This window comes from Neltuma alba, unplaced genomic scaffold, assembly GCF_004799145.2.
Source record: "Neltuma alba isolate B1F8T4 unplaced genomic scaffold, ASM479914v2 tig00011067_pilon, whole genome shotgun sequence".
NCBI lineage: Eukaryota > Viridiplantae > Streptophyta > Magnoliopsida > Fabales > Fabaceae > Neltuma > Neltuma alba.
In genome coordinates this window covers 444648-506996 of record NW_021635810.1, presented here as the reverse complement: position 1 = coordinate 506996, position 62349 = coordinate 444648, and the positions used below count along the sequence as shown (strand labels likewise).

The following is a 62349-nucleotide window of genomic DNA, read 5'->3' as shown; positions in this document are numbered from 1 at the left end:
AGGTATTTGTCAGTACTTTTTGGAAGGAACTTTTTAAGTCTACCGGAACCTCCCTGAAATATAGCTCCAGCTACCACCCACAAAGCGACGGTCAGACCGAAGTGGTTAATCGTAGTCTGGAGACCTACCTTCGATGTTTTTGTAACACCAAACCAGCGTCTTGGTCTAAATGGTTATGTTGGGCTGAATATTGGTTCAACACTACTTATAATCACTCGGCTGGTATTTGTCCCTTCAGAGCCTTGTACGGCCAAGATCCACCTCATCTTTATCGTTTTCAAGAGCCCCTCTCGATTGTCGAAGCGGTGGATGAACAAATGAGGCACCGGAACATCATTTTGGAAGAATTAAAAGAGCACTTAGAGCGTTCTCAGCAGTATATGAAATCCTGGGCCGATCAGAAACGTCGTGACGTGCAACTGGCAGTGGGTGATCTCGTTTATGTGAAACTTCAGTCGTGTCGTCACCAGTCCTTGACCAAGAAACCCAACGAAAAGCTGAGCCCCCGATTCTTTGGGCCATACCCTGTTGTCGAAAGTATAGGTTCGGTGGCATATCGTCTACAATTACCGACTGAGGCCAGGATCTACCCTGTTTTTCATATATCGCAGCTCAAGAAATCCCTCTGTTCTTCGATTGTTCCTCAGGCCTTACCCGCCTCATTGACAAGTGACTTGGAACTTCAAGTTTATCCAGCTGCGGTCCTGAAGCATCGTCGTCTTACCAATGGTCAGATTGAGCTACTGATTCAGTGGGCCAACCTTCCTGTCAGCGACAGTACTTGGGAACCCTATGATACAATCCAACAACAGTTTCCTGATTTTCGCCTTGAGGACAAGGCTAACCTTCATGGGGGGGTATTGTTGAGCCTAAGTATACGTACGTGAGAAAGAAAGCCCAAATGTAGCCCAGTTTATAAGGGTGTGTGAGTGAGTGGTGTGAGCCCGGTTTATAAGGGTGTGTGTGAATTGCGTGAGAAGGGTAATTGTGGTTTTTAGTAAACAGACGGTTAGGCAGTGGAACGGATATAAGTATTTGTTAGTTGCATGTAAGGGGCACGGAAATAGTGAGTGAACAGTGAGGAGAGTGGTGTTCTCGAATACACCGGTCTATCCAATTTCCTCTTGGCTGTATTCTTCCACTGGGTTATGCTGGTGGGTCGTTTCTGGTTATATCTAATAATACAGTAATTCTGGAGTAGTTTCCATCAGAATCCCTTCCCTTTTTGTCTGTAAATATTTCTGTAGTTGCCTCATTCTATATACATCTGAAGTGAGAATCTCAAATTTTTTGTCATAGTATGTAAGCTTGGCTAGAGAGGGACACAAACCTTGATAGTTTTCAGGGTTGGAGCCTATTTAGCGAAGCTCTGCTCCTTCTCCTCCAGTCAGCCTTTTTCCAGTGATCAATGCAACTTTTAGCATCACTATTCCCTTCATTGCTATTGAAGCAAGCTTTTGCTGTCTGTCTAGTCCTTTTTTGATCCAAACACTTCAAGAACCTCCACAAACTTGCCAACTGGCTAACTTATGTTGATGAGACCAACTTTGTACTCCAGAAGTGCTGTCACGGTCTGCCATGGAATAACCAGAAGTGGTCACTGACCTTCGTTTGGTCTATCCCAGTCCTTTACCCTCCTTAGTTGGGCCTTGTTTGTGGTTTTTGATACTGTAATCCTATGTGCTTCATTTTTTGGTTGGTGACATCCTTTGTTCTTCACCTTTGTCACCTTCCGAATCTTCCTCAATGAAATAAATTTTGGGGCTGTTGGATGCAACATGAACAAGCTATCAACTTGTGCAATTGCCTCAACCATGAAACGCAAGATGTTATTGGCCTTTCTGGCAAACGCTTAGAGTCTCATTTGTGGCCTTCAATATTTTGACACTACCCTTTTCACTATTAATAGTATTCATTGCCTTTTGTTTGTTTTAGTGATGACCACCATTTTTCTTGGATATCTTCTCTGTCTGTATTGCTACAAGGACAACTTCTTGCGGTCTATGGCTTTCATTAGCTCCGTCCATTGTCACTAGGCTTTTTTTATACTGTTTATATAGCCTTCAATTTTTCTGGGATGCAACCTTTTTTTTCTTTTTGCCATTTGTGGCCTTCATTGTTATGTTTCTTTTGCTGAGGAACTTGCAGATGTGGTTCCAAAAGGGTTATTTAATTTTGTCTTCTAGAACTCAATCATCAAGCTTCGCATGGAGGATTACCATCACTGCCTTGAGGGAGAGAGTGTTAAGACTGTTAGGATTGTAGATATTGTATTCATTAGTTCTTTCTATTTTAGTTATGCCATTAATCATTATTCTCTAATGTCCCTGATCATAATTTGTCATAGAGGCGTCACCCTTGCATCTAGAAATAATCACGTAATTGCTGCATCCTATATACACCTGCAGTGAGAATTTCAGACTGTTTTGTAATTACCTTCTTTAGATCATACCCTTGTATGACCAAATTTACATTCTACATATTAAACATACTAGTTTCTGTATGACTGTTTGCAGGAGCGAAACAGAAAAAAATGGAGCCTCTGACGGTGCAGCAGGAGACATTCTTGACTTCTGATAATCATAATAATGAAGTTACGGGACATGTAAATGCAAACAACAAGGTGGAACCTGAAAATGGCAACACGGAAGATCAAACAGATATCTCCAGGGATGGTACAGCTCCTGTGTTTGATCAGATTCCCAGCAACAATGGAATTGCTGACCATTCTGATTCATGTTCAAAATTGTTATATGATCATGAAAAGCTTGTCAGTGGCACAAATGCATCCAGTCAAGAAGTGTTGCCACACGAGCCAGATTTTGACAATGACTTGGCTGTTCCCAATTCTGATCCCGGGCCAGTCAGCATTCCTGAATCAGAAAATGCTGTTCACTCTTCCAGTCATTTTGGACTTCAAGATTTTGATAGCAACCAAGCTATAGATTCTGCAGTATCAACTGCTGAACTTGAAGAGAACCCAGTCAACGTTGAACCAGTGAACAACTATGATGCTGATCCAATACCCCTCAATACTGAGCAGAAGGATGAACTGACTACCTCAAATGGCAGTGGAAGGTCCACAATTCCAAATAGTTCTTCTAGTTCCGCTGCCGATCCACCCAATAATATTGACACTGTTAATGTTGCAGTCAATACACAGACAAATACCATTCCAGATGTTGAAACTTATCCTCAAAATGATATAGAGAACTTGAACAAAATGCCACAGGTCTCAGCTGATGCAGATGAGTCATCTCTGCAAGAGCAGATTTCTGACAAGGATCAAGATAGAGACAGTCTTATTGAGACAAGCAAAATTCAATCTGAATCTCCTAATTCTGGCGTCTTTTTCTCTTCTCCTGGTATTCCTGCTCCATCAATAGTTTCAGCAGCTGTACCTGTGCCTCCTGGCAAGGTTCTGGTTCCTGCAGCTGTTGATCAAGTTCAAGGGCAAGCACTTGCAGCATTGCAAGCATTAAAGGTATATCCTTGCACTCATTTTTTCAGAGAGGATAGTAACTCTAATATTTTTTTCTGAAGCAAAAGAAATGCTGCCAAGAATTTTGAAAGTCGCATTAACGGATTTGTTGTAATTATATCACTTATTTACTTCTACTATTTTTTATTTTCAAGATATCAATAAATGATTTTTGGAAATTTAAATTAGGATGGCTCTTCAGCCTTCTCTTAACATTTCCAACTTGAGCAAGAATGCTTTATTTCAAAGCTCTTAGATCAAGTGGCCAACAGTTTAATAATTAATAGTTTTCTAATTAAGTTAAATTTCAGTACAAGGCATTGGCAGGCCTGTACTTAATATGTGCTTCAAGCCCGAAGGATATTCACATTGGGCTATGTTTAAAATACAGGTGAAAGGGACAAAACTAATTTTGGGATTCTCCCAACAGCTTAAGCTTTTAGGTGCAATGATTCCTTGACAATATTAGTATAATCCATTAATTAAAGAACCAGACCTTTGGCCAGACCCATTAAGGTGCTAACGACTCGGTTTGGATTAAAAAGACTGTTTTTATGATTGACTCAAGTTGGACCAGAGTCTAGGTGCCATTGAGCCAAAACCATAAATTAGATTGGGAACTAGAATATTTTTAGAAAATTGGATCCTTTTTTGGCCTGGTGGAAAAAGTGCTGGAAAAAAAAATTAAAAACCTATACAACAACAACAAAGCCTTATTCCATTAGGTGGGGTTAGCTATATGGATTGTGAGCTCTATCTAAAGCCAAAACTTTGGATATATTGTTAATTGAAAGATTTCATTTAATGACTTTATTAAGTGTTGTCTTTGGTCTTCCTCTACTCCTTTTTAGAGGACTCTATACTCTTTGGTCAATGCTTCTCACTGGCGCATCCAAAGGCCTCCTTTGCACATGACCAAACTATCTCAAACGGTTTTTTTACCATTTTTTCATCAATAGCAGCCACTCCAACTTTTTCACGGATATGTTCATTATGAATCCTATCTTTTCTGGTATGATCATACATCTATCTTAGCATTCTCATCTCGACAATTGCCACTTTATGTTCATGTTGTCCCTTTAAAGCCCAACACTGACTACCATATAACATTGCCGATTTTATAGCAGTGCAATTAAAAAAAACCTAAAAAAAAATGAAAATAAAATTGAACCTATGAAAAGTCTAATATATTTTCAAACCATTTGTAGCCACATGATGTTATTCCGTTATAAACTTTATATATTGTGGTGTTATTATGTTGGTGATTAGACTTGTCATGAATTTATTTCTTATATATATATATATATATATATATATGCATATGGTTATTTTCTTATATGAATTGCTGGCATTTTCAGTTTGATATCCGGTCTAGTTTTTAAAACATTGGTATAATCATAGTAAGATGACAAAATTTTATGTTTGTTTACTTAAAATGACTAAACCTACAGGTCATTGAACCTGATGTTCAGCCCAATGAAATATGCACCCGTCGTGAATATGCTCGTTGGTTGGTCTCTGCTAGCAGTGCTCTTTCAAGGTAATTCTTTTGTTTGTTGATGCTACAACTTTAACATTTGAATAGCAAGAAATGGACTCGGCTAATTATTTTTCGGAGTGTGCGTATTGTAGCTATAAATGCGTCTTTTTTGTTATGTTTAGGAGTACAATTTCAAAAGTCTATCCTGCTATGTATATAGAGAATGTTACTGAGCTTGCTTTTGATGACATCACTCCTGAAGACCCTGATTTTTCTTCCATACAAGGTGAGAGTTGATTACTGTAACTGATGTTTAAACAGCATAACTTATCACTAGAAATGACTTTCTTCTAGTTTATTATGTCTAAACATTATGATGTTTCAGGCTTGGCAGAAGCCGGACTGATTGAAAGCAGGCTTTCAAGATCTGATACACAGCTGTTTGCAGAGGAAGGCCAGAGGCCATTTTGCTTCTCGCCTGAAAGGTATACTTAGTAAACTCGGATTCTGATTTATGGTTATCTTTTTCTTTTAGAGCAATGCAATTATCTAAGATGTCCTTATAATTTTTCTCAAAATTTAACTGTTACTCATAATATTTCTTCCTATTTTGTCACAAATGGTGTCTTCTCTTCTGTTTCAGATGTGTTTTCATGTTTAAATCTGACCTTAAGGTTTTGTGTTTCCCTTGTTCTTTTATGTAGCCCATTATCACGCCAGGATCTTGTTAGCTGGAAAAGGGCCTTAGACAAGAGACAACTTCCTGAAGCTGACAGAAAGGTTTGCTATTTTATTGACTGGTCTCACATATAGGCTATTCTTTTATTCTAGTTATCATGTAACTGATGAATTAGTTTGCATCAATTCCATGGACTGAGGGGCAGACACTATACCAAATTTCTGGCTTTATAGACACTGACAGGATACACCTTGATGCATGCCCTGCGCTTGTATCTGACATATCTGCTGGGGAGCAAGGAATAATAGCTCTTGCATTTGGTGTGTCATTTTTTCCTTCTATAGTCTCTTTTAAAATGTTCCACCATATGGTTTGTAATGATTGTTTTGCTTATTTTAGTGAATTTTTTCCCCCCTTTTTGTACTTTCTTTGTAGGCAGTTTCTTACCAGCTTTTGGTTTGTTTCTTTGTTTCTTTTCATTTTTTGGTGGTGCATGTTCCAGGTTATACACGACTGTTCCAGCCAGATAAGCCAGTAACAAAAGCCCAGGCAGCTGTTGCTCTTTCAACGGGAGATGCTTCTGACATTGTTGGTGAAGAGCTTGCTCGAATTGAAGCAGAATCTATGGCTGAAAATGCTGTTGCAGCACATAGTGCTTTAGTCGCTCAAGTTGAGAAGGATATCAATGCAAGTTTTGAACAGGAGCTTTCCATTGAGAGGGAGAAGATTAATGCTGTTGAAAGAATGGCTGAAGAGGCAACACGAGAGTTGGAAAGGTTAAGAGCTGAGAGAGAAGAAGAAAATATTGCCTTGATGAAGGAGCGCACTGCTATTGAATCAGAAATGGAGGTTTACTCAAAGCTAAGACATGAGGTTGAGGATCAATTACAGAGCCTTATGAATGACAAGGTAGAAATAACTCGTGAAAAAGAAAGGGTTATCAAGCTTCGGGAGCAAGCAGAAGTTGAAAACAAGGAAATTGCCCGCTTACAATATGAACTAGAGGTAGAACGGAAAGCCTTGTCCATGGCCAGGTAAACTTGTGGGACTAAGGGCAATTAAATTACGTTTGGTCAGCATTCACTGGTTCAATTTTGGTTCGATTCATGCAAATTTTAAACGCAAAGATAATGTAAGAAGCCTGCTTGTGAAACTTTGCTTCCACTCTGCTGAAAAATGTTTTGCAAATTTACTGCAAAGTTTTCCTGTCACATTCCTTACAGCTGAAGTGTCTGGAGATCAATTGTCCAGTTACTTGTAAATGCTTTTGGTTTCTTACCATATGAACTCAAAGTTCCATGTCTCGTAATATGTTTCTTCAAATTTAAGTGATTTTTCAAGGAAAAGGGAATTGCAGATGTTTGTTGATGTTGAATGTTAAAATCAATTCGATTAGTGCTTAACATTTTTATTCTCCCTCACTGTTGCTTGTCAAGACTGTAAAGTTTAAACTGATTTGGAATGCAAAATAGAGCAATTCTACTTGTGCATTTGGCGTATTATGTAATTCTGATTCCTGTTAACCTAAACATAGAGACATCATTATGCCTCTTTTTGATTGAAGCATGGTAATCATGTGTCTAGGACTTGGGCGGAGGATGAGGCTAAACGGGTAAGAGAACATGCTAGAGCCTTGGAAGAAGCTCGAGAACGTTGGGAGAGGCACGGCATCAAAGTGGTTGTTGATGATGACCTCCGCAAGGAGGCCTCTGCTGAAGTTACGTGGCTCAATGCAGGGAAGCAGTTTCCAGTTCAAGAAACAGTTCTCAGGGCTGAGAACTTACTGGGTAAACTTAAAAGAATGGCAGCAGATGTTGGAGGGAGATCTAGAGATGTGATTGACAGGATTGTCCACGTGATTTCTCATTTCATATCTAACTTGAAGCAATGGGCATCCAAAACTGGAAAACAGGCTGAAGAATTCGGAGAAGTTGCTGTTGCCAAGGCAGCTAAGTCAGCGCACGAGTTGCGGCAAAGTGCTGTCGAATTTGGATTCTCAGTCAAAGAAGGGGCCAAGCGAGTTGCTGGAGATTGTAGGGAGGGGGTTGAGAAGCTCACCCAAAAGTTTAAGACATAATCTTTCTTTTTCTCTTACAATAACAGAGTTGTTAGCAGTAAGCCAATGATGTACCTTTAATCTACTCAGTCGATGGTTGGTATGCCTTATTGTGTACCAGACATGTCCACGGGAAAATTGACAGTTCAAACTGTCGCTGGGAAGTTTTCTCAAATTCTTGTGATGTTTTGTATAATTGAGGGTAGTGGGAAATTAAGTGTAACAATAATCTCCTGTATTTTTAGCAGTGTCTATATTGGTTCCGCTCGGGAGCTCATGTCACTGGGGATTTTCTGTAACAAAATCTTTACCATGTAAAGAATACTAGTCGAAAGTTGCATAATAAACCCCAAACCTTATCTTAATAATGAAGGCGAACCTTATCTTAAACAAGGTTGTGAGTACTTGTGGTTAATAGACTACTAGATTTTTTGTCAATCCAACTTCAGTTGGGGAACTCCAATTTGGGAATGGCTCCGGGGATTTCAAAAGAAGCTGGCTTTTACTCAGTCAATTCGTACAGGTTTTCTTGCCCTTTTGACTGGCCTCCAACTATGTAAGCAGGATGTTTTTAGTAAGGTGCTGAGTCATATATACTAATTCATTGGAAACCATCCAACTGATGATGATAGATGGAGGATCTAATTATCCATTAAGAGTAGAGATAAATGCGGCAAGAGGTATATTACCTCAGGCTTTTAATATAAAAATTATTAGATATTTAATTTGATCTTAAATACTACTTTCGGTTATTAATATAAGATCTCGTTTGATTTTTATTTTGGTTCTAAATATAAGATCCCAATTTATTTTAACTCTCATATTTATTCATCTTTTTCAAAATAGTCCCTCTAATAATGATAATTCTAGCCAATACAATTGATTAATAAGGATGTTTTAAAAAAAAATTATTTATTACAAATAACTAATTTAATTTATTTTCTTAATATGCTCAAATTGATTAATTAACTCTTATATTTAGGATCGGAAGTAGTATAAGACTTCAGTTCACTTCGTGTCCTATATTTTTTTCCCCCCAAAGTAGTTTTCATAAAATGTTTCTATTAAAGAGTAGTTTTAATGCACATGATTGGCCAAAAAAAAAAACAAGAAGAATATTTTAAGAAAGAAAACATTTATTACAAATAAATAGTTTAAGTAATTTTTTTAATATTTATGAATTAGTTATATAATTCTTATATTAAAACTAGAAGATAGTATTTAGAATGCACGTTGAAATCAGATATGCACCACGGAAAACACTTCGCAGACTATCTGGCTAAAGGAGCTCGTCACCTTAGACATGATTGTCATGCAAAGCCCAGTGCCCACGTCCTGGATGAATGCCGTTTCTATTTTGTTTTGTACCTTTCATGTTTTTGAACTTGCCCATTATTATTTTTATTTAAAAAGAAAAAAGAGCTCCATTTTCTTAATTATTGGCAAAGGAAAAAGATTATAACGCTTATACTCTCACCGATGGTGTGTTTCGTTGTATGGAGGCAATAGGAGGGATGCGGTGTTTTTGGTTGAATGAAAGGAATGCGAAGGATGCTAATGACTAGTACAAAGGGTTAGAAATTTTAATGATTCCTTATCTTGATTTATAAAGAAAGAGACGAGCCAACCATAATCGTAAATTATTATACGTTTATCAAATGAATTTATTGTTTTGGTTCGAAAATAAATAGTCATATTACAATTCGTATCTCCCAAAATGTCAACTTCCACCATAGAAATGTTAAAAGCTTCACTTAATGTAGTACGTAATCAGACATCATATAATTTTTGGGAAAAAATTGATTTCTTCAATCAAATACTTCTAAATTGAACGCAATGATTGGAGCTTTGAAAGGGGTGGAGAATGAAAAAATAGGAGAGATACACGTTTCATGAGAAGAAAGGAAACTCAGTATATTTAAAGACTTTTAAAATCAATTCAATTTCATAAACTCTATCTACAAACCTCCAATTTTGAAGGTCAACAAAACCCCTACTTCAGTTAACAAAATTTTTAAGCTCTGAACAAAAGTTAATTGGCAAAGATGTCGTTAGCATCTAGCCATGTACGCACAACGAACATGACCTAATCAGGAACGTCCCCAGTTAGGAAGCATCATCAACATATATGCATGTGAAAGGATTAAGTTGATTTAACTCATCATCAGGCAGAGACACCAATGGCAACATTCAGATGTTAAAAAATGGTGATGCAGTATACGCTAAGACTTCAAGAAAAAACATTACTATGGTAACCTCCATTTCTCATGTCTCGAGCTAAAAACCAAAATTTCTAAAACAAGTCTCGCATTACGACAATGAATTAAACAATACCCGCGGGCAACTACAAGAACTGAAATGACACATTCTAGTGAATTTAGTACTGGAGGACGCAGGTCTCACTTCTTCTTGTCACCGGCTCCACCAGCCCTGCAAAAGGGTGGGGACAAAAAAACAGTAGTCAATATCAACAGATCTATCAACAGGAAGCAAAAATATCATCTGGTACACAGCAAGATTAGAGATAACATCAAGACAAGAACATAGCCAACCTCATCTTTCGGAGCACGTTTGACATCTCCTCACGCTTCTTCTTAGCTCTCTTGTGGGTACCCAACCTTCTCTTTGCCACTTTCAATGCTCTCTTATCCTTACCAACCTTCAAAAGCTCTGTAATCCTCTTCTCATAGGGAGCAAAGCCAACAACTTCACGGATAATACTCCTTACAAAGTGTACCCTCTTGCTGGTTTTCTGTTTCGATCAAAATAATTGTGAGCCCCAAGTGAAAGCAAGAGAACATAATCAACGTTTTCAACTGATTAGAAACCCTTTCATCCAGTTAGAATGATAAAAGGATTTGGCACTAATAATGATTTGTTCCATCTATACGTTTAATGGATGGTGGCAGCAACTGTATTAGGATTTGGCGAGATAAAAAAACTAGTTGAAGGAACACCAGCATCCTCAGTACTCAAATTTCCTTAAAGCAGATCCATGGAAGGATAAAATAAAGCATTTTCTGAAGGGTTGAAAAGAAATGAACTAGCATGTTGAAATTTAATAAATTGTAACAATACAGATATTGTTAATTACTATCAATATTTTGAATACTCCAATTTCGGAGCACTACTGTGGGCATTACAAAAATTAATCCAAAAAACCCAATGAGCTGCTTCATCAACTAGAATGAAAATTTAATCCAAAAAAATTATTCAATCACACTATAAAAACCACCAAAACCTAAACATCTTTAATATTTGGTCGTATAGTGTACCTAATCATCGTTCTAAAAATTAAAATGTGATGGGCTGCGATTGCTTTAAACATTAGTGCCATACGAAGTCAACTTACCCCTTTGCGATCTGACGGGCGTGGAGCCAATTCCTTCTTGGTCACAACGTGACCCTTGTTCAATCCAACAAATAAACCCGTACTCGGCTGTTTCGGAGCCATTGCCTTTAAAAATAAAAACGCGTTTAGTTTAGGACAATGCACATTTTCTTGTTGAAATAAGAACGTAAGAGGACAGGGCAAAACGGAAACCAGCTTTGAAAGCACCTACCCACAGCAATAGTTAAACTAATCCTAAGAAATTGCCTCGAAGCAGCATGGTAAAATGAAAACAACAAGGACTAAGACAAGCAAGACATATATAGGAAGGGCACATATTAAGCATCAATCAGAAATAGGAGAAACCGACCGCAGCGTACCTACCTTGATCTGCCTCTGAGGCTGGAGATGAAAGAACTAGGGTTTATGTTTCTGATTAGTTTTATAGTGAAGCCGCAGGTCCGGGAAACGGGGATTCACAAACCGGCCGTGGAAAAAAGTGGGTTGAATATTTCGGTTCGGCAATGGCCCATTGTATCCGGCCCAAATAGCATTAATGGTCAATTTCTCGGAGGGAGCCTCTTATTTGATAAAATGGAAAATATTTTTTTTATTTACCAAAAATAAATGTTTTAAATTCATATTTATTAATTTTTATTTAAAAATATCAACTACAATCCATTGAATTTTTTTTTTGCCAACAACTATAATCCATTCAATTGATTGATAAAAAGTAAGTATTCAATAAATTTATTTTTATTTTTATTTTAGGTTTTTATTTTATAATAAAAATACATTTGTCTTTTATTTTACAATATTATAAAATAAAAATGTACAAATCCTTCCATTTTAATATTCTCAATCCACAACTTTCAAAACTAGCAATTTTTTTATCAAACTAAACTAAAAATAAATAGTTTAAAATAAATATTACTATTAATTAGTAAAAAAATGAAATATATGTAATCGATAAAAATTGAAATATAGCTTATCAAATAAATTTATCTGACATTTTAATAAGCAAATCACAAATTTTAAAATTTGAAAAATTAAGCTATTGATGATAATTGTTCAGGATAAAACTATTTTTTTTTTCCAATGCTCATTGGTGTGTTTGGGAGGGTAGCCCTCATAATTGAGTCCTTATAAGTTTCGAGAGATTAGTCTCTTACTATTTGAGTGGGGATGCTCTAGTGTTTAAAAAAAACTATATTCTTTTTTGTTTTATCAAACCTATATAAATATTTGACATATATAAAGAAATAGAACTATAAAAAATGAAAATAATATACACACACTTACACACACAAATATATATAAGCCTTACACATGATGTGTTATCCATGGTTCGAGTCATTTTTCACATTTTAGAAAAAGCTTAACGCATTGACTACAGTCCTAACAAATACACTACTTTGTTAAAAACTTGTCTCACATTTTTGAAACTCTACTCAACATGTCAAGTCATCCACTTAATAAGTTGAAACAAGTCCTTCTCTCTACAGTGTTTCCATCTCCTCGCAAGACATTTTCCAATCTTACTTATATGCATATACCTAGTCCCAAATAACAAATAATTCCTTCTATTAAACACTTTTTTAATAAGTTTTTTTTTTCCAATTTCAATTACAGTCCTTACATTTCATTCTTAAAGCTTCATGCCAAGTAAAGCCAATTGGTTTGAACATGTTAGTGAACTTATCATCTAAGTCTAGCCTTGTGGAGACACTTTTTATCTGTTAATCTACCTACGCAGTGCATTACTCAAGTTTTCATTATGTTTCAAGCTTGCCTCTAAAATTACTTAACGTGTTAATGAGCTTCATTTGTTCAATCTTATCCTTAGCATTTCTACTTTAACGTCCCACTCCGGTCCTATATATGCAAATTACTTGTCGAGAGAAATTTTGATCCTAAATGAAAGTCATTTGTAACATATTTAATACTTGTTTTCAAATTTTATCCTTATTTAATTATCATTAGAAAAAAAAAAGAAGAAAAAAATGAGAATAACTTGTAAATGTAAAAAGAGAGATAAAACTTTAATAAGGGCAAAATTTAAAAATTTTGTTAATTGAATGCATTCCTTTACCTATGAGAATGTGTTACAAGTAACTTATATTAAGAACCAAAATGGTATTAATATTTTGTCCTCAATGACATTCTAACAAGCTTTTAACCGGCAAAACTTGTTTTTGAACCTTACCTTGCACTTAATGCATTATTTGCTCTGCTTGATGGGTTTTTTTTTTTTCTGAATAAAAACCTCAGAACAAGTACTTACATGAAAGCAAAAAATATCAAGACTTAGTTTTCTGTATCAACCTGCCCTTCATCCAAAAGAGGAGGTTGATATAGGATACGAAAATTACCCTTCATATGATGAGAAAGTTTTGCTAGGTGATTAGCAATAGGAATAGATTCCCCAGGAGAATGTATCGGTATAACCATCCACTCCTTATGAATCATAAGCCTAACATCATCAACTATGTTCTTAAAAGAATAGCTGCTTTTACAACTTCTACAAACCAAAGACAAGGCTTCTACACAATCGCTGCAGACTGTTATGTTTCTACACCCTCTATTCCAACATAAACGCAACCCTTGATGAGTAATTTTCACCTTCAGTACCTGTAACACTTTGGAGATATAATAACGCATTAAACATTAATCGTGTTGCTTAATTCATTAACCAACCTTTGTTTTCAAGATATCACTTTCACATTTTCTACTTAACGTGTTAAATTTCATATACTATCTGCCCGGTTCTTAATATAAAAGTTAATTAACTAATTTGAGTACATTAAGAAAATTAGTTAAGTTAGTTAGTTATAATAAATATACGTTGTCTTTCTTAAAATATTATTGCTAATCATGTAGATCAGTTAGAACTACTATATGATAAAATATTTAACATGTACAATTACTATAATGATTACTATAAAAAAAAAAAAAGATAAATAATCCTCTAGTCTTATTTATAGGGCACTGAGAGAATTTTTTTATGAAGATACAATTTTACCCTTCATTTATTACTGTATTGTCTTTGTTTACATTAGCTATAATATATATTAAATGGAGATAAAATTAAAAAAATTGTTAAATTTTAAATGAGAGTTAATAAAATTTAAGATTTTTCTTGATCTGTATGAAACATATTGAAAGTGACTTATAAATAGAATCAGAGAAATAAGAGAGATAAAGTTGATTAATGCTTTATATTTAGGACTAAATTAAATATTAAATTAAGAGAGATATAAAATAGATTGATGTTTTATATTTAGGACTAAATTAAATATTAAATTAACTCTTCTAGTAAAGAGCGAGGTAGTACTCTTCTGGTCCTATTTATAAGTCACTTCCAACATATTTTACACAGATTACGAAAACCTTAAATTTTATTAACTCTCATTTAAAATTGAACAACTTTCTAACTTTATCTTTGTTTAATATACATTATACCTCATGCAAATAAAGTTAACATAATAATAAATAAAAAGTAAAATTATATACTCCTCCAGTCCTTAATATAGGACCCAATTGCTAAGTTGATTTTGGTCCTAAATATAAGACCCATTTCTCATATTTATTAATTTTCTCTAAATTGCCCCTATGGATACTCTATCAACCATAATCAAGTAGAAGATAGAGAGGGGTATTAAGAAAGATGATTATGGTATTTTAGGAAAAACGTGTCACAATTTTTATAATTAACTAACTTACCTAACTTCCTTAATCTAATCAAATTAGTTAAATGGGTCCTATATTAAGGACCGGAGGAGTATTTATATAAAAAATTTCTTTTAATACCTTATAAATAGCTCTAAAAAAAATATCTTATCTCTGTTGTATAAATATAACAAGATGAGTACTTAATATGTCAGCTTCCATGGTGAGTGTGAAATGGTTACGAGTCAAAGCATTTGTTTTGCTTGGCGCTTAAAACGCGCGTGTTATGTCAGCTTCCATGGTGAGTGTGAAATGGTTACGAGTCAAAGCATTTGTTTTGCTTGGCGCTTAAAATGCGCGTGTTGACTATCTTTGTGGCATGTAATTAATGGGCTTGGTATACACACATATTCATATAGCATCTCTTCCGAGTTCCGAGTTTTAAACTATTATAATCCTATTTGTCATCACGATTAAAATCACATATAAGCACATTTTGTGTAAATTGAGACAAAATTTTTCTCATATATTTATTTCGTATTCCGTAAATCACGATTAAAAAATTACTTATAAGTTATTCCAAACGGGCCCTATATAATCTTACTTCTATTAAGAAAAACTATAAATATCACAATGTTTGAGTTGGTTAGTGATTATTGCACCCATCTTGCTCTTAGGCTTGAACAATGATATTAGTGATTAATGTGAGCCATAAGTTCTTTCTACTTCTTATATATGAAAATCATTGGTATCGGTTTAAAGCTATAATATAATGCTCCGGCTCTAAATATAAGATTTATTTTGTCATGTCAATTATATTATAAAATGGGTCTTATATTTAGGACTGGAGAAGTATATTAACTTCAACATTAGAATGACCAGTGATTATTGCACCTTAATTGTCAATTGAGGCACCTGTTTCACCTCCAAAATCTAGAAAATATTTAAGGTGATTGCTAAAAAAAAAAAAATGAAAAACTGACTATTCAAAATATTAAAGATGAGTACTAAAAATACAGAACAGAAGTGCTAAAGATATGAAAAAGATTGGTGAAAAGTTTGACTCGCACAAAAAATTAAAAGAAAAGGCCAAAAAAGAGAATTACATTTGATATTAGAAAGTTTATATTATACATTGCTATAGGCATATATATTTAGATATACACATTTCTAAATTAAATTTCAAGGTTCAAAATAGTTATAATTAACTAACAAAAGATCATGGTCTAAAAAAAAGATTGGAAAATCTAGATCTTCTGTTAGATCTATTTAAAAATGACCTGGAGGTCAACTTTTTAAGTGACATATAAGAAAACCATATTTCTTTTATGTTTATATTGTCATTGAGATGAATACACACCAATTACACAAAGCAATGCTTGTATTTTATTCTAACTAGTAATAGTAATAAAAACTTTTGAAATTGCATTAAAAAAACTGAAAGTAGATGATTTATTGAAGTGAATTTTTGTTAACCAATTTCATTATAGTAGATGAGTTAGATATTATAGATATGACAATGATAATTAGTTTGCTGGAATTTTTTAATTATCCAAAAAAATCAACTCAAATGATTAGGTAATTGATCTTATAATTATATATATCTTTGAAATAAAAAATATGAATGAATAGTGAATTTTGTTTATATTTTATGGTAATGATACTGATTGATATGGTTGGAATGGAATTTAATTTTTTTGTTAGTAGAATGGAATTTAGTTTTCATTCAACTATTGTTTAATTTTAAGTTTAAATCAAACGAGCCAACATAAATGTTTTTTTTTAATAGAACAGAAATGGTTTTTAAAATATGTACTGGCACAATCTCTCCAGCCATTAACAGAACGGCAAGTGGGTCATCGTCGTATGTTTCTATGATATGGACAAATTGATCTCCAAATGTCCCAATTCTTCTCAGTGATAAAGTGCCATTGGAGTCCACGCTAATTTACTCTCTTACCATTCATCGGCTCATCTCCTTCTCCTTCCATTCAACTATGAAGAACCCCCCGAAACCCGAAAACTTCGGGTACGACCTTTGAGTTTGACTGACAGGTGAAGCCTTTCGCTTTATATATTCAATATTTCCCCCCCTCTTCTTCTAATTCGATTTCTTTAATGAATATGGTGCAGCTATGTCACGAGTCAAACTGGCTCGGTTCGTCTTCATGTATCAGAAGCTCTTCTGGGTTGTAGTCCGGTGACAATTAAAGTCAAATTTTCTCCTTGTTTGCTCGGAGAATTTGATGTTCAGTTCTAAAGTTCAACGATCAACGCTGGAATTGGTTCCTGAGTTCTCTTTTTTCCTTTCCCGTTTGGCCGTTGTTTCTTGCTCGTACCTAATGTATTTGTATAGTCGGTGATGAGTTTAGTATCTTTGAATGAGGCTTCGCAGTGGCCAAGCATAATATTCCTTGTTGTCCAAGAAGTTCTTGTTTCTTAACAACTTTAATGTCAACTCATATGCAAATTTTTGCGAGTTTACTGGATTCTTCAAGTTGTCCATTTTTGGCAACCCCTTTGAGGTGTAAATCTGCTGAATTCTGTATAGTCTTCTTCATATCACATTGGTTGAGGCATCAACTGTCCTTCTCTGTTATTGGTCATCGAGCAAAATTTACCTGGTTTTGGATTACCAGAACCCATCTACTCAGTTGACTCCTCACTTCGGTTCTAATTTCTCAACCATAGAGCAGTATATTATTTGCATTGTGTGAAACAAAAATATTTTCTTTGATATCTTGCTTGAAGATATTGAACAATTTTGTACCATTGGAATAACCTTTTTATTTTTTTCAATTTCTGTACAAGAAGTTTCCCATTAATATAAAAGCAATGTCGATTCTGTGTGGCGTGCCTCTTGTCGAGTGTGTGTATTGCCTGGCATGTGCTCGCTGGGCTTGGAAAAGATGTCTTCATACTGCAGGCCATGATAGTGAGACCTGGGGCCTTGCCACAGTTGAAGAATTCGAACCTGTTACTCGCCTTTGTCGCTATATTCTTGCTGTCTATGAAGATGATATTCGGCACCCCGTTTGGGCACCTCCTGGTGGCTATGGAATTAATCCTGATTGGTTAATACTCAGGAAGACATATGAAGATACACTAGGGCGGGCACCTCCCTATTTATTGTATCTTGATCATGATCATGCTGATATAGTTCTTGCTATCAGGGGTTTAAATTTGGCAAAGGAGAGTGACTATGCAGTTTTATTGGATAATAGTTTGGGTAAGAGGAAGTTTGATGGGGGCTATGTTCACAATGGGCTGCTGAAGGCAGCGGGATGGGTTTTGGATGCTGAATGTGAAGTTTTGAGGGAGTTGGTAGAGAAACATCCAAATTACACTCTGACTTTTGCTGGTCATTCCCTAGGATCAGGAGTAGCGTCAATGTTGACGATATTGGTGGTGCAGAACCGTGATAGAGTTGGAAATATTGAGAGGAGGAGGGTCAGGGGCTATGCTATTGCACCTGCTAGGTGTATGTCACTGAATCTGGCAGTCCGATATGCAGATGTTATCAACTCTGTTGTTCTTCAGGCAAGTTATCAGAAGCTTATTTTTCGTTTGGCAGAATCTTGGATATCTTTTATAATATTTTTGTATCCTATGGCATATGACAGACATGAAATTTAAAGATGAATTGGCAATAGAAAATAGTATGCATTAAACTGGCTTTTATGAATAGTCGTTTATAATGTTATTTAAAGGAGAATACTTGCAATGGGAAGAGAAATTTAAATACTGTATGTTTCATGCTTGAATGGCTTCTATTTTACTTTGTCATCAATGGTAAAGGAATGTAACTAACCTCATTTAGTAGGATAAGATTTATTGTTAGTAATAATAAAGGAATATCTTCAGACGTAGATATAGATATTTCCAGCTAGTTGTTGCATTAGTATATCTGTATATGTAGTGAGATAAGGGTATAATTGGAAAACAACAATTTCTATTCTCTAAAATTTACATTTTTATTTGTGGGTTGTACGCTAAAAACTACTTTTGCTGTCTTGTTTTGTTTCAAAACCCCAGCAGTCTCATTGAAGTTGTACCCTTTTTGGAGGTTTTTTTTTTTTTTTTCCTTGGCCCCCCCGGGGGGGGTTTGCGCGGCATGCGTAGCTTGCCACTGAGCCAGCATGAGGTGTCATATTCAGTCTCTTTCCGGGCAAAGTCCTGTGATATATATGTCTTCGAGAAAGAAGAATGAACTATTTCTGATTTTCTGTCCAGTCCACACAAGCATATGCGTTGAATCTTTCATATGTTCTTTCACCAAAAAGGAAGAAGCTTTCACATGTTCAAGTTGATCAGCTCGTAGGTGATCCGTTTTATATAAATGTTATATTGCAACATGTATATGCTTAAAATAACATTCTCATCTGGAGGCAGCTGTGTGTAGGTTAGATCCTACTTTGTTTCTTTCCTCATGGTAATGAGATTAACTGGTCTTTACCATGTTCAGGATGACTTCTTGCCAAGAACAGCTACTCCCCTAGAAGATATATTCAAGTCTCTCTTCTGGTATATCTTCAGGATCTGTATAATTTTATATCCCTTTCCATCATTTTTGTTATGCAATGAGAGAATATTTTGGGCCTTTAGCTTTCCCATCCGCGGTCAACATGACTCTTTTGACTGACTGATATTGCCCTGATATCTCTCAGGCAAATTGTTGTAAAGTGTTATGCATACTTGACAAAAATGTTTCTCCCTTTTATTAATATCATAGTAAATTCATTTGTCTTTCAGTTGAAATATTTTATTTTTGATTAGTTATGTCATAAGTTAGTTTAACACTTGTTCTATTTGTTGGTTCAATTTTAGAGTTTCTTTCTGGAATGGAAAGAGGAATTTTATTGCTCAAATATTTACAGCATCAAACAGTAGAGTGATAGTGAAAACAAAACAACTAAGACAGCTAAGTCACAATTTTAGAGTTTCTACGCTCAGATAATTTATTGATGAAAGCCTCTGTTTACTGTGGTTGGCAGTTTGCCATGTCTGTTGTGCTTGAGATGCATGAGGGATACATGCATACCTGAAGAGACGATGTTGAAAGATCCTAGGAGACTCTATGCGCCAGGCCGCCTCTATCACATTGTTGAGAGAAAGCCATTCAGGTAGAGTTAAGGATACCAAACCGAAATTATGCAGAAGTATTAGTTATACATCTGGCCACATGCATTTAGCCGATCCCACATGGTGGGACGAGGGTTTTTTAGTTAACTGGCAAGCACATCCAAGTTAAGCTCAATTGCATGCGATGTTATTGTATGGAATGTTTATTCTCAGTTTACTTCCATTAGAAAATATTGTTACTTCATGTAGAAAAAAGAGAGGACCTTTGGTTCTGGTTTAACATGAACGTCTACTTCTGCAGAGGCGGAAGATTTCCCCCAGTTGTCAGAACAGCGGTGCCAGTAGATGGGAGGTTTGAGCACGTTGTCCTCTCTTGCAATGCCACATCTGATCATGCCATCATTTGGATAGAGAGAGAGGCCCAAAGGGCTTTGAATGTAAGCTTTTCAGCCTCATTATTGCTTAATCCGTTTATATGTGAAAGTCAAGCTGAAACAGAATTTAGACATATGCATATATATTTTTGTTGTCCAGTTCTTTAATAGAATCATGATGGATTTGACTCCTCTGTGTTTAGCTAGTTAATGCACGGTGAATATTTTATTACTTCTTATTTGGAGATTGTAGATTGTCGATTGTAGGTATAGAGAAAATAATGAGGACCTGGTTTCTCTGCACCAGCAGCAACTGTTGATCTTGATCAAATCTGGATGGGCTACTTCTTTTATTTCTATTTTATTTTATTTTTATTGTAAATTATTTTGTTGATAGCTGACACTTTAGAGATCATTTTAACACTGCATCGTGAATCTTTTAGCCATGTAATAATTTTAAACTTTAAACTTTTTAATTTTAACATCTGCTAGCGGCAGAGGACCAGAGGACCCTGTTCCAAAATAAGGAGTAGTTGAAAAGAAAAGAAGTGAATCTATGCACTTCTTCTTTTGTGTCACTCTTAAATGCAGTGCATTACTGTAGAGGATCTCAATATAATCATGACATGGGGCGGAGGAGCATTTTTTATTAAGTTGGTAATGCGATGCTGAGTTGTAAAAGTTCTGAAATTGTCCAGAACTTAAGTGTCTACAGATTAATTGTTAAAATCAGAGTCCAGTTACTCTAATTTGGCATGTTATATTCATATACTCAGACTACTAGGATTTCAACTCTGGTTCTTTTAACTCTGGAGCTGACTCCTCCAGTACCACTTAATCAATGCTCATGAGCATTGGACATGCTGTATTTGATCAAGAGTCAACCTTAATGCCATTATGTTTCTCCAAATTGTAGTTGATGCAGGAGAAAGATCAAACCATGAAGATCCCTACAAAGCAAACAATGGAGAGGGAGGAGACACTAACTAGACACAATGATGAATACAAAGCAGCATTACAGAGGGCCAAAACACTAGATGTGCCTCATGCTGATACACTGCCATCACAGTACGGCACTTTTGGTGAAGAAGGGGAGAGCTCGCGAGAATCGCAGGCTGAGTCATCTTCTTGTTCAACTAATAAAAGCAAATTAGAAAGCTGGGAAGAATTGATTGAGCGTCTATTTGATAAGGATGAGCATGGCCACATAGTGCTGAAGAAATCAAGTTTTGACGATTGATTATGTAATTTATGAATCTATAAGAATATGAGTAGTGCCCCAAGAAAACAACATTCATTCATTCTTTTGTGATTTGTGTTTAGTTGGCTTCTGAATAGGTACATTTTGAAGAGAAATTTGATAAATCTGATTTTGAAACTTGAGTGCATTGGAGTTCTTGCACCTCCTGAATGTGATCAATGAAACCTATTCAAAACTCAATGCGATTCTTGATTTGAAAGATTCAATTAAAAATATGTTCAATCAGGTCAATTATCTGTAAGCTCATCACTGCAAACATAAAATTTCCCCCCAAAAAATTTTTGTCATAACTTTATTTTCATGGGAACAAAATCAAAGTAATATCCAACTGGCAATTTTGTTGCCAAAAAGCATAGATATAGCATTATAATTGGACTTACAATTTTGTTGCAACAAAAACATTGGGCTCAGTTTTGATTCTCATCCCAAAAAATGGAAAATCCAAGATGCGTTCCCTATTAAGGGATGAAAAATCCCCATAAGATACAAGTCAAGTTTAAGGCCGTGTTAATTGAGCATCAACCACCTGTCTTGAGAGGGGGAGCAGAGTCAAGAGATGGGTTTGGTTTCTTCAATGAGCATGACGATCTGAAAGCCTCTATTTGCGTTTGGCATTTGCCATAGTCCCCCTTGTTCTCCTCCAGGCATTTTTTCAGAGCTTCAACATCACATGGCGACATTATTTTTTTCATACCGTTATTTTCTGCTTTGCCATCCATATATTAAACTCAAGAATTAACAGCTCCTGCATTTGAGACATAGAGCAAACTCTACTGAAACGTTTTTTTGAAAGAAATAAAAGACAAAATGATATTAGATTAAAAGGAGTGTTTTACAATGCAGAGAAGCTGAAACATAATTCAAATAAGAATGAGCATTGAGGAATCCAAAACAACATTCAATATATTACCATTAGAATAAATTAACACACCCTCATATATGAAAACAACGATAATACAATTCTGATCTAATTTATAAATTAAAACACCCTTCCCAGTCTTTATATTTGAAAACACATTCATTATACAGCTTTAACTTGTATGATGCTTTGACTACCAGTTTACCAGAATACACCACTCTATGAACGACACATGAAAGGCTTGCAACGCCAGATTAATCCTTCAACTCCTGGTATGCTATTAATGATGGGTAACGATACTTCGGTTTTGACTAAGAAAAAGGTAATAATAATAATAAAGAAAAGGCAATGGACTTCAATAGACTTGTTGACAGAAGCAAGGCAGCAGAAGTTAATACCAAAAGGAAATTTGGTGTGCCTAATCTAAGCTATAAACTAGTACCATTGATTTTCCACTAAAGTGCAGATAGCAATGTGATATCAAAGTACCACAGCAATTCAATTGAAGCAGAGTGTGAATGGATCAATGGAAACCAAAAAAAGTGAAAAGCATCATGCTTATACAGGAAAAATGAAATAGCATAAGCCAACTTTATTGAAAACTCAAGTCACATACAAAGTTCCTAAATAAACAGAATACCTGACCTTTGCAATCTATAAATTCATCTTCTCAATTCTAACATAATAGATGGTAAATAAACCCAAATAATTTGAACCTAAAACACCATAAATATCATCCAAAATCAAGCACATTTCAGGAAGGTCAAGTGACCTTGAAGGCCACTATTCCCCTAAAGAGCAAATAGCAGTTGATTGACATATTCAATGCGGCACCCATCCTCTTAATTTCTTGATCATCAGTTAATGAATTTGAAAGAATTGAAAGACATATGCAGAAGAGAAGAAAGAATGCAATGACACTCAGAAAAAAATATGCAGGAATGGAGAAACCCCAGCTTGGATTCTCCCATTGATATCTATCTACCAGTCAAAAGATGGGTGTTCTTCTGCTTTAAACAAAACCTCACTAAACTGATCTTTCCATTTGATCGAATAAATTAGATAAACACAATTCCGAAAATTCTAACGATTATAAAGATAATGAAACGGGGGATATCAAAACAATCAAACTCAAGAGATTATAGCACTTGAACCGTTAATATGAAATCTAAGGAACAAAGGTGTGTCAGCACTCAAAATTAATTTATCTATAACATGAATAACAAGCAACGGATAGGTCTAGACTTCCCCGCAAGATTTATAGAAGTAGTTCGCCAAATCAAAATAAAAATATATGGAACGCTTGGACTTCACTTCAGATGAGAATAATTTGGCATCGCATGCGAACGAAAATTATTCCAACAAAAACTCAAATATTAAGGTCAAGAAGGAAAAACAAACCTGAAGCCGAAGGCGGATCTGAATTACAAATATGAAGGCCAGATGGGAAAGGATTCACGAACCTGAAGAACGATATTCTAGGATTGAGTAAGTGAGTGCAAGGAAGAGAAAGAGGAGAGGAGAGGCTGACGAACTGGGACTCGGCTTGTTCCCCCGAGATAATACGAGACCGTTTGAAGCAAAATGCGCACGAGTCAAGAAAACGTGGGTAGGTGGATTCAAGTGTGTCCCGTCCGAGAGTCTCGTCCCTCTACTGGGGACAGGACAGTCCTGTCCCGAAAGCTTCTGAGACCGGATAAAAGCAGGATGGCACAAAATTGTTTCGAGATGGGACAGGACATGTGACGGGACTCAGTTCCGTCTCAATATATTATCTTTAATTTTAGTTGTTATATATTTATTTTATTTACCACTGTAATAGTATTTTGATAATAATATTTATCAATTGTTATTTTTTAGTTGTTTATAAGTTGTTTTTGTATGAGTTATATGATATTTTTTATGGTAAATATTTTAGGTTTATTTATTTTCTGTCTCTCATGATTACAAAAAAAACATTTTTCTTTGTCAGTATTTTGTCATTTTTATCTATTTTTCTCACATAGTTTTTAGGGAAAATTGCAAAAAAAGACCTTGGAATTGCAAAAACAGATAGAGACCCTTGACAACTTCACTTTGGGTTTTGACAACTTCAGGGCATATTATTCTTGTCAAATTGAAGTTGTCAAGGGTCTCTATCTGCGTTTTTGCAATTCCAAAGTCTTTTTTTGCAATTTCCCCTAGTTTTTATTATAAGTTTTTACATTTTTTGTATAATTAGTTTTCAAATTAAAAAATTATAAAAAAAGAGATGGGACGTCCTTGTGCCGTCCCAATTATGTCTCGTTTGGGACGGGACGCTAGTGTGACGGGATGAAATACGGGACGGAAAAGCCATCCTGTCTCAATTATCAGGAAGGGACTGGACGATCCCATCCTGTCCCATAACACCCCTAAACGTGGGCCATGATAGCAGGAAAGCAAAACGCAGGTTTTTATTTCTTCATCCCGTGGACCCACCATCAAAAACATATTTAACAAAAGGGCAAAATACAAACAAAATTTGAAATTACTAAGTTACTGTTTGAATTGGTGGCTAAAAATACTTTAAACATATTTTACACAAATCGAGATAAAATTTTTCTTACATATTCATCTTGTATTATGTAAATCACGATTGAAAATTTGTTCATAAGCCATTCCAAAGGATCATAAATTTCAAATTAATAATAGCACTTTAATAGGTTTTGACAATACAAATAACAACACATTTTTATAAGAAGTTTTTGTTTGAGATTTAATAATCTGAAACTGTTTTTTTGTGGAATTAAAAAAACCATATGAAAAAGGAGGGAGAAAAACTGGCTTCTTATCTAAGTCTTGGCTTAAATATACAAAACAATTTACTTCCTATTTGGATAAAAAGAAAAGAGGAAGGAAAGAAAGTAAAAAAGAAAAATGGAGAGAAAAATGAGTTTTCATGGGTTTGAATAAGAGAAAAAAAAATTAAAAAAAAAAGAAAAGTGGAGGGAAAAATGGAGTGTGAGACGTACTCCATTTTCTTTCCAATTTTTCTCTCCACAAATGGAGAGAAAATGCAAAGAAATAGACATGCCACTTTTACCCTTGTGTTGGTCTTCCTCAATTAATAATTAGGGAGAATTACAATGAGATCTTAAAAAAGAAAAATAATAACTAAAAAGTCTCAATAATGACCCAAACGGCTTGTAATGACAAGTTCTATAATAAAATATGATAATTTTTGGAACTTATTTTGTAATTATTTTTTTCCTTAAAACTTCATTGTAATTCTTCCAAATAATTATAATAGTAAGCCCTGAAAACCGACGTTCATATACATTGTAATTTTTTTTGCCTTCAATTCACGTTGCAATTCAATTCAAAGAAAAATTGCACTTAGGTCTCACACAAGAAAAAAATACAATAAAAGAGTTTCTAAAAACCTGATAATTGCTCATAAGTCTCAAAGGGACATGATTGCAATAATAACAAGGTTAAAAAGACCTTAATACTCTAGTAGTGTAGAAAGAAAAAGCATTGAAAAATAATCAAGGAGAAGTGTTTTCTTGTGTTGTTTGAAGCTCTTGTGCCCAAGAGAGAAGACCTAGAAAAAGAAGAAAGCAACTATTGATGATGAAGCATTTTTCCCATCACTATTAGTGAACTCCAAAGAGCTTCCATTTTAATCTCCATAGATTTTGATATTTAAAACTTTCTTTCATCTCATCTCCTACAACATTTTGCTCAATAGGTTGTGTTCGGATATTAGAGTATAAAAAATCGTTTTTGTCTTTAGGTATTGCAAAGGTTTTGTTTTTGGTCTTATACTAACAAATCTCTATTTTAATACGTTATTTGATATCTTTTTTGAGATTTTCATCAACTAAAGTGAAATAATTTGTATTGACTATGGATATTTTCAATTCAATATTGATTACATGAAATTAGAGCTTAAGAAGAGAATCTTATCATATTTTTATCTCCTCTTAAATAATTGATTTTGGATCGTATGATATTATCTCAATTTATCTTTTACAGGTTTTAGAAAATAGAAAAGAAAAGGAAAGCTGAAAAAGAAGAAAAAAAAGATTTAGAAAAGATAAGAAAAGAAAAGAAAAGAAATGGAAGAGTAATTAGAGCTTAGAATTTCAATTAAGAAAGTATTTAGTTTTTCAATTAATTTTTTCTTGTACTTCATTAGATTTTTCTTATGTTAGGAATATTTTTATTTGGGTTGAAAACTGAGATTATGTGTTATAATTTCTATTAATTAGATTTTTACAGTTTAATTTGAGTTGTTTTACTTAGAATTTGAATTTATATATAATTCTTTTGCATTTGTGAAGATTGTTTTATTTGGCATGTTGTTGGATTTTACATGGAAGAAAAAATTGGACTAAACCGGCCGGTTCAACCAAAAAACCGGTGAACCAGTCTGGTATCCAGTCTAGTTTATTAGATGAACCAGGCAATGTTCAAACCGGTATTGAACTAGTTAAATTGATCAAAACCAGTGTTAAATAGGGTAAACCGCCAGTTGGATTGAGTTAGCCAGTTTAGTGATTTTGCCCCTCCCATTGGCGTAAAACAACATCTCTCTGTCATTAAGAGAAGGGAAAAAAAAAAGCTCAAATCTGGTCGTTCTCTAATATGATCTGGAGAAAGAAATGAAAAGAAAAAAGAAGAAAAGAAGCTCCATATTTGTTTGCCTGTCTGCTGATTCGAAGCTCAGTCTGCCAATCGAACTTCTCTGGCCCTTGGGGTCGTCATTTTCACTCTTCATTTCTTGCTCCATATCCATCATTCTTACTACATGGTTATCACTATTGTATCTTCATCTCAATATTCCTCTTCCAAGACGCAGCTCGTGTTGTTGGAAAGAAAGGGGAGAAGAAACAGACCCTATGCTAATTGAAAGTAAGGAGGAAGAGAGGGGAGAGGGGAGAGGGGAGCCTCACACTGGGGGAATATAAAAGAGTTTGCAAAAGTGCAGAGAGATGAGAAAAACGAAAGTCAATTAGTCAAATGATATGATTTGATGGATGAGTGTGGAAGGAGGAAAGAATGGGAAAAAAAAAGGTGAAGCCTTTCACATTCTTATGTAGGAGATGAGGAGAGAGAATGAGAAATAAAAGTAAAAATTTAAACCTGATAAAAAAAAGTAAAGCTAAAAGGTAAAATTTAATGAGCTATGAATTTATGAAAAAGGGAGAGACTAAAGAGAGGAAAAAAAGGAAAATAAAAAGATTAAATAGTACTTTTTTCATAATTAGAATAGGAATTTTTTAAAGTATTTTAATTAAATTACATTATTTTAATTATTACTAGTTTAAGCCGGTCTAACCCCGATCTAATCCATTAACCCTTGAACCAGTACATCTACCAATTTATTGACCGCTCCGATTTTTTGTTCCTTGGGATTTGATGATTAATATGTATTGTAATTGAGTGTTTCTGTTAGCATTCTTTAAGAGGAAAATAAGTTTTACTAACTCAATTTAAATTGCACATCAAGTAATTTTAAAAGGTGTTGTAACAATTTGATTACTATCTAGCATTTAGAGAAATCAATTGTTAAGTTTATTTGACCTGAATTGTGCTCGAGGTTGCTTTTAACTTGGTGTATTTTTTTTAAAACTCCCATATTTTTATTAAGCAATGATAACTACATTCTGTTTTCAAAAAGCATTCTTATTATTGATTCCTTAAAATCCAAATTTGCATTTTTTATTCTCTTCTTTTATTAAAAATACCCAAAAAAAAAGTTTACATTTATTCCTTTATGATTTACATTTTTTATTCCGTTTGTGTTGTAGCTTTGAATTCCTCTATGGTTGATTCTATGTTTTCGACTAAATTTGTAATTTGGACTGGGATTTGTAGCTTAAGTACTTGATGCATTTATATACATGATTATATATATATATATATATATATATATATATATAACTATTATTGTGTTGAATCCATTGTTGTTAAGTTACCTAGCATGATTATGTTAGATGGTTTGATAAATGAGAATCTACCCCTGATTGATGCCTCCATGAGTTTTGATCAAAAAGGAACAAGCTATGGCAATCTAATCTTAATCACTAAGCTCCCATAGTATTAAGTGTAACAAGGATAGCCAATTAACTTTTTCTTAAGAGAATTCACTGCATCCATATCCATTTCATTCACCATATTTTATAAAAGAACCAAAATAAAAAGTAGATTATGATTTTATTCATTCTTGCATTTTTTGGAAAGAATATCAATGGTAGCACAAAAAGAAAGAGAATTGAAGGGAAAAAATATCTCGACAATCCATGTCCAAATTCACATCTTCTGCGAATTCATTTGAATCTTCCAGTTGTTCTTGTATCTTTTGCCACAAGTTGTGATCAATGTATCTTTGAGGATCCATGAACTGAATGTTTTCTAAGTTACTTTGTAGATTGCATACATATACTCCACAATAAATTTCCCGTGTTTTGCTGTCAATAGAAACCTTTACTCGATTCCACTTATTTACATAGGGGAGTTCAATATTGTGAATTATGCTTTGCATATCACGCGTATATATGTGATCAGACTTCATTGTTGATAGTAAAAACCACTTAGAAGAAATATCTAGCTTGATGTCATTGATGTGCGTAGAGAATTTGCAATTGTAGACATAATCCTGGTCGTCTTTAACAAGAATCCATAGAAACATAGTCGGGAACATGTTATGGACCCAGAATGACATACAATTTCCTCAAGTGCAATTGTGTAGCCTTCTTGGGATTTTTTTTCTTGGCAAAATAAAGTTTCTTTCCCTGATTGAAAGTTGAGTGCCTGCATAGAACATCATGATATAAAATATTATATCACATCAGTGTATATTGTGGATGGTGTAAATTTTCAGGATGAAAACAACCCAAGACTCTCTGCCATAATGGCTTTTGAAAGAACAGATACAACATTAAAATCACAAACTGATGCAAACATTAATTCCTGCAAGAGCACCAACTTAATCCAAAGATGGTCCAATGAGCAGTTCATCAAGAACTTTCTGTGGATTCTTTCTCATGTTTCAAGGATGGCATTTGTTCCCTAGACTTTTTGTGCTTTCAGCATCTTCCCTTATTCTCATGGAACCCTTTCTTCGTGGATGAATGGCACAGAAAATTGATCCTCTTTCTCTTCTAAAACTGTCGACGCCTTGTATGCCCCTTTTTGAATGAATTTCCAAAGCTTCTAGTTTGAACTAACAGGGTTCATTTCTCTGCCTGCAACATGTCAGCACCTTATCCATTGATTGAATTCTCTCGAGATTTCTTATTTCAGTGACAAATTTGAGAGGTAACCTTGGGAGGTTTTCATGGTGCTGCACTGTCCGAGATGCTACAATAAAGGAAAATCTTGGACAACAAGTATTTCGATGCTTTCTGCGATTCTTCACTTGGCCTGGTGCTGATGGAAGAAGAATGAGCAGAAAGCTCAGCATCTTCTATTTCTATATCATTCAGAGATTGATACATGATATTTAATAACATTGTAAACACGGTGGAACTAGATATCTGACATAGTTCTATGCCATTTCCATCACAAGATGCTTGGCGCATGAATACTTGATTTCACTAGAAAAATTTTGAGTTGACATTCTATTTGATCATTTACTAAAGGATCCAGAACTGCACGGTCTAATACACATTGCAAAATAGTAATGGTCAATAACTGCGGTTCATTCAATAGTAATTATACAAAGAGGAAGAAACAAAAGTAAACTCTTACCTGATTCATATCGTCCCCATGTTCTTCACAACATGGACTCATTGAAAGCCTGCTGCCTTCGCTATATACCTTTATATCTTTTTCTTTCAGTTTGGATGTAGCTGCATAGCCTGCAGGGAGCAGAGAGTTGATTAAAGTTAGTTGTTCCAATAAGTCCTCAATGGAGTTGAAATCTTGTTCCAAGTCAGTATTGGAGTTGCAAAAGCTATGGTATTTCGCTTTAGGTGATCAGGCTTCATGAACCTAATATTCTCCATGCTATTTTCTTGCTTGTATACGTGAACTACACAATACACTTGATCTCCCCTCCATTCTTGAGTATTCCAATTTCTTGCTCGACAGAGACTCTAAAAAGAACACACACCACAATTGCAGGGAACTGTTTATAGACCCAGATGCACATTGAATTTCCCTTGCCATAATAATCACACCACTTCGGGATGCTTTCTCCGGGCAGAGATAAATTTATTGGAACTTGTTTAAATTCTGATGTTCAATGAGCTTTTTTTAAATAAAAGTTTAACTAATTGTTTGAGATTTATCTTGGTGGATTTGTATTTGTAACCTTGTTTTTGAACCAACTTCTAACCTTTGTTCCTCATGTTACTTTCATGTTTTGTCTTGTTCAAATTATGGTTGTAGCTTTAGTTGAAGAATTTTTTTTTTGAAGTGAAAAGCAAAGCAAACTTTAAAAATTGCTAAATAATAATAATAATAGAGGCCCAAACAATTTGGGTTTACAAGCCAGTTTAAAAGCCTGAATTGTTAAGATTGAGCTCAATTTAATGAGACTTTTTATATGTTCAGGTTTATTCGGCTAAACTCAAATAGGCCCTAAATTACGGGTTATAGTTTTAAGTGCCTTTTTAGAGGAGCATGAAAGCAAGTTTACAGAAACAACACACAGATAAGAGGAAAAAGACTCTGGAGAATTGAACATATGTACCCATCTTGTATTGGTGTCCAAGAAATTGGAAAACTGTGAAAGAAGAAAAAGAAATTATGGAAGAACTTATGAGAGTAAAGAGCGAGGAAAGATCATCACATGAATGGCCATTATGATAATTGAGTATAATGTTCTGTTATTGCCTCTTTCAACATGCTCATGCATATACATTGGTTCCAAATTTATCACGCAGCTATAATAACTTCTGTTCGCAGAACATTATAATAACTCATCAGAGTTGATGCAAGAAGATATAACTCACTTCAAAGCAAGTTATATAATGGATGAAAAAGAATGAACTAAATGTATACTTGTTGCTATATAATGAGAAGTTATAAAATTAAAAAGGGGAATTATCCTCATATATGAGAAGAACTAAAGCATTCTTATATTGGGAAAAAAAAGTGGCAAAAACATTCAATATATATAAAATTAGTACATTTGTATTGCCTATACAAATGTATTGCTAATAATGTGACATCAGATATTTTTGTGTTGAGTAATCTTGGTTCTTCAATAAGCTGAAATACAGAGCAGGGCAACATAAGCCTAGGAATGGAGGCCGTTATAAGCAAGTATATTTCTATCAGTTGTAATTTTAAAGTTGCTATAAATATGACAAATCTACAAGGGACAAAAGCTAAGAAAAACAAATCTAGCCAAGTTATATGTGTTATCACAACCACGTCGTGTAGCAGAGCTTAGAGATATATATACACACTATCTCCAGTCTTTAATATAAGAGCTAGTTAACTAATTTAAGTAGATTAAAAAAATTTGTTAAGTTAGTTATTTGTAATAAATAGGTATTCTCTTTCCTAAAATACCTTTACTAATTAAGTCTATTGGCCAGAACTATCATTATTACGAGAATTATCTTTAAAAAAAAAAAGGATAAATATAAGAAATAAAGTGGATTGGGGTCTTGTATTTAGGACTAAAATAAAAGTTAAACAAACTCTTATATAAGGATCTGAGATAGTATTGTGTTAGAGAATGCCAATGGCAAAAACGGAAAGAAATAGGAAGGACAAAAAATTATCTCGGAAACTTATGGTGCTCGTGGCTGACCTAGGTGAGTTGACAGATTCTGTTAAATTTGAATCCCAATTCATATCGTCCATAGTTTTTTCATATCTCACTAGAAGGAATGAACCTAATTCTTCTCCATATATGACTATCCCTCTGATGGATCCACTAGTAAAAATGTGAGATAAACCAACGGACTTTCCCCCTTGGAAGCGCTCCATAATGTGTCAAGCCTAGCACTTGTTTCCCTTAACTTGTGCCTCTGAGCAGTCACTGTCTTCTTTCTTTCTCTTACCTTGTTGATTGAGGTACCTTCTCCTCCAATTTATCTGCTCTCTAGCTTAATCCGCAGCTGATCCGTATCAAAAATTATTTGGATACCAAGACTTACTAACAACTATCTATCCCATGTGGCGACAATGATCCTGCTTCCTTCACCAAACCAATCACATTCCCTGACCGCTCGTACTCGATCCAATTCTTCAACATTCTCAATAATTATGAGAATCTTCTTCTGTGGGAACCAGGGTTGTTTTATCAAATCACAGAAACCATCCGATGTGAAGACACTGCTGCCCTTGGCTATTTCCTGAGAACGAGAAAAATACCATAAATCTTCAAAATGACAAGCAATCGAATCACACGCAGCAGGTGCCATTGTTGATACGGCTCTTCCCCAAATTCCTACCATTTTGACTTTCTCATTAGACCCCAACATCCAAAAGTGAGATTGCTTCTTTCCGCTCCCAGTATCCGGGGAACACTGAAAGAACCCCATGGAAAAAAGGAAATCTGCCAATCTTTCCAAGGACTTTGCAAATGACCGTTTTAGTAATATGCTTGTCTTCTTTAGCATTGCTGACCAATTTAGAAGAAATTCACTTTTTGGTCAAACAAAAAATTATGATACGCAACTTCTAGAAATAAAAGCCATGCTCCCCCATCAAAAACATATTTCTCCCAAAAAAAAAATTAATAGCATTCTTAGCATAAATAATTAAAAATGGAAATGTGGTAAAATTATTAAAGAAATTTTAAAATAATATTAAATTCAGTCGCATATATTAAAAAAATTACTAAGTCATTCTAGTGGTGAATAAATTTATAATATAGACATGTATAAATCAAACGTGTTCCCCTTTTTGGCTTTTGTCTTTTTTTTTTTTTGCTTTGGTGCCGGGCATTTTGATAATTGAAAGAATTCAATTATGCATATGGCGATTGTTCAATTACTGTGCCTAAACTTTATAAAATTTTATAAAAAATAGTTTTGCACATTTTTGGAGTAAATATTAAAAATTATTACAATGAAATTTTTTTTTTAAAAAAAACACGGGTATCATGATCTTCATTTTCTCACTTTCCCCTTATTGCAAGTATAATCTCCATTTCCATTTGGGAACTACGTATGGTTTGATTTGTGTAGCACAAGATATATAGTATTTATTACATTATTAATATGAATTTGTGATTCATTTTTTATAAATTATTATTCAAGTACATGAAAAATACTTTTCATTTACAAAACTAATGCATTTATCTTTTTTCATTCTACTCATTTTGGAAGTAACCAGGAATGATATATATCATGGTAACCAGCTGGAGCAAAGCATCTTTATCAATATATTATTCCCATGTAAAGTAGAATAATGCTTATTAGAGTTATATTGATATAAATCAAAATCTATATTTTGTATCTAATATCAAAATTTGAATAAGTCATATTCATAAATTAAAAATTATAGTCTTCTTTATGAAATTTTGTGTAACAAACCAAAGATAAGAATAATTAAGGAAAAAGGTGAGGACATAATTGTGAATAATGCCTCTCGCGTTGGCTGCTTCAGACAAAACCAGCCTCCATTTTTGCACTTGCTGTTTGTTGTGTTTGAATCTCTTCTCAAGCCTTGCAAATACTTCTCTGTAACTCCTTGTTTGATGTTACAGCTCTAATGGCTCCACGCCATAAAAAATCAGATAAATGAGTCGACATTCTATTCTAAAGCACTCAACAATGGCTGCAAGACTATTCAAACAAAATGCTGAAGATACATAGTCTTTGGAGATGACTACAATATTTGTCCTGCTCTGTTGTATTGCTTTCAATTCTTCCTCGCTAGTATTGGGTAATTCATTATTAATGAAGGTATGGATCTCTTTTGCATAGGAAATTGTAGAGATGACTAACAAAGCTTGAACATTCATCATCATCATCTCCGCAACTCAAAAACACATCATAAGTCCATCTGGATGGTAATACCGCTCGATTTGCCATCACATCTTCATTTCATAAAACCTGTGCCTTGAGATTGACAGCACTTGGAGCTGTATCTAAACAAGTACATCTAAACATCAGTATCTCAAGTTAGAAATGTTGATTTACATATATATTAGTTATGCACTAGTTAACTTGCATAAGTGATAAGACAGACAAACTTCAAAATCACCATATTTTAAAGGGAAAATTGATCGAAAATTCCTTATAATTTCTCCTTTTTTTTTTATTGGATCCTGTCTGTTTATGTTCTCAACTCTAGTCCCCATCTTTGCTGGGTCCTTTTAGTTTCACTTAGTTTGTTGAATTTGTTGTCACGGCTAGTAATCAAGCAATGTTTTAACATGAGAAAGATATTAAAGTAGGTAACACAGAAGGAAAGGAGAAACCCAACCTTGGTAAGGCATGTTGTCTTCAAGTTCTTCCCAATCTTGTGGTTGTTGTACTCTTTGCTGCGAGTTGCTATCAACATACGTTGTTCTAGGATCCATTAACCGAATAGTTGTTGAGTTTTTTTGTTGCTTTTAAACATGAAGGGCTAAGTGAAATTGATCCCTTCCACTTTTTATTTCTTGTGCATTGCTCTTGATGGAAACCTTCACATGATTCCATTTATCTCCATAGGGGAGTTCAGCCTCGGGAATCATACTTTGCATATCACAAATACATGAGTGACCCATCTTCATCGTTGATAACAAAAGCCACTTAGAAGAAATATCTAGCTTGATGTCATTGATGTGCACCAAGAATGTGCAATTAGAGAGAAAATCCTAATCTTGTTTAAAAGAATCCATAGAAAAATTATTGTGAACATATCACGAACCCAAAAAGACACACAGCTTTCCCTCCTATAAATGTCGAGATTTTCAAGGAAATTTTCCTCAGGAAAATAATGTTTCTTTTCGCAGGTTGCAAGTTGAGTGCCTAAGAATTACATATTTAGGAAAAAAAATGATAAAGAAAATGTAAGAATGTAAGATTATATGTAAATATGGAGAGGGAGGGAGGGAAGGAGAGAAACCTGATAAAATACTTTGCTTTTGGATGACTTGCTCAATGACTTACAACATATAGCACTAAATTTTTCCAAGTTTGGTGGCATCTTCTCAATATGTTGAAGTCGATTGCAATTATCCAGTGAAAGATACTTCAAATGGTGACATTCATTAACACATATCAGAAGGGTTGTAAGACGACTACTGAAGCTTACATCTAAATGTATTATATTAGTGAAGTAAGAGGGGTAACGAGCAAGAGAGTCATCTGATAAATTTTATTTTGAGAAGCAAAAACATTCTAGTTTTAAAGATAATGCATAGCGATCCAGGTTTTCTTCTTGTCCTCCCTCATAAATCTCTATATGAGTCATTACTTTAGAAGAAGCTGCATTTAGTTCCCAAAGGTTTTACAGCAGACAAATGGTAGTTGGTAGTTGCTCAAGATAAGGACATTTCTCTATACTTAAGGTTTCAAGTCTGATGAGATTGCAAACTGAAGATGGCAACTCAATAATGGCTGTTCTACCTAAATCAAGATTTCGCATATACTTCATCTCAACTAATATCTCCCGGAAACTATAGTGACTTGAACAACCATAGAGGTTAAGATTCTCAAGAGATGTCAATGTAAGTTCTGGAAGCAAAATCTCCAAGCTATTACATTGCATGGCACTCAATTCCCTCAATTTATCTAAACACCTAACTGAATGATGGATTTCAACTAAATTTGTGCAATCATCAAGACACTTCTGTAATTTGTTGTAGAAATTTGCAATTTCTAAAATTCATACTGCTTAAAGTGTGAAACTTCTGTAAAACAAAAATAAATGCTTAGAAAGTTAGGCACATAAAACCATGAAGAAATATAGCAAGTGTTAGATATACATATATATGTACCTTTGTAAATGGTTGGAGTCTATCAAAAAACTATTGGACAAGTCAAGACAAATAAGTTCTGTTGAACAAATATTATGTGGCAAAAACTTGAAAGGATACCCCTTCCATTTCAACCACCTCAAACTCTTTGGGAGATGTGTGCGGCACTTAGAAATAAAGCTTGCATTTTTTATCACAAGGGTTTTGAGATTCGTCATTTTCATGAATTCTTTTCCACTCCATTGCATTTGTACTTCATTATCTTCAGAAAAACCTTCATGGTTTCCTTTCAAAATGAATAGCACACCATAAATTTCAAAGCTTAGACATGTAAAAATCATAACATAATTTTAAAGAAGAAAACGATGGTTTTGATCTTATCCAAACACCCTTGACTAATTGACAAAGCAAATTTTCTTGAAGATGTGCCAAACCATTTGGCATTTTAGACTTTGCCCTCACATTAGGAAGAAAACATAGGCCTTCAAAATGATTAGCAACTGAGTTATACAAGGGTCTTGCAATCATTGATTTACCTATCCTACTAGGTCCTACAATTCCAACCATTTTATTTTTCTTAGTAGACCAAAGATCTAAACGCGAGACCACTTCTTTCACCCGAGACACAAGTCCAACAAGGTATTGAGTAAGGTGTAAATGATTGTGAATACGATTAATCCTTGCTGATACTTCATCGGTGACCTCCGTAATATGTTCTTGAATCTTGAACAATCAGAGAAAAGTTCACTATTAATCAAACTAAAAGTTATATGACATGCCAAAGCTAATGTAACATCCAAAGTTTTGGGCCTAGAAGTACCAGTAATAGCTTGAATTAGATAGGCTATCAGACCTTTTTTTAGCAAAAGTCCCAAAGATGAGAAAGGAAGTCAAAGTAGTTTCAGGGACTAAACTGTAAAGTAAAAGTTTTAAGGGGCTAAAGTGTAATAAAGTTAGAGGCCCCAGTAAAGTCTCGAAAGCCCAGAGAGAGAAAAGAGACTAGATACAGGCTAAAGGTTAAGCTAGAAGCCTCAAAGAGAGGATTATATGAAGCTACGTCCAAGAAGGGACTAAACTGTAAATTCAGAAAGTTATGACCAACAGGGGTAAAAATGGAAGAGTACGCAGAGAATTTCAAGAAAATCCTACAAAAGGGAAATAATATTCTAAGGCTCTTCTATGAAGAGAAAAGATGAAAATACCCCTGAGGCAGCTTCAACGGAATTTATGAGGTTATTACCGGTAAAAAGTATACCATGTGAGGTAATTATTTAAAATAGCAAGAGACCTCCAAAAATGTATACAAAAATCAGGTTAAATGGTTGAAAGGTTGTACTAATTTATAAAATTAGTCCCGCAATCAAAAGGCCAGTGGAGTGGCTTTAATAAATTAAAAAGCCGGTTTTGCCGATAAAAGGGCATTTTGGTAAATGAATTTTTATGCAAGGTTTAAAGGAAGTGTTATGGCCTAAGAAAATTCATAGATATTCTCTAGAATTAAAGAGAATTTATAAAGCATACAAAACAATTTTCTAAGCTCCGGAAGGCCATAAAGGAAGCTGGAGAAACGTGGGCCAAGTAAATTCGGAGGAATTAAGTTTGATCTAACGGCTAGGATCTAATCTCTCATCTCCTCCACCACTTTTATGACACTTGGCATCTTCTAGAAGGTTGAGGTAAGCATGATGCAAGAAGATGATGCAAGAAGATGATGTAAAAGTCAACTTGAAGTTCTAAAATTGCCCTTACCCTTTCTATTAGCCACCAAGGGTATTTTGGTCCATTCAAGCCAAATTTTTTGCTATAAATAGGCATTCCCTCCCCTTCATTTTCAGCCAAGCAAGGATCTATAGGGGAAACTCTGCCACTCTTGCATCTAGAGAGAGAAAGAGCTATTTCTAGTGAGAGAAAGTCCACCTAAGTTCAAGCTTCAAGATCAAGGTATGTGGTGGCTGTAGCATCTGATTTGATGCCTATTTCGAATTATTTACTGTTCATATCTGATTCTTAAATTTGGCATGCTTAAAGTACACTCTGTGAGCTTTAAATCTATGGGTAGAACACTTCATTTGGATATGTGTACGATTTATGGTGATGTTTCAAAGTTAGGGTTTGAAATCTGGAAACAGTGTTAAGCTTTTGGAAGGGTGTTAAGTTCCGTACAATTCTGGTACTGTTTGGAGTATAATTGGTTCCTGAAACTATTTTTCCTTTAAATTTAACTTAATAATCTTTCAGTGAGACTTGGAAGCACTTAATTTGGATTTTTATAGATTTAATTATGAATTTTCAAAGTTGAGCAAAAATTCTGGAGATTCTACATGAACAGCACCCGCGAACCAAAATTTCCAGATTTGATCTTCTTGAATCTAAGGCCATCTAAAGTGGTCCTAATTGATAGGAAATAGATCATAAGGATGTAAAATGATAAGATTTATATTAGAAAAGTTAGAAAGAAAACCCTAAGACTAAGAGAAAGGGTTGAGGTTCAAGAGAGCTAGCTTTGAACTTTATGTCATCTAGTGGTCCTAATAGATTGTATGATCATTATGACTATGTTTAGGACCTTTGGAACATCCAAGAGGATGTTTGATGATGTTGACCGAAAGCTAACATGGTTGGAAAGTCAAGGGAGTCAAAGAAAAAGTAAGAGGAAAGCTTGAGGTGCAAGGTAGTGAATTTACCCTTTATGTGCTTGACATGGTATGCTTATGTGTTGGTTTGTATTTGTTGTTTGAATGATGTTGTGACATGATGATTGTTGCTGGAAATGCTATTTTTAATATGTTCCCATGGCCATGCATTTTTATACCAAGCATAAAGTATGATGGCATGTCACTAGTTAATTTAAGTTTATGAAAAACTACATACCATACACTAGCATCCATCTTGTGCATGTATGTGGTAATGTTTGCTACTGAGATTCCCCCAAATCTCACCCCCTCCCTAACCAACCATTTAGGTCAATCAATGGTGGGCACTAATGGCATGAGAAGCAAGGAGAAGAAGTGGAGAGTTATTGATGCTAATGATTGATATTATTATTCAATGTATAATTCTCCTATGTTAAGACTTATGTTGTGAATGCCATGTATTTAATTATAAAGCTTATGGTGTGTATAGGAATGTATGAGCATGAATGGGAAAAAGTAAGCCCATGTTAGGTATGCCAAAGAAATAAAAAGAATTAAAGTAAAGAAATGTTAAGGGATAAAACGTAGGTCATAGAGCAGTTAGTTTCAAGCTTCAGTTTGACCTATCATATGAATGAGTTAAGCTACGAAATTTGGTATAATTATAGTACACATCCCAAGCTTTAAAATGAGTGGTAAATCACCTCATTTGGATGTGTATACGAAGAGATATGAATTTTCAAAGTTAAGGCGCAGAATCTGGAAAGTCCAGATTTTACCAAACGAATAGTAATCTTAATCCAACAAACTGTATGTTTTCAATGAGGATGAGTTTAGTTGAATATTTTTCCCTTAAAGAGTATTGAAAGAGCTTTCCGTAGAATTTTGGGACACCTCCATACGATTTTTCTAGAATTAGTTATGATTTTTCAAAGTTGGACCTGTAATCTGAAAACTGGACAGTGAACAGTAATTTTCCGAAAATTAACGTCCAAATTGAAATTTTTAAGCTTAAGACCATCCAAAGTGGTCTGGAATGGTTCTAAATGAATGCTAAGGTATTATATAAGTAAGGTGCGACAGCTAACGTTTGTCGTCTTCTATTAGTCCTTATAAAAAGTTCCATCCAAGCAAATATGTAAGTATTATGAGGGAAAACACTCAATCCATATTGTAAAAAGAGTAAGTAAATAAAATTTTAATATAAATAAGGGTAAATGACACAAGAAAGAACTTCAAAAATACTAAACCCCAATTTAGGAGGCTGACAATTCATAATACATTAAAGGAAACTAAAATGGCATTTTAAAATTAAATAGAAATAATACAAATGCCCCTTAATTGAAAAAACTACCAAATTTAAGGATGGCTATTAGGTCACCAATACTTTATTATTAATATGATGCCAAAAAAATTATAAGTCACTAAAAAAAACAGCTAATTATCGACAGAATTAGTGACGGAATAATTTCCGTTGCTAATTTTTGACGGATTACCCACGAAAATTTCATTGCTAAACTTAGCCACGGAATTTAATTTGTAGCTAATTAGTCACGGAATTTTTTCCGTCAGAAAATTCCGTAGCTAAACTTTTATAATTAAAATTACCCACGGAATTAGTCCGAAATTTTTTCCATCAGAAAATTCTATGGCTAATTCCATGGTTAAAATTTTATAATTAAAATTAGCCACAAAATTTTTCCATTAGAAAATTCCGTGACTAAAATTTTATAATTACGATTTGCGACGGAATACTTTTCTGTGGCTAATTTAGCCACAAATTAGCGACAGAAAATTATTCTGTCATTAATTTCCGTGGCTAATTTCATGGCTAAAATATAATATTTAATATAATATAATATAATATAATAATATAATAAATATATAATTAAATTATATATCTTATGAATATTAAATAAAATAATTAAATTTAAAAAATATATTTATGAAAAAATTATTTACTATTTAAAATTCAAAATTTTAGCGTCATTGGAAATTAATACTATATTTAAAATAATTTTTTTTAAAAATAAAGCACAATAAAATAAATAGTAAAACAAATATCTAAAAATTATTTTGTTACAAAAATAGTTATGATTAAAATTATCATATAGTTTATTTTTAGTTTCTAATAATACATATGTGTATATATAATTATTTGTGTAAGAGAATATTATATATATATATATATATTAATTTTGCATAATAAGTCAGTAAGTTCATTGCAGCTCAACTGGTGAAGTCGAGCGCGTGCACAAACGAGGTTTTTAGTTCGAGCCGTGGAAAAGTCACTTTGAGGAGGAATTATATGGTGGCGACATGTGGTAATACAAGGTAGCATGTGAGATAGCGACACGTGGTGGCAGAGGTGAGGTGGCAGGGACATGTGGAGATGAGGTCGTGACACGTGGCGACGGAGGTGAGGTGGCAATGACACGTGGCGGCAGAGGTGAGGTGAAAATGACATGTGGCGGTGAAGGTGAGGTGGCAGCGACACATGGAGATGAGGTGTTGACATGTGGCGGCCAAGGTGAGGTGGCATTTTAATTTTTTTAAAAAAATAATATATTAGCAACGGAATTGAAATTCTGTCAGTAATTAGCGACAGAATTGAAATTCCGGTTTTTAATATAAGAGTTTATTTGACTTTTAATTTAATCTTAAATGTAAGACTCCAATCCACTTTATCTCTCATATTTATTTATTTCTCCCAAAGTAGTTCTTATTATAGTTGCACATGTTAAATGTTTTGTCAAATAACGCTTGATTAGCAAAAGTATTTTAGAAAAGATAATACTTATTTATTACAAATAACTAACTAACTAGTTTTTTTAAATCTACTCAAATTAGTTAACTAACTCTTATATTAAGAACAAGAGATACTACTACAACAATAACAATAATTTTGACATGCTAAGTAAAGTCGACTACAACAAGAATCACACAGTATTATTGTACTTTAACCTAGATCAATTCTTCCAATAAGTCATTAATGAAGAGATCTTGATCAATCTAATGCTAACCTCATCCCAAGTCCCGTGCCCAGTATTATCGTCGTCCGTCAAAAATCTAAAAGAAAATGGCACAAGGACAATATTAAATTATTAATGGTATTGCTTTTAGATGTATATCTTTTTTTTTTTTATTGCAGTATCATTTTCTTTCTACCTAACAGCCATATATCTAATTTATTTACATATTTTAAGAAAAAATGGGGATCAATTCCTCGTTAAAAAATTTATTTGTAAATGGTCCTTATGATGGATTGCATTAGAAAAATAAATTACACACAAGAGAAGTTAAATTGTGTAAAAAAAAAAATGGTTTGCACAAAACATTAGGATTAATTTGCATATAGAGAAAATAGGTTCCTCACAAAAAAAAAAAAAATCAGTTGCGTAAAGGGAAAATATCTCACAAACAAAGATGACTGCACATAAAAAAAGTTATAAGTTGTACAAAGTGTTTAAGGATCATTTGTCAATTAATTTCTCGCTAAGAAATTCATCTCTAATTTTCTCCTTCTAATATTAACAAAGTGTTTTTCTCTTATAATATATACTAGCAATTAGAAATATCTTTTACTTAAAATAGATGTTATTACCATTTATCTTTTACTCCCTCCCATCTTTATTATATTTAAGCACCTAATAATAACTTTACATTAAATAATGAATTTAGTAAAAATTAGTTATTTCTTATAAAAGTATTAAAATTATTCTCCATAAAACTTATTAGTTATGAAGTAAAATGAAAAAATTAAAACAACAAAAAGGTAGGCTGGTATGATGAACTATATCCTCTGCGAGCCTCGCTCTCGTTATAATGCAAAGACGATGAAATGAAGCACAACTTTATAGTCAACGACCGATTAAGGTCGTAGACTGGGCTTAAGATGAACCAAATTCAAGATCCAAAATGAAGAACATACTATCATCAATGAACAACAACAAAGAGGAATACACTTGTTCAATAATACCTATAAAGTCAAGTCTACAACCTTAAAACCGAAAAAAGGTTTTATTTCCCAAGTTTCTGTCGCATATAAAAAAGCTAAATAAACACTGAATTATGAATGATTTTCAGAAGCATACCATGCCTAGAAGAATTCAAATAGAAGTAGGGTCAATAGGCAAACCTTTTGGGACTTGGCCACGACTTATGGGATCCCCCAAAGAAATCCAAAAGGGAAGTTTCAATATCACAAACATTGTATTTGATGTGTTTGTCACCTACGTAACTATAATACTTCCTTAAGAATGTCTGATAAGCATGAACTAGCTTTTGGGATATAGAGATCCGCATGCCCTCACGCAATAAATGATCTGGGATCACCCAAGCAGTTTGGATCCTGTAAATATCCTCAAAGGCAACATAGAAGTTCCTCAATATAGTCTTGAGAAGATTGTGTGACCTAGATAATTGAATTCTCTCATCACTAAGCAAAGAGAGAACCGAACTCCAACTTGTTTGCTCATAGTTCCATGCATGTTGCTGGTACTTGTAGATGCACTTTCGAACCCATTCATCTCCAAAAATATGCTTCAGTTGAGATTCTTGGACCCTTTGAGCCATATAATGCATATTGTTCATTAAGAACAATTGTTGGCAAGCAGCGTCCTTATATAACCTGGACTTGTTCTCAAGCTTCAGTTCCAAGATTGAAGTGATTGATCGAAAGTGGATTGTGACTGAGGAAACACTGCTATGTGAAGATCCCAGGATGTCACTATCTTGCGATGTGTCATGGCTCATTGATGGGTACAGTGAAATATCATACTCTAATTCCTCTTCACCATTCAGTATATTAAGGGTGTTATTGTAGTCCAAGAGATAGCTAATATAGCTCATGACATAATAGGTCAAAGGATGAATCCCACCACCAGGGAAAGGAGATCGAGATGGATTTGATGCAATGACATTTTTAAATTCAAGAAATATTGACCCCACACAAGCACCTAATCTATTTAGAACCATTTGACACTTGATTCTAACTGGAAAACCAACCTTACCTGAATACATGGCATCTAGGTCTAGTATAAGATCTGCCAGAACTTGGTACATGTCAAGAAAACGAAATATTCTCTCAGGATTATGAGGGCCAATAGATATAGCTTCACAAAATTCTAGAAACCACATTATTAAAGCCTTTGATGCACCAACAAAACAAATCAAACTGGCCTCATCAGTGTCTCCAAAAATCTGCTCACTAAGCCACTTTTCCCTTGCAAGATACACCCTAACAAATATTTTTACTTGATAAATCCATCCTTTGATTTTGGAGTTCAAACTATCCCATTCCATTTTTGAAACATTTTCAATGCTCAGTCTTTCTGTTTCAAGGTGAAGCAGACACTCATTTAAGGCTTGCCTTCGAATATTTGTGTAGCCATTGTAACATTCTCGGCTATAGTCTAACACAAACATTAAGTTTGCAATACATTTAATATCTTGGAGCAGTTCTGGACAGACTAAATCCAAGATGTGCTTTTCTGATGTTCTGCTGAAACTACCTCTTCTGATTCCACCAATGGTATCCTCTAATTCACTGGACTGAAAGGAGATAGATTTATGATCAAAAGGATGCCTATTTTGAACTAGAAATTGCTTGAACTCATCCTTGATTTGTGCCTTATTTGTTAGAATTTTGAGATCCATCAGCACAAAATTGTACCCTTGTTCCTCTATGTTCAAATGCAGCATACTCTCTAATGATTCAATCAATTGGTGAGACGTGACAACTACATTATTCAGATCTTTTGACTTCAAAATCATGGAGTGATCTTCCTTCCATCTCCTTATTTTCCTTAGAATGGCATTATACTTACTTTGGATCAAGCAATTTCGCCCTTCCTTCCTCTCACTTAATTTGGAGATGCAGCAAAAGTTCGGGCCAATATCTGCCACAACAAAAATATTTCATATGCAAGATGTATGCCAATTATAACCATCATCTATAGTTTTTTCAACTACTGGGAAAGAGGTTGATATTTCTTACATCATCATAACAAGTAAATCTTGTAATAAACTATATAGGACATCATACAAGAAAACACTAATCCTAATAAAGCCAAATTATGAGTTAAATGCAAAGCCAACATGCATAATAGCTCATATATAAAGGGATAGAATATCAATGAAAGTGTACAAAGAAAAAGGACGATAGATACCTTGATAACTTGTGCTGTTCTGAGTTAATTCTGCATAATTAGTTGATTTTGAATCTTGACTCATAGCATCTTTTGATTGTTCTGAATCTTTTGGCTGTTGAATTAGCTTCCATGGATAATAATCAATGCATGCTTTAGGGTTCATGAACTCAATATTCTCAACATTATTTCCTTGCTTGTGCACATGAACTGCAAAATAAACTTCCCTTTTGCTTCTACTTCTTGAGTTTTGTTCTCAATGGAAACCTTGACATGATTCCATTTATCCATATGGGAGAGTTGAAGCTTGCGAATTATGCTTTGCAGATCACTAAGATATATGTGATATCTTTTCATTGTGGAGAGTGAAAACCATCCAGAAGAAATTTCTTGTACAATGTCATTGACGCGTACAGAGAATTTATAGTCACATAGAGAAACTTGGTCATCTTTTACAAGGATCCATATATAAATATTTGGCAATTCATTACGAACCCAAAAAGATAGTGAATTTCCACAACTATATTTGTCAAGCCATTCTGGGATATTTTTTCCCGGCAAAATGAAGTTTCTTTTCCCTGGATATTGGTGAATTTCCTGAGAAGAATTAACAATCATCAAAAATTGATCATTTATAAATAGAAAAAAAAGGAAAAGAAATAGAGACCTGATTCAATAACATCCTTCTTGACGGCTCGCTCAACAATGTGCAATGCAAGGCACTGAATTTTTCTAGCTTTTGTGGAATCCCTTTAATATGTTGAAGCATATTGCAATTATCCAAGGAAAGATACTTCAAACTGTGACATTCCTTGATAGATGCAGGAAGAGTTGTGAAATTATTATAACTTAGATCTAACTGTATCAAATTAGGGAAGTAAGAGAGACAAAAGTCAAGAGAATCATTTGATAGATTGCAATTTGAGAAACAAACATGTTCCAATTTCATAGGTATGGCTGAGTAGTGTATGCATACTTCTCTTTCACTTTCACACATCTTAAAATGTCTCAACTCTTCACAAAAGTTTGCTGTTATTGTCCATAGGTTTGGCATCATACAAATGACAACTGGCAACTGTTTGAGATTATGACACTCATCCATGTTTAAGCTTTCAAGCCCAGTCAGATTGCAAATGGAAGATGGCAATTCTGCTATGGCTGTCTTATCCAAATCAATTGTTCTTATTTTCCTCATTTCGTCTAATATTTCTGGGAACCTTTGAAGACTTAAACACCCATAAAGGTTGAGATGTTCAAGAGATGTCAACTTAATACCAACTGGTAAGATCCTCAAGTTTTTGCATCGCATGGCACTAAATTCTCTAAGCTTATCCAAAAATCCAACTGAATCATGAATTTCAATTAAGTTTGTACAATTATCGAGCCATAATTCTATCAAATTGGAAACTCCAGACAAATCTGGTATTTGTCTTAACAACTTGCAATTTCTAAAATCCATGCAAGTTAGGCTCTCGAACTTCTGCAAAATAAAGAAAAATTTATTCTTAAAATCAAAATGAAATCAAAAAAAAGAAAGAAAGAAAGCTCATTCTAATACATCATACACATACCCTATGAAGCGGTTGGAGTAATTCAATAGAACTATTGGATAGGTCAAGATGGATGAGCTTTGTTGGATGGAAATTAGATGGCAAAAATTTAGAAGGATACCCCTTCCATTCCAATACACTTAAAGTGTTTGGGAGGTATTCAGGACTTCTAGAAAAGTTTGCATTTTTAATCACAAGCATTTTGAGGTTTTTCATGTGCTTAAATGCCTCTCCATTCCATTGAACTTCTTTATCTTCAGGTAAGTCCAACATTATAGTTTCAATCTCATCAGATCCCTTTAAAAACAAAGAGAAAACATAATAAATATCATCATATGATTTATACAACTCATATAAGGAAAGGTTTAAAAAAAAACTACACCATATAAAGCAATCTTACTGTATTTTCTTGTAAAACATGAAGAATGTCATCATAGAACCATAATCTATCCCGTTTTCCAGGCTCCTTTGGTGACTTTTGCCGAACAATTTCTTTGCCCATATCTTCTATCATGTCATGCATTGTCACACGATTTTCTTCAACCTTCACAAGGGATTTATCCGTAAGTACCCCAATAATATACTCTGGATGAACTCCTCGAAAATTAAGCAATGTTTTTATGACATCTAACTTTTCACCTTTGAAAAAGCATGCCAAGTCAAGGAAAATCTCCTTCTCTCTATCCTCTAAAGCATCAAAGCTTAATTTCAAGACTTCAAAAACTTGTTTATTTGGTATTTTTTGGTATTTATCAAATGCATATTTCCATTCATCAGTCCTTTTTCCACATAAAGCAGAGCCAATTACTTCCAAGGCTAGTGGAAGGCCACGTGAATAAAGTATTGCATGACTTGAAATATCAAGGTAACTAGAATCCATATTTTCCTTTTTCAAGGCATTCCAACTGAACAGCTGAAGAGCTTCTTCATTATTTAATTTTTTGACTTCATAAATTCTTTCAACTCCATGACATACCAACAAATGCTTATTTCTAGTCGTAATTATGATTCTACTTCCAAAACCAAACCAATCACAACTTCCAGCTAGAACTTGTAGTTGCTCCAATTTGTCAACATCATCAATAACTAAAAGGATCTTCTTTTGACAAAGCCTATGTTCTATGATTGAAATTCCTTCATAGATATCTCCCAATTTAAGATATTTCTCACTGACTAATTTGCATAATAGTGTCTCTTGAAGATGTGGCAAGCCATACTTGTTCGAGGTTTCTCTAACATTAGAAAGAAAACATAAACCATCAAAATGATCAGCAATTGAGTTATACACAGCCCTTGCAATAGTTGATTTGCCTAATCCGCCAATGCCACAAATTCCAACCATGTTGACTTCTTTATTGGACCAAAGATCTAAAAGTGACATTACTTCCTGCACCCGGGGCACAAGTCCAACTGGATAATTGGTAACATGTAACGGTTTGCGATTGATTTTTGCAGAGACTTCACAAGTGATCCTTCTAATATATTCTTGTTCTTTTGCAATCCTGCCCATGATAAATTATCAATATCATTTATTCAAACCCAAGATAGTGGTATGCCCATTATAAAATGAAATAAAATACTACATTTGGTTATAAATACAAGAACTACATAACTAATTTGAGAAAATTGAAAAAATTAGTTTAATTGATTAATTGTAGCAAATATGTGTTAACTTTTCAAAACTATCCTTTTAAATAATCATGGGCATTGAAACTCTCTTTTGGTAAGAATCTCTTGTAACCAATAGGGATGTTTCAAAGAAAACATTGTAAATTTGAAAGATAAAATGAATTGAGGTGTTATATTTAAGACCGAATTTAATTTTCAATTAGTTCTTCTAAGGATTGGAGGTAGTATAATGAAAAACAAAAATGATATGGTGAATAAAAACATTGTTTACTCTAAATTAAAAATAAACTATATAATTACTCCGTATATGCTAAATATACGAGCAACAAATTATCTTATACACAATTTGTTATTCTGTCTAAATTAAAATTTTAAAGAATAAAAAAATTAACTAGGTAGCAGAACTACCTTTGGATATTTCCCATTACTTTCATATATCTAGATGCTTTATTTTAGGTTTTTAGCACCCTAATTTGGTCAATTTGGACCTGTATGTCCATAATTATGATCAAGGATATTGAGGATTTTAATGCTTAATAGTGTATTTTTCTTGAGTTTTAACTCCTATTATTTTAATTCCCTTAAATATATGATATGCATGATACTATTTTTATTTGTTAGTGAAATTGGAATGCTTGGACACAACTTGTATCAATTGAGCATTTGGTAGCGCAAAGATTGGTTATCATGAAGAGGATTGGAGATTTGATGGAACCAATTTAAATACTCAATCGCAGATGAGCACCATAATGTTTATCATTACGGTAAAATCTAAATCATTCAAGATCAGTATTAATGTTTTAAATTTAAAATTTTAACTAGTAATTTTTAAATCAAAATTTATTTTTTAAAAAACTTGCAGTTAAAAGATTAGATTTATTTTAGATTATGTACCTATAAAAAATATTTTTTGAAAAACAAAAATATTAAATATTAAATCTCAGCCATCTAGATTAAATTTGAATGGTTGAGATTTAATGAGGATCATAGTACTCATTATTACTGTGAGCACTGAAATTGGTTCCGAGATTTGACATTGACACGAGAGGATATTGGTTTAAAATTGGGACACATAAAATTTGTAGATTAGTTTTCATTTATTCCTCTATCTGAATTTATTTATAAATTAGCCAAAGAGAAGATTTCTTAACTCCTATTTGTTTAGTCATGTCATTAAATTTTCATATGAATGTATAATTTTACTCTTCATTTGATTATTGCATAAACTTTGTATTCTTGGGATAAATTATATATTAAATAAGGTTAATGTGAGGATTTATTTAGAAAGCTTTTACTTAGGAGTGCTAGGTATTTGGAAGTTTTTTCTGGATTCAATATGGCCCTAAAAGTTTACAAATCAAATTGATTTTGTGCCAGCCGTTATCTAGATTAAGTTTGACTATTAGTTAACCAAATATGCTGAGCTAACAGCCTATGTGTCATTCACGTTATTCTTGTTAAGATATAAATTTGTCCTAGAAGTTTTCACTTAAGAGCATTGGGTCTTCATAATTTTTTGGATTTAATGTCAACCTATAAGTTTTTAAATTGTAGCAATGTCACTTTAGCTATTATTTATGTTAAATTTGACTCTTAATTTACCAAATATGCTAAGTTAGCAGAATGAACAACAGTGAAAGAAAAAAGAGAGAAGAAGGAGCCGCAGCTCGTCAGAGAGTAACGAAAAGGAAGATTTGATTGCTAGATGCATGACACGTTGACAGAGACTGTCAAGAGCAAGGCCGCCAACAATCCTCCGTCACCATATATTGCAACAATGCCAAGATAGGTGAGTACCTTTTTATTTTCTCTTTGCCACACAAGATGCTTTAACCTCTTTGAATTTATGCAGTTTTTTGATGTGGGATGCAATTTTTTAAAAAATATTTTTTCTCATCCTTGAATCTTACTTGCAAAAAAATGAAATGGATGACATGAGGACTTGTCATATCAGCATATTTGGTCAATTAATAGTCATATCTAACCTAAATAACAACCAGGGTGAAATTGATATAATTTCAAAAACTTAATACCTAGTACTCCTAACTAAAACTTTCAAAAAACAATTTGCTTCTTAAAACAAAAATGACATAGACAACATGCAGACTTACCAATTCAGCATATTTGGTCAATTAACGATCAAATTTAACTAGAATAATGACTAAGATGAAATTGCTACAATTTGGAAGCTTCTAGGATGATATTAAATCTAAAAGATTTTTGAATATCCAATACTCATATAAAAACTTTTAAAATAAATTTATACCTTAATCCTATTTTTTTCCTTATAGTTCCAAATCCACCTTTTTGGCTATACCTTCCATCCTCCCCCTATTTTCTTACATCATATGTCGCACGCCTGGTTTTTCTTACCTTTCTCACCACATAAAAAATAAAAACTGAATTGGGCCAACCAACACAAATTCAAAATCAAATCTACATCTATTTTCAATTTTTTGTTTTTAACTACAAAGGGATAATTTAGTCTTTTAACACACTACAAAAAAACAATACTTTCAACGAATCGCTGCTGAAAGTATCCCATTCGGCGCCAACAAAAAAAATTTGCAACTGAAGGTCTCATAATATTCAGCAACAATTTTTTTTGGTCACCAATGAAAGTCTTTGAAGGGTACACATTTAGTAACGATTTTCTAGAGTCATCGATAAATGCCTCACTAAGTGAAATTTTTTTTCACAACTGAAAGACATACATTCAACAGTGACTTTCTAGAGTCATCGGCAAAGGGCATACTTTCAGCAACGATTAATAGTGTTGCTGTTGAAAGTCTCTAAGGGTATACACTCAGCCACAAACATTTAGCGACGTTTGTAGATGTTCTCACTTTTAGCAATGACTTTAGAAAATCGGTACAATTTAATAATATATTTTAGTTTAAATTATATATTTAGTCTTTTAACTTTATATAAGATTTTAATTTGGTCCTTTAATGTTAAAAAGTATATTTTTTGTCCTTTAATCTTAAAATCATTAGGCTAAAATAATAATTTCTTGTAAAAATTATGGTTGTTTTGAAAATTAAACTTAATATGTTAGCATTTGAGAATGTTTTATCAATATTAAAAATTTCAATGTCATAATTGTATTGTTAATAGATTTAGAGTTAAATGACCAAAGTATACTTTTTAAAGCTAAAGAACCAAATTGAATTTTTTTAAAAAATTAAATGACTAAATATATACTTTAGCTTATATTTTATTTTACAATAACAATAAGTAAATTCAATCCAACTCAATAGTAAGAAGATTTGACCCAAAAGAAGGTAGTCATGAATTCAAACTTTGAAAACCACATTTATGCTGAAAATATTGGGGCGATGAGGTGGCGGCAAAGTGGCGACGTGGCATGAGAATGGTGATACTTTTAGTGTGACTTCTTTGTGACTGCTAAAAGACACTTTCAACTTCTTTGTGACTAGAGCTGGTAATACGGGCTAGCCCGCCTGTTACAGGCTGGCCCATGACGGGCTTGAAGCCCGAGGGGTCAGTCTTTTTAGGACTGACTTCTGGCAGGCTGGAATTTTTCCAACTCGGCCTATCAGAGTGGGTTGGCAGGTTAGGCGTGCCAACCTGCTAGTTTTATAATTTTTTTTTTATTTTTTTCATTTAATAAAATCTACTCAAATTGCTAAATACCTAAAATAAAACATGCAAATAAAAATTATCATAAATAAAACATGAAATCTAAGGTTTCAACTTTCAAATATCTCAAAATATTAAACATAAGATTACATGATATGTCATAAATGATTTAACAAACATTGCAAATTAAACTATAAATCCAAATCAACAACACCACAAAGTCATAAACACAATGTGTCACTACACAAATCACTATCAGGTGCTCAATCATGAGCCATCACTAAATATTGATAGGGTTTCAAAGAGGAAAATTAAAAAAAAAAAAAGTAAAACAGACTGGCCCGCCAACCCTGCAGGTTAGCTCGCCGTGGGTTTGGTCTTGGTGGTTATAGGCTCAAAATATTCGTTTTAAAACAGTCTCAATTTTTATCAACCCAACCCACCACTTTTTGGAGGGTTGGCTGGTTGAGCTCACCGGCTCTATTTGTGGCAGCTCAAAGATAATTTCAGAGGTGATACTCGTCACCACCAAAAGTGTCTTTGATTAAAATTATAAATAAGTAAAAAATTGTTACTAAAACTTTTCAACCACAAGTGCTATTGCTATAACAACGACCTTTTAGCAATTTTTGCTAGTGACAACATACATAAATTATTATTTGTATTTTTTCTCTGCATTTGTAAAAATCTAAAATAATTTGTATAAGAATAAAACAAGTTGTTCTTTACATCATTAATATATAAGTGGTCGAATATTCTAAAGTAATTTATATAGGTCTAAAATAAGTTTTTATTTATAATCCAAACATGCAGTTAAGTTAAAATATGATGTGTTTTCCCTGTTTGGTTTTTTTATTTTGTTACCAGTGTTAATAGAACCAAGTTTTATGCAAGATTTCATAAAGAAACGTTTAAAGTGTATATCTCAAAGGGAAAAAAAATCAGACCGAACCGACCCATTCAATCAAAAAATCAATAAACCAGTTGGTAGTCCAGTTTAGTTGAGTTGTTGAATCGGGCAGGAGTTGAACTAATATCGAACTGGTCAAATTGGGACGAAGGTGGTCCAGTTTGGTTTAATTGTTGAACCAAGCAAGAGTTGAACTAGTATTGAACTGGTCAAATCGGGACAAACCGATGAAAACCAGTGTGAATCGGTGATGAGTCGATTTAGATGATTATACTACTATTAGTTCTATTTTTTTTTATATTTAGCTCTTAATATCTCATTCATTATAGATTTGAATGAATTTTAATGGTTATTCTGGTATCAATGATTATTAATTTTAGTTATTGAATAATCATAAAGTTTAAAATTCTCAATATTGTTGTACTTTGTTATTATTGCAATCAAGCTGTTGTTATAGTTTCTTGTATTTTATTATCATGGCTATTAATGTTGTTATATTTTATTATTTTTAATTAAATTAAATTATTTTAATATGATCAGTTTGATCTCCAATTGACCCTGATCCGACCAATTGAACCTTGAACCATTATCTCAACTAGTTTAATTTTGAGTCTAATTTTTTGTTCCTTGATATATTTAGAATGTTGATAAAACCTTTCAAAAGTTTAAAAAAAAATGATAGAAAAATGATAGTTGACTAATGAAATCCCCAAATAGTAACCTAAATAAGCAAAATTTCTGTTTAGACATAGATGACCAAATTGAAATTTCGCAAATTTGCTGGAATGGCCATGTTGCCTTTTATTTTTTTTTCATGAAAAAAAAAACCAAACACCCTCACCGGCCAGCCGGTTGCTAGAGCTCCGGTGCCAACAGTGACCACCAGAGTTCAGGTGGGCCACCAGTGACTGGCTGATAACGGGTCATCAGAGTTCCGGTGACCAGCAAATATTATTTTATAGATTTTTTTCAAGTCTAGTAATGTGATTAACAAATTTTTTAACCCTATTAACAAGTTTAGTATAACAGTTAACAACAAACTTTTCAGAAAATTCAAAAAGTGGTATTTTTACAACTTCAATAACGTAATTAACAGGTTCTATAATGTTATTAACAAGTTCGATATAATATTTAATAAGAAGTTTTCCAAAAAGTTCAAAAAGTGACATTTTTACAATTTTGATAACACAGTTAACAATTCATGTAACAATTTTAATAACTCTCACAAAGCCATTAAAAACTCTAATAGCGAATTATGTAATAATATTAACAATTCTCATAACTATAGTGACTGCCTAATAAATGGGGAAAGAAATTTGTTGTACAATCTTCATAAGGAGCTAATATTAAAAACATCAATTTTCATAGGAACATTTTGTTAATGGCGATATGAAAATTGTTAATATCGTTACATGACTTGTTAACTCTGTTACTGAAGTTGTAAAAGTGTCACTTTGTAAATTTCCTGAAAAGCCTATTATTATCTACTATACCGAACTTATTAATAGCATTACAAAACTTGTTAATCGTGTTGCTGAAATTGTAAAAATGTCACTTTTTGATTTTTCTAGAAAACCTCTTGTTAACTAATACATTAAATTTGTTAATAGTGTTAAAGAACTTGTTAATCGTATTATTGGACTTAAAAAAATTTCAAAAAAATAGATGCTAGCTGTCGAAGCTCCGGTAGCTAGTTGTCAAAGCTGCTGTGACGATGGTTCGCGCAGTCGGTGCCAGAGCTCTAGTGATTGGTAGGTCGGTGAGGGTGTTTGATGTTTTTTTTCAAAGGATAAAAATGGCTATGTAGTCATTTTAGCAAATTTACAAATCCTAATTTGATCACCTATACTTAAACTGAAATTTTACTTATTTAGATGACCATTTGAAAATTTTGAAATTTAAGAATCATTTTTCTGTCATTTTTTTTCCTTACCATGAAAATGTGTATATCGTTTAAAGTTCAAAAAATAGAAGTTACTTGGTTCCACCTAGAACTCTTGTATGCAATAGGGGTGCTCAATTTGTCTCGTCCCGCTCCCGGTGAGTTCGAGACGGGATGGGACGAGACAAAAAAGATTTCGGGATGGGACACTAACTGGGACGGGACAGGACGCGGGACGGGGTCGTCCTGTCCCGGGGTTTTTTTTTTCTTTTAAAAATTATTTATTAATAATTATTATTAGATTATTCAATTTACTTATTAATAAGAACTCTTATTTTTATGATGATTTGTAACTCTTAAGTTGTAGTATTATCTCAACAAAATCTCCTTCCTTAATAAAATAATTCATAAAGTCATTATAGAGTGTTTTTCTTACGGTATTTTTTTATAGTATTATTTTTACACCTTTTTATGCGATATAATTAAGCTTTCTACATAATATTTTTTATAATGTTTTTATCTTTAGAAGTCCAATAAAAAATAAGCATTATAACATAAAAAAATTCATATAAAAATTATATTTTTTTAAAAAAAAGGGGAAGCAGGACGTCCCAGTCCTGTCCCGGTTCTGTCCCGATCTTGGGACGGGACGGGACACGAGACAAAATCCCTGTCCCGTTCCTGTTCATCGAGACGGGAACAGGACGGGCCTGTCCCGGTCCCGTCCTGTCCCGTGAACACCCCTAGCATGCAACACACTATTTGAAGCCTACCTTGAAAGAGCACTAGCCTAAGATTGGCCTCACTGGCATCTATGCATTTTTTACATCTTTAGCAGAGTGGAGTTAATGGAATCACGCTGGAAAAAGAAATTGTTAGGATTTTCAAATAAGTGGACTTAAATCATTTTTTTAATCTTATAACTTTTTTATTAAAATTTTATAATTTTAATTTTTCAATTTGTTATATTGAATTCATTATAATTTTTTCTCCCCTCCTCTCTATTTCCATCATACCAGAAAAGCTGTTAAAGTTTTGAGCTAAAATATATTGTAAATTTCACTACTTAATGCCACATTTATTCTATCCTCCTATTTTAGGCACTGCTGCTATTTCATTCCGCAGTTCAAAAGTTGGATCGCAAACAAAACAGAAAAAAGAAGAAGCAAATTCTAAAGTAAAACAAATTGTTTATAAAGTATAAAGGAAAGTAGGAAACACATTTAAAAATAAAAATGTATTATTATATTTTTAATGTGTGTGAATATAATAATTTATAAGTTAAAATAAATCAATACATATACAATAATAGTACTAAATTCATTTTTTTAATTTGTGTATAGAAGAGGAGAAGAGAGTGCCCAAGACAGAAAAAATATAGGATAGAACCACAATAAAAAAACAAACATGAATGATAGATTTGACACCAACAGTAAAAATTGTGGGTGTACTACTACCTACAATAAAATTAAAAATTTAATTTACACAAATTATAAAAAGGTGGGTGTGCAACCTAATAAAAAAATTTTGTTATTTAAATTTTTATCTACACAGAATAATAAATTCTACTTAAAAAAATAAATTATTGTTTATATTTTCAGTTAGGAACAAGAGTAACAAATTTTTAAAAAAAAAGATAAGAAGTTGTGATTAAAATAACTTCTAATAATATATCGAGTGTATGGGCCAAAATGAACTTTAAAATAAAATATTTTATTTAACTTTTTAACATGTGTGGGGTCATAAATTCTAAAGTAAGACACATCATTGTTTAAATTTTAATTTATGTGGGAATAATGCATTATAAAATAATAAACTATTCCCTATAATTTTAATATGCATTCGAAAAATGTATTTAGAAGCCCATTCTGTTTCACCAAAAAAAAAAAAAGGAAGTCCATTGACTATATATCAAATGTTTTCATTATGGGTGTTCAAATAGGTCCATCCTGATCCCAGTTACATTGGGACGAAACAGACAAGTCCTAAAATTTTTTTGCAACGGGATAGAAAATGGGACCAGGACCGATCCCATATCGGTAGTAATTTTTTTTTATTTTTTATTATGTTATAATTATTAAATGTTAAAAATATAGAACGTTTAAGACATGTGAAATACAAAATGTTTATATTTGTAACTTTCAAGATATATGTAACTGAATGGTTATTATTTATTTAGATTTTTTATAGTTGTTTATGATTTTTGGAATTGTGAAAATAAATTTTAGAGTTATTATGTTACTGATTATTATTTATTTGGACTTTTCTTTGTAAGAGCTAATCCCAAAGAAATTTAAAAAAAAAAGAAAAGAAGATGAGTTCAAAAGAGCTAAACCCAAAGAACTAAAGTAGAAGGAGAAAAACCAAGGAACAAAAAATTGGACCGGGGATCAAACCGGTCAAGACAGTGGGTCAAGGGTTACTGGTCGGACCGTGGTTAGACCGGGTCAGACCGGTCATATTAAAATAATATAATTTAATTCACAATATTAAAAATATCATATTGATTACCAGAAGATTACTAATCATATTGATTAACAAAAGATTTGTATGTTCTTCGGTTTCAAGCTAAAAGTGTTTATACTTTATATATCTAGAATCAATTTCATCCAATGTCCAAAGGAAACAAAATCTATATTATTTCAGCAGAAAAAATTCATCAACTCCTTTCCTCTCCTACTTCAACTATTCAGAAATCAAATAGAAAATTTTCATCCCCTCCCTTCCCAAACCTTTTGACAGCCAGAGAGAAAGAAGGAACAAAGGCAGCTCTCTAATCCTAAAGACACAACCTAGCCGAAAGGGAAAATTTTTGAGCTTACCCACAACTCAATGCACTGAAGGGACAACATTGATTGGGATTTGAGGGAGACCTGCAACTTTTGAGTTTTGATTCTGCCTTCTGCGAATGCCAGTAGTGAAGGCCAAGTAGGACATGGTGAGCGAGGGAGACTTGTGAGCTCAGAGCCTCAAACATGGGATGCGATTGCGAGGTGGAGGCCTACGACTTGACTTTCGATTATGCCTTCTATGAATATGAGTGGCGAAGGCGAAGCAAGACGAGGCGAAGGCGAAGGCGAATTCGACCGCGATGTTGGGGAACGGTCGAACAAGGAGCTCTGCCGTCAATGACGCCAGGGAACAGAGATCTTGGAGGAGGCAGTTTTGGCTTGGGTTTGAGGGAGGGAAGAGCTGGCGCTGCGCAAGTCGAGAGGAATTAGGGGAAGGAAGGGAAATGAGGGAACTCGATCAGAGGAAAATAGAAAAGAGAAGAAGCGGTTTTGTTTTTCTAAAAATAAAACGGTGCCGTTTTCAGATGTCTGGCAGGCAAAAAAAAAACCGGGTAACACACTAAACCATGTTTACCCCGTTTAATACCGGTTTTTTCCGGTTAAACCGGTTTTTTACCGGTTCAGTAGACCTCCGGTTCACCAGCTAAACCAGACTGGACTGCAGACTGGTTCATTGGTTTTCCGGTTGAACCGGCCGGTCCGGTTCGATTTTTTTTTTCCTTGAGAAAAACAACCAAAATCCATTGCAATAGGTCCAACCACAAAACAAAAAATATTTCTTTTAAGAAAGCCGAGAAGTCTCGATCTCATCCCTATCGTGACCGAGATAACCTCGGGATGGGACGAGATATGAGGCAAATTTCTTATCCCATCCTTATTCATCAGGACAGGACCGGAACGAGCTTGTCCTCGTGCCGTCCCATGAGAAGCACTAGATTGGATCCACTAAGACATGGGCTCATAATCATTTCACCATCTTCACAATAATTCATTTCCAATGGTTGGTGGCGTGGGGTATTTGTTTTTTGAGGGGGAAAGAAAATCAATGACAATGACATTTTGTAATTGCATATGAAAACTAATTTATAAATTATATCTAGTACTTTATTTACCTAAAAATTAATAATAAAATAATGAAAAGGAAAATGAAAAGCAAGAAGTCTTTGAAAGGTGGTTACCAATTAGGCCTAATAATGCTTAGACGTCACATCACATTAATCCTACAATAATTTAGTGCCCCCAGGGGCAGCCTAATAATGCTTAACTATAACTACCATGGCCACTACATTTGAAAAAAAGGGGAAAAAACAGAAAAAGGTAAGAGAATGAGGACGTACCTAGGTTTGAGATGCCAACCGGACAAGTTAGCTACTTGAGACAAAGCCAACCTCCACTTTTGCAGCTTATCCTCCTCCTTCTCCAATCTTTTCTGCAGATAAACTAATGATTCTCCATAGCTACCTCTCTGATGTCTCACCTCTGAAGGATCCACGTAATAGAACACTGGATACACTAGCCGACCTTCTCCTTTAAAGCACTCTACAATCTCAGCAAGTTCATCCAAACAAAATGTTGATGAAGCATAGTTCTCAGAAAAAACTATGATGGCTATCCTGGATTCTCGTATGGCTTTCAAAAGAGATGCTCTGATCTCTTCCCCAGCCTGCAGGGATTCATCATCGATAAAGGCATGGATTCCGCTTCGATGCAGAGAATCGTAGAGATGGCCAACGAAATTCAAGCGAGTATCCTCCCCTCGAAAGCTAAGGAACACATCATAAGTCCATCTGTAAGTGAGGTGAGAGGATGAGCCAGCTCGTCGCTGAGCCATCTATAAGTGATCAGCAAGAACCCTAGAAAGAAGTGAGCAAGAAGAGATATCAGAGGACTAGGATCAGAAGACTAAGATATCGAATAGCAATTTGATGTAATTATAGAAAAGAACAGAATTCCAAATGAAGCTAAGCTATAATATATATATTCCTTTCATTTAGAAACTAGGAAGAAATATGGGAAAATGACCCAGACAAGTTTGCTTTCTTTTTTTTTTTTTCATTGGCTATCAGAAAAGATTGCTTTTTTAGTCAAAAGGAAAAATGTAAGAATAATAATAGTGCAATTAGTTCCTATCTCATGCGGCCACGTGTAACAATGGATTCGTCGAAGGACTGGGAAGGAAGACTGCTGGAAGATGGGGTAGCCACTTGATGTAACAAGGGAAGGTCGTGCGAACGGACTTGGAAAAAAGCTTCGCCATTATTTGACCGCCATTGACTAGCTTTGTGGAAAGGAGTGGGAAACTGCCAGAACAACGAAGTGCAAAACGCTGACACACGTCAAAACAAACGAACTATATGCTCCACATAATTTGGTTATTTATATAGGGAAAACTATGTCCTAAGTCCTTATAGTTTTGGTCAATTTGGTCAAGGTCCCTAGAGTTTACTTTTTAGGATGTGAATCCTTATAGTTTCAGTCAAATTGGATCAAAATCCTTCCGTTAACTAACAGTGTTAAAAATGATCATGTGGCAAATAATTTAATGAGTTGGCATTTTTTTAAGTTGACTGGGTTTTTTTCCGCCAGTTTGATGCCACCTCACGATTTTTAGGAATCCCCTTCCATCATTTGTGATTTTAACCGCAGTATGTCGTCTTCTTGTGCTCCTTCTAGATCTGAGTTTCAGGTCCTTTGCAGATGAAGCCGATTTTAAATGAGTTGTTTAAGTGATGATGGAAGGCTGCACATCGCAATAAATAAAGGCATCAGACGCAGAGGGATCGCTTGGAATCTTGCATGGAGCAAGAAAATGGATACCAATACAATGATTGTGTATTATAGTGGAAGGAGTTCTTTCTCAGATCTATACCTCCATCTTCGTTTTTCCCTCATTCCTTTAATATTGGGGATTTAAACATGAGAGAAGAGTACTTGAAGATACAAGTGTTTCGTCTATTAACTTTAGTGCCTACCACCATCCCTCAACCCCTTCTTTCTCCCCCCCCCCCCTCACAACTCTACGAACGAGGAAGACCCATTCTCATCTGTTCATTCCTTCTGGGTATGGTTTGAAAATCGCTTTCAGATGCTGCGAGGGCAAGAACAATCTTGCTTAGCTTCTTGCAGAGGTTGTCCTCTCTGGGCTCCTTCTTATCATTTTTTTCTCAGATCTATTACCTCCCTCTTCGTCTTTTCTCTTATTCCTTCAATTTGGGTGGCTTCAATCATGAGCAAAGAGTTCCTGAAGACCCAGGTGCTTCCTCTATCCCCTTCCCCACATTTTTACCTTATGTGCTTCCTTCTTTAGGGCCTTCCCCGCAATGAATTCATCTAAGTTTATAGAATGGAAGAGATAAGTTTAATCGTCTCCTTTTGGACACCGCGTCCCATTTTGATGATAGATGTGAAACTCAGATATACCAGAAACACAAGAACGAGACGACCGGCTGGCATTCCCCGACAACATCAGCTTGGGAAAAAAAGCCCAATCATCATAAAGAAATTGCCAACTAATTAGTTATTTGCCACATAATCATTTTTTAACAGAGCTAGTTAACATAAGGACTTTGACCAAATTTGACTGAAATTATGAGGACCCATATCCTAAAAAACAAACTCTAGGGACCTTGACCCAATTTGACCAAAACTACAAGGACTTCTAACATAGTTTTCCCATTTATATATACACAATGGGAGGGAGTACATTAACATGCAAATTTCTTGGATTTTTTTTTATTAGGCCATCAGCTACCTCGTCCATCCCTAAACATTAAAATTGTTATTATAGGATTTGGATGATAGATTCATTTTAATCCTAAATATAAAAAACTTCAATTTATTTTGCCTTCAAAATATATAGTTTTTGCCTAAAATATTTCTATTGACTGCACACATTAAAAGGGCTCTCAATCAAAAAAATAGCTTAAATGCACATGATTAAAAATGATAATTTATAAAAACCAATTTAAGGTTTGTTTGGAATCACGATAGAAGCTTTTAAAAGGCATCTTTCAATTGAGATTTATTATATAAAAAGTAAGTATATGAAAAGAATTTTGTCTCAATTTATATAAAAATACTTATAGAAACTTAAGATAAACAAATGCGCACAAGCCCTCAGATATATTACAAATAACTAAACTAATTTTTTTTAATATTCATAAATTAATTATCTAGTTTTTATATTAATCATTGAAACTAGTAATGAAAACAGATAACTTTAAATGAACTGGCTAACAACCTGATGAGGTGGCTGATGAGCTAGCCAACGCTAAATGAAACGTCAATATGGAACTAATCTTTTTTAGTTGGTAAACATAGTTGAAATTAAATAAAGGGTTAATTGTTTTGAAATTAAAATTTAAGATTCCTGTAAATTTTACGCTGTGTTGTCATATACAGCTGAAGTGCTAACCATGGTTGTTATAGGAAGAGATTTATAAGCTTTTAAAACTATTAATTAAAATAAATAAATAAATAAATTATAAGAGGATGAATTGTTTCTTCTTTTTTTTTTGGAACCAACATTCCAATAAAGCAATCATGTATTGCCCATATAACAGTTCATTTTATAAACAGAAAGTAATTTAATAAATATTCATATAAACTTTTATATTATTAAACTTCTAGTAAAAATGCAAAAGAAAATGGCACAAGGACAATATTAAAAGCATAACTTGTAGATGTGCTTCTTATATTCTTATTTGGGTATTATTTTATGTTTATTTAACAGCCATTGATCTAATTCATTCATTAAAAATACTTTTTTAATATTAACAATGTTTTTCTTGTTATAATGTATAAATGTATATATTAATAAATAAAAATATGTTTTCCTTAAAATAGAAGAAATTAAAATTTATCCTTTATTATTTTGCAAATTGAAGCCGATATCTATATAAATATATATGTGCATATATGGCACAGCATATTTTCCGCGATAGGAGGGTGTAATTGTTGGCCAAAAAAAAGGAGTGTAATTGTTCACAGAAAAAAAAAGAGATACATCCACAATACTAGTATAAGTTACTTTAACTAATTCGTCTGAATAAAAAATGATAGTTAACTTATTAAATTTGTCTCAAAT

The 62349-nt window shown here is 33.7% G+C and overlaps 5 protein-coding genes and 1 long non-coding RNA gene across 10 annotated transcripts in view; 2 read left to right on the top strand and 4 right to left on the bottom strand.

The window, feature by feature from the left end:
• LOC114761052 (uncharacterized) overlaps positions 1–7943 on the top strand; it is an 18151-nt gene extending 10208 nt beyond the window's left edge. For all 4 annotated transcript variants that reach the window (XM_028950360.1, XM_028950359.1, XM_028950361.1 and 1 more), the window contains 8 exons: positions 2517–3484; positions 4933–5021; positions 5144–5247; positions 5347–5446; positions 5666–5741; positions 5846–5960; positions 6143–6674; positions 7225–7943. In XM_028950360.1, coding sequence (XP_028806193.1) covers positions 2517–3484; positions 4933–5021; positions 5144–5247; positions 5347–5446; positions 5666–5741; positions 5846–5960; positions 6143–6674; positions 7225–7717 — 2477 coding nt within the window. In that variant the 3' untranslated portion in view covers positions 7718–7943. The remainder of the gene's footprint in view (positions 1–2516; positions 3485–4932; positions 5022–5143; positions 5248–5346; positions 5447–5665; positions 5742–5845; positions 5961–6142; positions 6675–7224) is intronic.
• A 1882-nt stretch (positions 7944–9825) lies between these two features.
• On the bottom strand, positions 9826–11436 carry LOC114761050 (60S ribosomal protein L36-3-like). Its single transcript, XM_028950358.1, has 4 exons — positions 11412–11436; positions 11049–11153; positions 10249–10448; positions 9826–10126 (listed from the first exon to the last, which is right to left on the bottom strand). The coding sequence occupies exons 2-4, from the start codon at positions 11148–11150 to the stop codon at positions 10096–10098; spliced, it is 333 nt and encodes a 110-aa protein (XP_028806191.1). The 5' UTR covers positions 11151–11153; positions 11412–11436; the 3' UTR covers positions 9826–10095.
• A 5200-nt stretch (positions 11437–16636) lies between these two features.
• On the top strand, positions 16637–21554 carry LOC114761049 (uncharacterized). Of its 2 annotated transcripts, none has more exons than XM_028950356.1 (6): positions 16637–16751; positions 16830–18236; positions 19162–19220; positions 19691–19819; positions 20080–20215; positions 21069–21554. In XM_028950356.1, the coding sequence occupies exons 2-6, from the start codon at positions 17532–17534 to the stop codon at positions 21390–21392; spliced, it is 1353 nt and encodes a 450-aa protein (XP_028806189.1). In that variant the 5' UTR covers positions 16637–16751; positions 16830–17531; the 3' UTR covers positions 21393–21554. The 2 variants fall into 2 exon arrangements, with proteins under 2 accessions (XP_028806189.1, XP_028806190.1); XM_028950357.1 differs by having other exon boundaries at positions 16646–16725; positions 21069–21392.
• Positions 21555–21676: 122 nt separating this feature from the next.
• LOC114761051 (uncharacterized) lies at positions 21677–23831 on the bottom strand. The gene is made up of 2 exons (XR_003742110.1): positions 23674–23831; positions 21677–22158 (listed from the first exon to the last, which is right to left on the bottom strand). It is a non-coding gene; the product is annotated as an uncharacterized LOC114761051 (long non-coding RNA).
• A 19042-nt stretch (positions 23832–42873) lies between these two features.
• On the bottom strand, positions 42874–46056 carry LOC114761044 (exocyst complex component EXO70E2-like). The gene is made up of 3 exons (XM_028950351.1): positions 45565–46056; positions 44919–45494; positions 42874–44648 (listed from the first exon to the last, which is right to left on the bottom strand). The coding sequence occupies exons 2-3, from the start codon at positions 45061–45063 to the stop codon at positions 42874–42876; spliced, it is 1920 nt and encodes a 639-aa protein (XP_028806184.1). The 5' UTR covers positions 45064–45494; positions 45565–46056.
• An 85-nt stretch (positions 46057–46141) lies between these two features.
• Positions 46142–59143, bottom strand: LOC114761048 (TMV resistance protein N-like). Its single transcript, XM_028950355.1, has 3 exons — positions 58601–59143; positions 46848–47949; positions 46142–46744 (listed from the first exon to the last, which is right to left on the bottom strand). The coding sequence occupies exons 1-3, from the start codon at positions 59092–59094 to the stop codon at positions 46457–46459; spliced, it is 1884 nt and encodes a 627-aa protein (XP_028806188.1). The 5' UTR covers positions 59095–59143; the 3' UTR covers positions 46142–46456.
• Between the last annotated feature and the right edge of the window lie 3206 nt (positions 59144–62349).

What these genes read in the sequence shown, in the direction of transcription:
- LOC114761050 (XM_028950358.1), bottom strand. Translation starts at nt 11,150, where the DNA reads ATGGCTCCGAAACAGCCGAGTACGGGTTTATTTGTTGGATTGAACAAG. An exon ending in GCCCGTCAGATCGCAAAGGG is followed by an intron (nt 10,449 to 11,048) that starts GTAAGTTGACTT and finishes TGATCGAAACAG; the next exon opens with AAAACCAGCAAGAGGGTACA. An exon ending in AACGTGCTCCGAAAGATGAG is followed by an intron (nt 10,127 to 10,248) that starts GTTGGCTATGTT and finishes ACCCTTTTGCAG; the next exon opens with GGCTGGTGGAGCCGGTGACA.
- LOC114761049 (XM_028950356.1), top strand. Translation starts at nt 17,532, where the DNA reads ATGTCGATTCTGTGTGGCGTGCCTCTTGTCGAGTGTGTGTATTGCCTG. An exon ending in TCAACTCTGTTGTTCTTCAG is followed by an intron (nt 18,237 to 19,161) that starts GCAAGTTATCAG and finishes TACCATGTTCAG; the next exon opens with GATGACTTCTTGCCAAGAAC. An exon ending in GTTGAGAGAAAGCCATTCAG is followed by an intron (nt 19,820 to 20,079) that starts GTAGAGTTAAGG and finishes CTACTTCTGCAG; the next exon opens with AGGCGGAAGATTTCCCCCAG.
- LOC114761044 (XM_028950351.1), bottom strand. Translation starts at nt 45,063, where the DNA reads ATGAACCCTAAAGCATGCATTGATTATTATCCATGGAAGCTAATTCAA. An exon ending in GAACAGCACAAGTTATCAAG is followed by an intron (nt 44,649 to 44,918) that starts GTATCTATCGTC and finishes TTGTTGTGGCAG; the next exon opens with ATATTGGCCCGAACTTTTGC.
- LOC114761048 (XM_028950355.1), bottom strand. Translation starts at nt 59,094, where the DNA reads ATGGCTCAGCGACGAGCTGGCTCATCCTCTCACCTCACTTACAGATGG. An exon ending in GGTTGGCATCTCAAACCTAG is followed by an intron (nt 47,950 to 58,600) that starts GTACGTCCTCAT and finishes TATCATGGGCAG; the next exon opens with GATTGCAAAAGAACAAGAAT. An exon ending in ATGTTTTACAAGAAAATACA is followed by an intron (nt 46,745 to 46,847) that starts GTAAGATTGCTT and finishes TTGTTTTTAAAG; the next exon opens with GGATCTGATGAGATTGAAAC.